Source organism: Solanum stenotomum, chromosome 6 (genome assembly GCF_019186545.1).
Source record: "Solanum stenotomum isolate F172 chromosome 6, ASM1918654v1, whole genome shotgun sequence".
NCBI classification, from domain to species: domain Eukaryota; kingdom Viridiplantae; phylum Streptophyta; class Magnoliopsida; order Solanales; family Solanaceae; genus Solanum; species Solanum stenotomum.
In genome coordinates, this window is record NC_064287.1 from 47,447,140 (window position 1) to 47,519,228 (window position 72,089).

General features: G+C 31.4%; 4 protein-coding genes across 5 annotated transcripts in view; 2 read left to right on the forward strand and 2 right to left on the reverse strand.

The window, feature by feature from the left end:
- The first annotated feature begins 6,974 nt into the window (after positions 1-6,974).
- On the forward strand, positions 6,975-17,318 carry LOC125867826 (disease resistance protein RPV1-like). The gene is made up of 5 exons (XM_049548407.1): positions 6,975-7,485; positions 11,547-12,654; positions 13,282-13,635; positions 15,100-16,686; positions 16,777-17,318. Exons 1-5 carry the CDS (start codon positions 7,007-7,009, stop codon positions 17,293-17,295), a joined length of 4,047 nt encoding a protein of 1,348 aa, XP_049404364.1. The 5' UTR covers positions 6,975-7,006; the 3' UTR covers positions 17,296-17,318.
- Positions 17,319-20,707: 3,389 nt separating this feature from the next.
- LOC125867827 (phospholipid-transporting ATPase 3-like) lies at positions 20,708-37,155 on the reverse strand. Of its 2 annotated transcripts, XM_049548408.1 has the most exons (27): positions 36,631-37,155; positions 34,721-34,786; positions 34,125-34,186; positions 33,671-33,752; positions 33,404-33,514; positions 31,692-31,769; positions 31,427-31,523; positions 30,677-30,783; positions 30,322-30,387; positions 29,861-29,982; positions 29,687-29,771; positions 29,515-29,592; positions 29,298-29,414; positions 29,010-29,156; positions 28,828-28,932; positions 27,902-28,044; positions 27,042-27,143; positions 26,889-26,952; positions 26,603-26,815; positions 24,394-24,559; positions 24,229-24,308; positions 23,905-24,144; positions 23,228-23,449; positions 22,979-23,146; positions 22,508-22,867; positions 22,324-22,430; positions 20,708-21,310 (listed from the first exon to the last, which is right to left on the reverse strand). In XM_049548408.1, the coding sequence occupies exons 1-27, from the start codon at positions 36,799-36,801 to the stop codon at positions 21,004-21,006; spliced, it is 3,666 nt and encodes a 1,221-aa protein (XP_049404365.1). In that variant the 5' UTR covers positions 36,802-37,155; the 3' UTR covers positions 20,708-21,003. The 2 variants fall into 2 exon arrangements, with proteins under 2 accessions (XP_049404365.1, XP_049404366.1); XM_049548409.1 differs by lacking the exon at positions 36,631-37,155 and having other exon boundaries at positions 34,125-34,181.
- Positions 37,156-40,903: 3,748 nt separating this feature from the next.
- LOC125867858 (transcription factor BHLH094) lies at positions 40,904-46,327 on the reverse strand. Its single transcript, XM_049548449.1, has 6 exons — positions 45,809-46,327; positions 44,723-44,911; positions 44,521-44,586; positions 42,667-42,735; positions 42,480-42,548; positions 40,904-41,622 (listed from the first exon to the last, which is right to left on the reverse strand). Exons 1-6 carry the CDS (start codon positions 46,097-46,099, stop codon positions 41,494-41,496), a joined length of 813 nt encoding a protein of 270 aa, XP_049404406.1. The 5' UTR covers positions 46,100-46,327; the 3' UTR covers positions 40,904-41,493.
- A 24,731-nt stretch (positions 46,328-71,058) lies between these two features.
- The window catches only part of LOC125867345 (uncharacterized), a 7,681-nt gene continuing 6,650 nt past the window's right edge, over positions 71,059-72,089 (forward strand). The window contains exon 1 of the mRNA XM_049547807.1: positions 71,059-71,453. Within this exon, the coding sequence (XP_049403764.1) occupies positions 71,264-71,453 (190 nt within the window). The 5' untranslated portion in view covers positions 71,059-71,263. The remainder of the gene's footprint in view (positions 71,454-72,089) is intronic.

The following is a 72,089-nucleotide window of genomic DNA, read 5'->3' on the forward strand; positions in this document are numbered from 1 at the left end:
CATGTGGTGTACATCAACATCAAAAAATAATTATCAATTGGGGGAAAATTGACATTACTGACTTTTACTACTACTATGTTTTAATTATTGGAGTTAATCGGTAAGTAAGATTGTCTAAGAAGGGACCACAATTTTACAATATTAAGTTGATCGATTCAACAAGGTTGACGATTTAATTTTGGAATTTAATAGTAATATTTTAATTTTCTAGTTGTACGATGAACATGTTGGATGCAATGGTATATTTTTATCGAACTTTCGTTTCAATTGCTATATCTAATAAATAAATGTAAACCTCGATTGACGAGTAAATTAATTAGTGAGAGACAAATTAATATGCTGATTTTATAAAAATAATTGAAGATGTACTTGGAAAACGTTTCCTAATTTGAGAATACGTACTCAAGGGGATGAAGTTTCTTTTTCTCTAGACAAATGAGTTAGGTATCTTACAAAAGATTTTAAAATTTTTATTTAATCTTTTTTAGTGTACCAAAAAATCAACTAAACTATATTCAAAATGTCTGTCAAATTTTATTTCATACTCCTTAGTAAGCTATCTATGCAAGAATTGTTGGTTTAATTCAATTCAAAGATTTCATGTCATTTATAAAGAGTATCAATATATTACTATACTTTTTAGGTAAATATGATTAATTTTTAAGTTTACATTAAAATTAGTAAACTTGTTCGCGCTTCGCGCGATGTGAATTGCATTTTATAAATTTGTTATTAATTGAAAAGTCAATTTATAATTATAGTTTTTTTTAAAAAAAAAAAAACTTTAAATGTTATAAACTATTTTAAAAAAAATGCTCCTATTTGATTTGATTTTCATTCAACAATTAAAATCATGTTCAATAAATTTTTAATATGTTAGCTTTCATATAAAATGTGGCTTACAATAATATTTGAATTTGACTTAGTGGAATGAACAAAAAATTATAGGTACTTTAGATAACTCGAAAATATTACAAATTTATAAATGATAACAATTTCTCAAACTTTTATCACTTGTTAATAAATCTTCTCAAATGGTAAATGATGTGTCAATCGTGTTCATTATCTTAGTATACTAAAAGTATATAAATAATAATATGGTTATATATGTTATATGAAGTAAAAAATAAATATATTTAGACTTTTTGTTTGTTGTTCTGTTTTCCTTTCTGTTTTCAAAGTTAACATATTAATTGTTAGTATAAGTTCTTATTAGTGTCAACATAATATAAATTGCATACACATTCTTATTGTTAAAATTAAATGATATGTAAATAACTTTTTTAATAACTACGATAATTTAATGTGAGTTATGACTATTACTAATTAAGAGTGAAAATAATGAAGATGGAGAAGTGTGAATTCTGAGAAATATGACTTTTTTTAAAAAATAAAAAATAAAAAAGGAGGATAAAATTCTTGATGAAAGAGAAGTGTTACTTATTATTTTCCTTGTTATTTCTCAACTTTTTAAATATCTCTCATATTTTAAAAGCTAAAAACATCAAACATTAATAAGTAATATCATCATCTTCCTTGTTCAATAAGTATATTTTTGATTTATTTGTTGGGTCTCAAGTAACCCTAGTTACACTATTCTAAAATTTTAATTTATCCAAATCTTTTTTTTTTCAATTTCAAAAGGATCTATAATTTAATTTATCTTAATTAAATTATTCATATATAACTTCAATTTTAAATTAAATTTTGAGTATTTGAGAGGTATTACTTATTATTTCCCAATTTTATAAATATATTTCATATTTTAAAAGCTAAAACCATCAAATATTAATACCATCCTCTTTTATAAGTATAATTTTGATTTATTTGTTGTGGCTCAAGTAACCCTAGTTACACTATTCTAAAATTATAATTCATCCAAATATTTTTTCAGTTTCAAAAGGATTTATATCTAATTTATCTTAATTAAATTATGCATTTATAACTCCAATTTTAAAATAAATTTGGATATTTGTAAAAAAAATACTATAAAACCTAATAACATTTTTCTCCCCTTTTGATTTTTCTCCTTATTTCCTTATTATATTATTGTTAGAATGACTATCCTAGGAAAAATAAAATATGTCTTACTGATTATATCCTTTTTTGGGTAATTAATTCAATTCTCCTTTCCTTTTTGATTATTTTATCCAGAATCTCTAAAATCATGTTTCGAAAATCAATTTCTCCTATCATTATTGTAGACACGTAATTTTTGACCGAACTTAAGTTTAACACCATTTTTAGAGCTTAAATATTTTATAAATCTAAACTAAATATTTATGACTTTTATCTTACTTTTTTAAAGTTTATTTTTAAAAAAAATTGAAAACAACAAAAATAGAATCACTTTTTAAGGTAAGTTTTATTTTCAATTGTTTAAAAAAGAAATGAAAAGTTACAAAAAATATATGTTTCTTTAATTTTAATTTAATAAATAAGCTAGTATTTTATAATTACAATTTATTATTAGCTACTTAATTTTCTACAAGTTAAAAATAGATAAATAATAGTTAAAAATAAATAAATAATATTCTTGTCATTATATTATCTTATATATTAATTATGAAAGAAAAAATAATAAAAATAAAAAAACTCCCTCACCCCCACGTACACCTCACACTCCCATTCACTCACCCCACAATCCCACAATCAACCCCCATTACCCTCATCTACCCAACCCCTCTGCACACGACTCCAACATATATACACAACACAACATAGCAACAGGGGGGGAACGAAAAGAAAAAGAGGAAATCCATTTTAGTTTTAGTTTATTTTTCTTTCAAATATTCATTAAGACATTCACATATTTTCTTCCTTTCTCATTACTACTTTATTTAAACACAACACATATACCATAACGAATCATCTACAAAAATTAGTGGGTGTTCTAATCGAGGTTCAGTCAAGATTTTGCGGTATTCAACTTTTCCCTATCTCTTTAATTTATTTATGGAATTTGATGTAATTTTATGACAAGTTTTCTTATATGTTGTTTTATTCATTAGTTTGATTGAAATGATTAATTTGTTAGTTGTTATATCTCTCTATTTAATGTATGGAGGTAAATTTAATCGATAATTATTTTTATTTATCTAATTCCCATTGTTAGTTGTGATCTCTTAAAAATAAATGAGTCATAACATTGTTCTTATCTTGATTCAGATAATAATGATAAAGTAGGTATAGTTAGGATAAAAAACAAATAAATAAATAAATAAATTATTGTTGTTTAATTTTATCAAACAAAAAATTATATTTATTTTCAACAATTCCTTATTGTTTTATTTGATTTGAAAGTGTATACTTAATTTTGATATTAACTTTAAGAGTAATAAAAAATATAAATATTAAAATATAAAATAAAAGATATAGAAATGATGCCAGAATTATATATTGTATCATCAACATTTAGATTTATTTTACTTTATTTAGTTTTATGTATAAAGGAAGAATATTTGTTTTCTAATGACTAGATGAGTTTTAGGCGTATTAATAAATATTTGTTTTAATTAAGAATGTGGTTACACATCTTTTTTGAGACAGTAAAAGAAACTCAAGGATGCGGTGACGCACCTTGTTCAAAAAGATAAATAATTTTTATTAATTTAAAGTAAGACTTATAGACAATTATTAGATGAGATGCGAAGAAGACAGTTATGTCTCTAAATGTCAAGACCAAGAATGCGGTTATGCATCTAGGTTGAGACCAAATAAAAGTTCAACAATAAAGATATGAGTGAAACTGTAGCATATAAAATATATCCAATATAATTTAAAAGTAAATAGAAGTCAATAAAAGCGACCGTGCTAGAATCACGGGACTCGAGGGATGCCTAATACCTTCCCCTTGGTCAACAGAATTCCTTACCTAAATTTCTAGTTCGCAGACCAAAATAAAGAGTCATTTCCTTTTGGTTAAGGATTAAAAAGAAAAAGGTGACTTGGAACACCATAACTCAATTCCAAGTGGCGACTTTGAAAAAATAAAATAATCCCTAAATCAATACCGTCACTTAAATTGGAAAAACCCTTCCGCCGCTGTGGGGAAAAATAGGGGTGTGACAATTATGATAACTCCATTAGGTCTCTATAAATTCAACAAAAAAAGATAAAGAAAATCAATTGATTTATACTACACAAAGAGTTCTTATATTAAAGAAATCTCTCTTGTCAAAGAGAAGAAAACTTTGTCAAAACTAAAAAATTTATAGGAAGTGTGAGGAGCTTCAAGAATATTCTTTAAGATTTTATTTTTATTCATATATCATTTGTTTTGGGATGAAAGAAATAATTATATTTTTTTAATATGTTACTTATTTTGGGAGCATTTATAAATCGTATAAGGAGAGGTTTTGTTTGTGAATAATAATAATAATAATAATTTGATGTAAAATTAATATTTTTTTCTTAAATTTAAAACAGGGCATTTATCTTAGAAAAATAAAATTTGTTACATTTGAATTAACACTATAACTATATACAAGCTTGCAACAGAAAAATACATGTAGATAAAGTTTGATATATCGCTAATGATTGATATTCTTCAAGCTTGATTCTGACGAGTTCCTTTCACAAATAAGGTTGTATATATATTGCTCTCTCCCATATTCTAACAAATAAAAACCAGACATGAAAATTACATACAAAGATAATAATTGTGAAGACAACACTAATAATGCTAAAATAAAAAAAACAATTAAAAAAAGGGGAAAAAGAAGAAAGAAACTTCTTGGAAAAAGAGTTTCAAATGAAAAGAAGCAAAATAAAAAGAAGAAAAATTGAATTCACACTATAACTATATACAAGTTTGCAACAGAAAAATACATGTACATAAAGTTTGATATATTGCTAATGATTGATATCCTTCAAGCTTGATTCTGATGAGTTCCTTTCACAAATAAGATCGTATATATGTTGCTCTCTCCCATATTCTAACAAATAAAAATTAGGCATGAAAATTACATACAAAGATAATAATTGTGAAGACAACACTATAATGCTAAAATAAATAAAAAACAATTTAAAAAAAGGGAAAAAGAAGAAAGAAACTTCTTGGAAAAAGAGTTTCAATTTCAAATGAAAAGAAGCAAAATAAAAAGAAGAAAAATTGAAAGGAAATTATGAATGAAAAAAGACAGAATGTTGTGCAGTGTAAGCCATTTGCTTTAGTATTTATAGTTAGCAAATTAGTAACATACGAATATGAAAAGATAGATAACGTACATTAGAGTAATTATAATTGAATGATTTTAATTGTGACTATCTTCAATATTTAAGTGTCTTTTTTTGTATTTTAAAATTGAAAAATGGTCAAAAAACCACAAAAAAGATAAATATTTTTCTAGCCCTTAGATGCATGCCACATCAGCGATTCTAGATTCAGATTTATATATATATATAGATTTACTGTGTTCACCCACTCTTTTTTGTTTTGTTTTGTTTTGTTTTTTATAATAATAGGGACGATACTTCTTGTAACGTGTATTGTCCTTTATTCTCATTTCATTATTGTGATATACTCAATAATCAACCGTTGACATTCACTATTAAATGGTCACAAGTTGCTTTTTATCAATTTTCCCAATTTTACCTCAATATCATAGTACAAATGGACTATTTAAAAATGAATTTTAAAGATTCAAGAATGAAATCATTAGACATGACTATTAATTAATGAATGCAAATTAGAAAATAAAGATTTAGCTACCCATAAAATTTCATAACGAAACAATAAAAAATATCCTAACACCATTTAGTTACTTCTTAATTAACAATAAATAAATTAGCTAGAAATTACCGATAAATTTCGTAGCTATTGCCCTATACTAGTGGATACAGAGGTACCGATGAAAACAATTTGGATAAAGTTCCACCTATATTTAAGTTTGAAGGTGTACACGCTAATAATAAATTAACCCTAAAAAGAAAGCTAATTAATTTAGCAACAATTCTCATAATTTGTTTGTAGTATTTCCATGTTCATTTTTAATATATAAAACAATACTTAGTACCTTATATATCGTGTATTCGTCTGAGAGAAATTTTAGAGATGTCTACGTTACAATATTAGGAAATATTGCACATATATAATGTTGGAAATTTTACAGAAAAAAAAAAACATGCATGGATAAATCTTTACACAAAAATAACTGTATTTCTTCTATAAATCTTTGACACACCTTTTTAATAAGAAAAAATCTCTTATACACCAATTCTTTTTTAAAATGTGTCTAATATCATAAACGAAGTCAAAAATTTTATAATTTTGAAGTTTTAGTAATCGACAATTTTTTTTAAGATAAATATAAAATTTGAATCACGAGGTCAAATCCGTAATGTACCAGCTAACACCACACCTATTTAAATATCACACACAAGTTAATTCAGTTCTTAACGAAGCATTATCTACAATAGATGAATTCGTTTTTCATTTTTCTTTATTTCTGCTATCGTGAAGTGTTGTAACAAACTGTAAAACTAACTTTTGGAAAAGGAGCTCATCCATTGGATAAAATTTTTTTATGCATAATATATAAATATGTTTTTTAAACTTGGTTATAACTGAAATTTATGCCTTCCACCACGTAGTTTTGGGAGTGCATAAGCTATGTGGCGGAGTTAAAAATTTCATTGACTCTTTCAAAGCAACACTTTGTTTTGTGTGCCAAGAATATGTTATTTAATCACTTTGTATATCATTTTTCTAACGTAGGGTGTGCATAGCTATGCCCCTGTGCATAAGTAGGACTTATACGTCCCCTATATGACATTTTATGTGTAATTCTCATCCTATATGGTATTTTACGTGTAATATAAAATGTAAGAAGTGTGTGTACTTGTAGATACCGAAGCAAAGTTAAGGGGCCAAAAAAATTATGAACGGTTGATATTGAACCATTCATGATTTTCCCGCTGTCAGGTCCGTAAACCGTAATATATAAACATACATACAAATACAATTTCCAGTACTGAGCCAAAACGAAAAGGGGAATTTCCGGCAATGGCGGACGACGAAACGGAGGCGTGGTCCATGACCTCAGGGCACAGATTCCGTTGGGATATATTTCTGAGTTTCAGAGGAGAAGACACTCGTCACGGTTTCACTGAGAAACTCTACAATGAACTCGTACGGAACGGCGTACGGACATTCATTGACAACGAAGATCTGGATCGCGGCGAAGAGATCTCTAAGAAGCTAGTAGCTGCGATTGAGGATTCAGCGGCTTCGATCGCCGTGATTTCGGAGAACTATGCTGAATCGAAATGGTGCCTCGAAGAACTGGCGGAGATCTGGGAATGTAAAAGGCTTTTGCTACCGGTTTTCTATGAAGTTGACCCGTCGGATGTGCGGAAACAGAAAGGTACGTTTGAGAAGCATTTTAGGGAGCACGAGATTTTGGTGGAAGCGGCGAAGGTTTCTCGGTGGAGAAAAGCTATGACGAAAGCTGCTAATACCTCCGGTTGGGATTCTAGGTTCTGGTACGTATAGTACACTTTAATTTCTGTTTAATTTTTAAAAACAAACATAATACTGTTGGTATAGGGGTTCGAGTTTTCTACATGAACCATCGTCAAGTATTATTTCCAGTAAGAAAAAAGAACAACTAATGATTGAGTTTTGTTTTAATAAATAATTGATGATATTTTAGATAGAAAATTGGTACACATAATAATTCAGGTATAAAACTTAAAAAATAGATAAGCTAATCCAAAAAATGTTTAAAAGTTGAATGGACTAGTTTATATAAGCTAATCCAACTCCCTTTTATAATATACTTTATCATAATTCATAAGTAATTTATACATGTACATTTACTATTGATCCATAACTTTAAAAATGTAATAAGTTAATTAATTTAAAAAATCATTAAAAGTTAAATTCATAAAATTTAAATTTTAGATTCGAATCAATTTAATAGCCTAACTCCTTTCACATTCATCAACTTCTGCTTTGTTTGTTATTGATGGTCAAGTTCTTTTCCTTTCATGGTAATCAAAAGATACCTTCAGGAAAGCCGTGATATGTAATTGAGTTTCTTTTATATACTCTCTATTGTCCCAATTTTAAGTGCCATAGTTGGAATTTTGAGATTCAAAGTTTTAAATTTTGATGGTGAATTTAGATATAAAAGCTTTTAAATTTTTTGAAATAAAATTTATATATTTAAAAATTACCTAAAAATATTATAAGTCAAATTAACTTAAATTATTTATAAAACATATAAAGAAATTTTGATTAAAAAATTTGATTAACTCTTGAAATTTCAACCGTGTCACATCAGTTGCTGCGAAGGGAATACTTCTAAGTTCTAACCTAGCTGCTTTTAGACATACGAACTATAGGAATGATTCAATCAATTAATTATTTCAAGAAGCTTATATTTTCCTTGTTTTAATATATGTAACACATTTCATTTTTCGAAAGTCAAACAATTTAAGTCTGATCGAAAATTTGCTCAAGAAATCTTCAAATTTCTTAAAATGAAATATATATATTTGTAAACTACGTAAAAAGTACTATAAGTCACAATAATTGATAATTCAAAATATTTAAAAAATATATGAAAATTTACAATCAAAGTAGACTTGTTTGAATTTTGAAATTCGAAACGTGTCACATAAATTGGCACATATGAGTAGTATATTGATGGATTTTTAGGTTAATTCATCAATATAAGATTCTTTTATGTATTGATTCAATCATTTCAATTTTTCTTCGGTTTTAATTTGATTCAATTAATTTTTGATATTTTATACTACAAAAATGGAGAATATATCATAAACTTATACTACCCATGTCTTTTTTTTTGGGTTACTTTATTGTGTATAATTAAAGCATGACTTTTATGTACAGTTCACTCAATAATTGACTTAACATGGTATATTTATAAAGTTATTGAAGTGCCCTAATACTTTTCAAAGTAAAGTTCAAAATACTTTGTTCCAATTATTTTCTTTTTAGTTCATTCTAAAAAGAATATCACCTTTTATAATGATAATTTAAGTTTAAATTATTGTTATCCTTACAAAATTATTCATAACCACAAAGACATTTAACATTTATATTAAGTCACTAATTTTAAAATTTTTTATTTTTTTCTTAAATCTTGTGTCAAATTAAATAATGTCACATAAATTGGGACGGAGAAAATAATATGTTATTATGATAATTTATATGTGTAATAGTATTTAAATGTATATATACTACTAAGTATATTTTGTTGGTTCATTAATTTTTTTCTCCATTTTTTATAAATATGAATATAAAAACAACACATACACTTTGATTCTGTCCTTTTAAAAGGAACACCGGCTCTAACAATTTCATTGCCGAACGTGGAGATACTACAGGAAAAAAAAGAGAAAAATCCAATCCATTTTATTATAATCGATTAGATGACATGTTGATTAACCGTATTCTAAAACACAAAAAAAATCACTTACTTTATGTGTGCTAATTATTCGGTATGGTTGTAGCCTATAGGTTCATAGCAAAGCCCATGTATTGATGGAAAAAAAAAAATTAAAATTCGGTTCAGTTTGACTCGTTTTGATCAATTTAGTCGTTTTTTTCAAAAATAAAAATAAAAATTGACACCCCTCATACAAACTACCACTAGAAGTTTAGGCAACGACAAGAATTTGGGTCGCACATACGTATTTTCTAGATATGTGTACTTGCATTTATTCTTAGATCACATGTTCGAGTCATAAAAACAACCATTAATGATTATATTAATTAGAACACATTGTCTACATCACACCTTTTCTCAAATGCTGCATGAACGCAGACTGATCATGTCTACTTGCATTTACCAGCTGCATTTAGAATTATATTCTAACTCGGGAAAATTACTGCCAAATACCATTCGATTATCTAATTTATAAAATATATTTACATTATATAGATAGTGTATATTTTATACTATATATATATACTGTCAAAGTGTATAGATAATGTATACTTCGACCATATTTGTAAACTAATTGACCGAAAAATACATTTCCCTCAGTTGCCGAAAATTACTAATTATATGTATTAATAATCTGAAAAAAAGTGCTCCATTAGTTTTGTTATAATAACTAGTAAGTTGAACTATACTTGTTGTAAAGAAGAATTTCACCACACATATAAAGGTCGTTTAGTAGAGTCTATAAAAAAATGTTTAATAGAGTATATTAGAGATGTTGGGATTAATAATGTAAAGATTAGTTATGTTGCCATTATGCATTCAATAATTTCTAAAAGAAAATATTTTTCACAAAAATTTCCTCCATATTCCTTTAATTTTGTATACTTTTAGGGACAATTGTGTTTTAAATTTTACTTGTGCATCTATCAAAAACTGTTGTATTGTTAATATCGTGATTTGTTATGTATTAATTATATATAAGATAATACCAAAGTAGAATGTATAACTAATGATATTTGTATTGGTTGTACATAGTTAAATAGTTGTACCAAACAAAAAAATTGTAATAACACTAATACATGCATTATTTCCTCTAAAAACGACCCCTTAGAAGTTGTGTAAGTTGGGTCTGTTCTAGGATGATGGTGTGCGTATGTGATGAAGGAGTAGGTTGAGACAATATGGTTGGTATAAGCTAGGTTATGCCAAAGGTAACAAATAATCTTGTGAGGTGTTGGTGTGGTATAGTTGGGTGCAGGGGCAGAGTTACCCTTGGTCCTCCCCTTGACTGAGGGTAGTACTTTTTGACACAAAATTTTGACTCCACAACTGGTTGGGGGTGTCAGTCACGCTGGGGGTGTCAATCACAATCCTTCACTCCGGAAGGATAGGTTTCATACTGATAATATCTCTTTTTTCAGAATTTGTTCATATCATACTAACTCAATCGTAATTTAATCACCAAAGTAGAGTTTCATAAAGCTAAGTGGAAAACCTGAGCAAAAACCTTATGTGATGTAGTGATGAAATTGCGATATATAATCAATCCTTTGTAGTACCCATATATAAATCCTATGAACATAAGTGGATTTATAGCTTACCTAATTTAATGGTGGTGTACGTGAACTCATGGTCTCTCTACCAAACTAGGTATTTTACGAACATATATCCAGGAGTTGATCAAATATTATCTTTTGACTCTCATGCTCCAAAAAGTTAAGTGGTGCACTTAGTTGAATCATAAGTTTTGAGTAATTTACTTGGAGGAACATGGATCAATTCTCCGTTTTTTAGTGGTCCACCCATGTTATAGAAATCCTAAATCCACCTCTGTCTATTAATCATTTTGCACCGGAAACTATTCTAGGAAAAGTTCGAATCTGTTCTGTTCGGAAGAAATGGTGGAAGAATTAGCCTGCATTTGGTGGACTATGTTGGAGGAAAAAAATTCTAGATGTTTTGAGGATCAAAGAAATTCATACAAAGAACGGAAGTGAATTTTATATTGTCTTATTTATTCTTGTGTTAAAGAAACCCTGTAAATGATTATGAATCTATACTCGAAATCATTTATTCTAGGGGCTGAAAACTTGCTCATCTGACTTCATGTTATCATACTTGTGCCAGGGAAGAAGCAGAGTTAATCCAATCTCTAGTCAAGAAAGTTCTGGGGAAACTTGATAATACACCTATAGGTGTGGCAAAATACCCCGTAGGACTTCATTCTCGTCTTGATCAATTGCTCAGGCTACTGGACGTTAAAGCAAATGGTGTGAAAGTTGTAGGATTATACGGAATGGGAGGAGTGGGCAAGACCACTCTTGCCAAGGCTTTGTACAATCAGTTTGTCGTTTATTTCAAGAAACGTAGCTTTATTTCTGATGTTCAAGGAACTGCAAGGCAACAAAATGGTTTGGTCTCTCTTCAAAGAAAACTCATTGGTGATCTTAACCCAGGTGCTTCGCCAATCATAGACTGTACTGCTAAAGGTATCCAATTGATAAATGAATCTGCGAATAATGAGCGAGTTGCTATTTTCCTAGATGACGTGGACGATGCAGGCCAACTTCGTGAATTGATTGGTGGTAGAGACCGGTTTTGCCAAGGAAGCAGAATCATTGTCACCACTAGAGATCAAAATGTCTTGGATCCAAGTATTGTAAATTGCACTTTTGAGGTAACACAGCTCAACTTGTCCGATTCACTTAAGTTATTAAGTTATCATGCATTTGGAAAAGAGCAGCCTCCTAAGAAGTTTTTGGGTCTTGCTAAAGAATTTGTAACACTTAGTGGGGGATTACCTCTGGCTCTGGAAATTTTTGGATCTTCATTGTTCTATAAGAAAGGATTGAAGGAGTGGGAAGATGTAGTGCAAAAGGTTAGACAGATTCGTCCAGGTGAACTTCAAGATATCTTGGAAATAAGTTTTGGTGCTCTAGATGATCAAGAAAGGTGCATATTTCTTGACTTAGCATGTCTTCTTCTTAATACAAGACTTGAAAGGGAAGATGCAATTGCAATATTTAAAGGTTGTGGTTTTGCCGCTGAAACTGCAATAACAGCACTCACAGCAAAATCGCTTCTTAAAATAGTTGATGGAAATGTTTTGTGGATGCATGATCAGCTCAAAGACATGGGAAGACAAATCGTACAACGTGAGAGTTCTGGAAATGTTGATAAACGTAGTAGATTGTGGAATCATGATGATATTATGACTGTCCTAAATAACTACAAGGTATGGTTTTATGATCTAGTTGACACCTTTTGCATTTGCAGTATTGTTTAACTTGAAGTTAGTACATTGAGATGAAATTTGGAGAGATTCCTGTTTTCTAAATGGTGGTTAAACGACTAAACAAGTATTCTACTTGCTCGTGTTGCTTGCCTGGTCACAAGTTTCAACATATTTTTTTTGTAAAAAAAACTATATTATCAGTGTGATTTAGTTGATTGTAGCAGGTAATTCACTATCTTTTTCTAGGTTCTTAATCCACATACAGTTCAAATACTTGCTTACAATTGATATTTTGAAACATCTATTTGTATAAAATCTTTTACTGCATAATTTCCTCTTTTTTTCTAGTGAGCTAGTTGTGGTATGCTTTTGAAGAAGTATTGCCAACTGTAAATCTTTTAGTAATAGGAGTTAAACTTTTTCTTTTACAAAATACTACGTGTATTACTATTTATTAATTTAGTATAAAGTAACAAATTGCAGCCAAAGATACCTTCAAATAGGAACCAAGAAGCATTTTGCAGTTCACCTGGCTTTTTTACTCATTATTTAATTAAGCTTTTAACTTTTGTGAGTTGTCTTCTAGCTTCCCCTCATGATTTTTTTATCTGTTTTGATAAATTCAAGGACACAAGTAACATTGAGGGTATTGTGTTTCACTTTGAGAGGAATCAAGATCAAAATTCTGAGGAAGTACTTGAAAGGATTATTGGCCAAGGTAGGACGGCAAATGGTTTAACATTTCACACTAGAGCTTTTCAGTGCATGGTCAAACTGAGACTCCTCCAAATCAATCATGTTAAATTGGTTGGAGATTTCAAGCTATTACCTGCTGACCTGAAGTGGCTGCAGTGGAAAGGTTGCCCTTTGGAAGTAATTCCTCCAGAGTTGTTGTCCCGAAAGATTGCAGTTCTTGATTTATCAGAGAGCATGATCACACAGGTCTGGAACGAGAAAAAGTGGAATTTATACCAGAACAAGGTAAGTGAATTAGTTCAACCAGTCTCCTTCTTTACAACTTTGTTTAATGGTAAGTAGGAAGAACTACATGTCTCCTTTTTGACAACTTTGTTTGTTGGTAATTAATTAGGAAGTACTACATGTCCCTTTAATCATCCATAGATGATTTGTAGATTCACAAGCTTTGTCAGGTAAAGAAGGGTTAGAGGTAGGATGAAGAAGCTTTGTTAGATGCTCCGATAAGAAGGTGTGAGAGATTGATAGAGGTGGGTTTAAAGAGGAGTAGAGGTAGGCCGATAAAGCTTTGTCAGATGCCCCGGTGAGGAGGTGTGAGAGGTTAATAGAGGTGGATTTAAAGAGGGGTAGAGGTAGGCCGAAGAAGTACTGGAGAGTGGTGATTTAGACAGGACATCGCACGACTTTAGCTTATCGAGGACATGACCTAGGAGAATATACAGGTCGCAATTAGGGTAGAAGGTAGTTGAGGGCTGTCTCACTGCCCTAAGGGGTAGGCTTGGTGGGTAGATAGTATTAGCATTATTCTTGTAGTTTCTTGTTCTGCGATTACTGCTACCACCGGTTGTTTCTTGTGCTTTGTTTACCAAATTATTCTGCTCTGTATGCCTTGTTCTTTCTCTGTATTGTCTTTTTCAAAACTGTCTTGCTATGTGTTACTTGAGCTGAGGGTCTTTCGGGAACAACCTCTCCAATTCTCCACGNTAAGAAGGTGTGAGAGATTGATAGAGGTGGGTTTAAAGAGGAGTAGAGGTAGGCCGATAAAGCTTTGTCAGATGCCCCGGTGAGGAAGTGTGAGAGGTTGATAGAGGTGGGTTTAAAGAGGGGTAGAGGTTGGCCGAAGAAGTATTGGAAAGTGGTGATTTAGACAGGACATGGCACGACTTCAGCTTATCGAGGACATGACCTAGGAGAATATACAGGTCGCAATTAGGGTAGAAGGTAGTTGAGGGCTGTCTCACTGACCTACGGGGTAGGCTTGGTGGGTAGATAGTATTAGCATTATTCTTGTAGTTTCTTGTTCTACGATTACTGCTACCACCGGTTGTTTCTTGTGCTTTGTTTACCAAATTAGTCTGCTCTGTATGCCTTTGTTCTTTCTCTGTATTATCTTTTTCAAACTGTCTTGTTATGTGTTACTTGAGCCGAGGGTCTTTCAGGAACCCCTCCAGTTCTCCACGAGGTAGGGGTAAGGTGTGCGTACTCTCTACCCTTCCCATACCCCACTTGTGGTTATAAGAAAATGGCTATTTATTTTTCAGGCTCTATGAAGCTGAAGCACACAAGGAAAAGGTGCAATTTTTATTGTATTAACGTGAAACGTTTGTTGGTTTGTCATCTATTTATCTCGCTAGGTGTTATCAGCTCCTTTTCCTTAATGTTTAACTTCTTAGCTTTACTGTCTACTGATCTCAAAGGAATATTCTGCAAGCCTTTTTTGCAATGACTGAGAAAATCTTCATTTGATAGATGGCAGAGCAGCTGAAGGTTATGAATCTACGTAGTTGTCGCCAACTTAAGGAAATCCCTGACTTATCTGGACTTCAATTGGAGAAGCTGATTCTTGAGGAATGCAATGAACTGGTTAATATACATCCATCAATTGGAGACTTGACTATGTTGACCCTTCTAAACATGAAGGGTTGTAAGAATCTTTTGGCATTTCCAGACGATGTGTCTGGATTGAAACGTCTTGAAGTACTTATCCTATCTGGTTGCTCGAGTCTAACAGAATTACCAGAGGACTTGAGTGGCTGGAAATCCTTGAGAGAGCTTCTTCTAGATGGTACCTCAATAACAAAGCTACCTAACTCTATCTTCCGCCTAAAGAATCTTCAGATGTTGAATTTAAATGATTGCTGGTCTTTGGAGTTGCTGTCTACAGCTGTTGGGAATCTAAGTTTGCTGAGCTCTCTCTCTCTTAGTGGATCAGCTTTAAAGGAACTGCCTGATTCCATTGGAAATTTGAAAAATCTTGAGGAATTAAGTTTGAGAATGTGCAAGGGACTTGTCTGTATCCCTGATTCCCTTGGCAATCTTAGATCTTTAATAGGACTTTATCTTGATAACAGCTCCATAAAAGAATTGCCGCCTTCCGTTGGTTCATTATCTCAATTGAAGTTCCTTTCACTCAGCAATTGCAAGTCCTTTAGTGAATTGCCCAATTCCGAGAATAGCTTCTCATCATTGGTTAGGCTTTGTCTACAAGGGACCTCAGTTAGTGAACAAAGTTTCCAGTTAGGAAGTTTCGAGTCCCTTGAGATTCTTGGGTTGGGGAGCTGCACTTCAATCAGATCTTTACCTAGCTCAATTGGAAATATGTCATGTTTAACTACTTTGGACCTACAAAATACATCAATTTCTGAGTTACCAGACGAGATACGCTTATTGGAAAAACTTTGGAAGTTGAACCTGAACAACTGTTTGAATCTCCAACATCTTCCCGCTTCAATTGGAAGCCTTAAGAGGTTGTGTTACCTCTATATGGTGGGAACTGCTGTCTCAGAATTACCTGATCAAATTGGAATGCTTTCAAGCTTAAAGCTACTGAAGATGAGAAAGACACCACAACCTAGAGAGGAGGATATGGAAGATGGAGAAAGTTCTAAACGCGTTACTCTTCCAGAATCATTTTCGAATCTCTCATCCTTGGAATTCCTAGATGCTCATGCTTGTAAAATATCTGGGAATATTTCTGATGATTTTGAGAAGTTGACTGCTTTGGAAGAACTTTACCTTGGATACAATGACTTTTGCAGCCTCCCTTCTAGCATGAAAAAACTTCGTGTTCTCAAACATTTGTTTCTCCCAAACTGCAGAAAGCTCAAATCTCTCCCTGAACTTCCCTCAAGTTTGGAATGGTTAAATGCTGCAAACTGCTCCGCGTTGGAACAGATAGCTAGCGTAGCGAATTTGAAATACTTGGAAGAACTTCAAATCAGTAATTGCAAGAAGATAACAGATATTCCTGGCCTTGAAAGCTTGAAATCTTTAAAATGGTTGTATACAGTCGGTTGCAATGCGTACTTGCCTTCTATAAAAAAGACTATTTCTAAGGTTCTTTCTCCTTCGCTCCTCCCTCACCCTCGAAGACATCAAGATTATATTTACATTTCTATATCAAGTTAACGAAAACTCTGAATGCAGGATTCTCTAAGGCATATGCAGTATCTCTGTGTTCCAGGGGATGACCTTCCAGATTGGTTTATACATGAAGTACCTAACTTCTCAACTCGTAAGCACCGTGATCTCGAGGCAGTGATCATTGGCATAGTTCTCTCTCTAGACCAACAAGTAGAGGATAATTTCAGACACCAAGTCCCAGCAATCGTGGATATACAAGCAACGTTTACCACACCAGGTGATGCTAAACCTAAACATACAAAGACTTTGAACTTGTTGGGGGTTCCTGATACGGATGAAGATCAACTATATTTATGTCGATTTCAAGAACACAGTTTTACGTTAATGTTGAAAGAAGGTGACAGACTGCAGGTTGTAGTTAGAGAGTGTCCGCGTTTTAATGGCCTCAAACTGAAGAAGCATGGAATGCACTTGGTTTTCGAAAATGATGATGACTTTGATAATAATGATGAGGATCTGTTTGATGAATCTCAGCAGTCTGTGTCAAGGAAACTTGCTAACTTCTTTCATTTCCAGAAATGAATTCAGCATACAGAGAGTGGATGAGTCCAAGAAATTGGACTTTATAAAGATATTTGTAAATGTGTATATAATAAATGTGGATCGTCTGTCAGAAACAATCTCTCTACCTTCTAAAAGTAGGAATAAGGTATGTGTATACACCACCCTCCCCGACTTCACTTGTGAGATTACACCGAGCATATTATTGTTGTTGTTGTGTATAAATATATATTAAATGCTTCTTTTCTGTTTGTGGCTTGGCAAGCTTAAACATTGTTGCAGATGGATTGATTGTGATAAATTGCAACTCTAACTAGCTGCTGGGCAATTTATTTCCTACTCCAACTCCAAAACTTAAAAGGGATCGTTTGGTTGCTGGTTAGAGTTACGTAGGAATTAATTAGGTAAAAATTAGTTATTCATATATTACTAATTCATATTCATGTACTTCCATCGTTTCAACTTGTTTGTCTTACTTTTCTTTTTAATCTCTTTTTTTTAAAAGAAGTAATTTTACTAATTTAGCAACCCCTTGATTCTAACAATTCACTCTAAGCACAAAGAAAGTCATGGAGAGACATTAAAAGTGCACGTAATTTTTCCCCATATCTATTTTCTTTGGTTATTACAACAATAAAATATATGCATAATAATTTTGAAGAAAGGTTTTATTACGAGAAATTTTAGTAGCTTGGTTAGTTGATTATCTGAGAATATTATTTTTTTTAGTTATTCGTCTTTGTTTGTGCCTGACAAGATTAATTTGAATAAAAATTTTGTGCAGATGGATTGATTGTGATAATTAGCAACTATAACTAGCTAATGTGCAATTTATTTGAAACTTGAGTTACGTAGGAATTACTTAAGTACGAGATTAGATATTCATGTATTACTAATTCATATATGAAGTTATTTTTCACTTAATTAGAAGGTGGGTAAAGTAAAATAATATCAAGTTTAATGGAACAAGGTGTGATATTTAGGGATTAATAACTTTTATTTTATTTGGTTGAAGGTATAAATTTGTTCCAGGTTACATTTATGGGAAAATTGTACATAATAACAAACTATTAATTCAAATTAAATGTTATAAATATACTTTGATTTAATTGTATCCTATAGCAAACTATTGCTATTTTCGCCACTCTCCCTGGTGGAATCTCGCTCGCCACTCTCGTTTGGTGGCAGTCTCGCTCGCCTCTCTCGCTTTTATACAAACACAAATGTATAAAATGTGTTTGTGTTTGTATAAAGCGAGAGGAAATTGTATATATACATATATTTTCGTTCCCCTCTCTCCCCTCTCCCAGATCTCGCTTGCCACTCTCCCAAATCTCGCTCTCCACCCTCGCCTCTCTTGCTTATATAAATAGATACGAAATGTATAAATTGCGCTTCTGTTTGTATAAAGCGAGAGAAAATTGTATATACACATGCAAATACATATATCTTCGTCCTATACACTTATAATTATACAATACAAATATTTCTCTGCCCAGTTTTCTTTTGCCTTTCTCTTTTTCTCGTTTTATACATATACAGATTATACAATTGATTTTTTGTATACAACTACTTTCTTTTGTATATGTATAGCGAATTATACAACTGCCTTCTTTGTATATGTATAGCGAATTATACAACTGTTTTTTTGTATATGTATAGCGAATTATACATATATATGTTTGCTATGGAGCGCAATTATGCAAACTTTGCTATAGCATACAACTATGAATTTTGTGTTTGCTATATGTGAAAGTTGCTCTAAATTTATTCCTTCAACCAAACATAATATAAATTTAATCTTGGAATATTCGACCTTATTCTGTATATTGAAATTCATTATTTTGAGTAATTCTAGTTTGTTTGGAACGTAATTTATAAAATTATTTATCATATATTATTGCACAGTATTTCTTTTTGTTAGGTTATTATTATTGTTTTTTCATTCTTTCCTTTTTTAAATCTTTTTTTACGTATTTATTTTCAAGTTCTTGTTCTAAACTTTTTATTATGGTAATCGTAAATAAAAAGCAATACAAGTTCTAGAAGGAAAAGGAGAAAAACAAGTAGTTTCCAATAAAGTTTGTATATGGAAATATTCTTATTTAAATGGATGAATAATTGATACATACACATAAAAATTCCAAAAGAAAAAAAAAACTAGCTGAACATAATAGATGGCCTTTCTCATGGAGATTCCTCAAGATATTATTTTTGCTATACTCTCTAGACTTCCTGCCAAATTTTTAATGCGTTTCAAGTGTGTTTCCAAGTTATGTTATTCTCTAATAATAGATCCCGACTTTGTTGACTTCTATCATAGTCACTCAATATATCGTCCTAATCCTAGAATAAAGTTATTCCTACGAATATGGGGTCGAGAAAATTTCTACACCTTAGACCCAAAATCAAGACAAATCAAAGCTTGCATCAATTCACTTGAAAATTTAAATGGCCTACCCTATACAAAGTTTGGGTACGTTAAAGGGTTGTTCTGCTTATGGAGTTCATGTTATCGGATTGCAGTTATCTGCAACCCAAATACAAGAGAAACAAGATTTCTTCCTCATCTAAATGTAGACACCAATTTAAGTTATCAATGTCACTATTCATTAGGTTTTGACCTGGATAAAAGAAGACATAAAGTCTTGATGACACTTTACGGTACAAGAAAGTCAACAAGGCAATGGGTTTTAACTCTAGGCTTGGGTGAATCATGGAAAGAGATTAAAACTATACCATATAATTTTCACCCATTAATGCAAGAAGGAATTTACATCGATGGAGTTATCTATTTTTTCATTGGTTGTTCTAACTCGAACGGGTCGGAAATCAAGATAGCTAAGTTTAATGTTACAACAGAAGAAATTAGAACAATTTCACTATGGTGTGATGAAGAATATCAAGTTAATATAGAATGGTATTTTAGTTTGATAGAAATTAAGGGAAAATTAGCAGTTATTTATTCAAAATATGGTATAATCAAACTTTGGATTTTACAAAGTGGTGATGAATGGGTGCAACAACTACAAGATCAACTAGTACCAACAAATTTATCATCACCACTTTGTTGTACTAATACGCATGACCTCGATAAGGAGGAGATCGCGATAGTAGACTCACCAACATCGATTTTATTATATGATTTGAAGAAAAAGACATGGAGACAAATTGATATCAAAGGGCTCACATATGAGGATAAAATTATCGGTATCTATAGTTATGACGATAATTGGATTTATTCGTTAGGACGAATATGATTACTTCTTTTTAATTTTTAGTTACCTTAAATTCATACTTTTAGTAGAATTATGCACTTTTGATCTATCTGCTTGTGAAGTTTTGATTATTAAACTGTTAATCTTGGTGCATCCCAACACTAATACTCCATGTAATCTGTACATTGATTCCAGATTAGTCATCTAATGTATCTATGTATAGTATAAAGTTTCATACAAAAAAAATATATTAGAACTATCAATACATAGATACAAGGTGAAGTTGGCATGTGTAATTTACATTCTCTATTGTTTTCTTCTCAGTTGTTTTTTTGCTACAATCTCACTAAACCCAACTAGTATATATATGCAACTGTAGAATTAACTCGAAACGGTACGAAGAATGTGAGTGAAATAATAATACGTACACAGCTAATTCTACGTATCTGTTAAAGTTGTCTAGGAGAGAACAAAGGAAAAAGAAGAAAATTTGTACAAAATTTTAGGGAACTCAGCTCTTTTTAGGTGCCTTTGGCCGTGATTTCATCATGCTTGCTCTCCGAGCCACGTCCCACGCCTTTTGAGGTGCCAACACGCCAGCCTGAGATGCAAAAAATGACTCATAACCGGGTGAATCAAAAGCAAAACCAGTATGCTTTGATTTCTGTCCAGGAAGTTGCATTATGGCGTATCTCCTTTCTTCATCTGGAGAGAGCTCGTTACGGATCTCCAATAAGCCAATCCTGCTGTTGTCGATCTCGTCCTTGTGAATTTCCTGAACAATCTGATAATCATATGGGGAAAACCATCTCTGTACCCTGAAACAAAGCAACTAGATAGTAATTGACTAGGGATTCGAAGCAAGAGTAGATGGCATAAATAAATGAGAAGAAAAGTGAAATTTGTCAATATAAAGTTCGACAGGTGAGTTCCCAAACATCCACCATGTTGGTGGAGTTCGACTCCTCGTGTCCTTCCACTTTGTAAAAGAAAAATTGGACCACAGAAGGTTTATTTTAAATGTATCAAGCAGGATGTGCCACCTAAGGACTTGCTGTATCATGTTCCTTGCAACGTCAGTGGCGGATGGAGTGTTCAAACACTCATTCATCTGAACCCAGTATTTTTGACCCAGAGCATAAATGTGTGTGTGAAAATTGACTAAAATTGCGACAAATAGTATGTTTGAACCCAATATTTTAAGAATATAATAAGATTGAGCCCATAAAATTTAAATCCTAAATCCACGTATGTGCAGCATAGAAGAGAACAAACAGCAAAAAGTAGATTTTTGTCGACAATGGGAGTGAGACGAAATTATAGAGGATATTGCATCTCTGCTAACTGTCATCTGTTCCTCGTTCCTTAAACACAATATTAAGGTCAAGAAGTTCTGGTGCAGCTTTCATAGAATCATAATCAGTAAAACAGAGTGACACTCCTTGAGGCAGAACAAGGCAAAGGAGAAATAACAAATATTGGTCGTACAATGACCTTCCATGTGAAAAGTGAGTGAAATGAAAATAAAGTCGTTAGACATAAAGATGACTCGTGGAACAAGATTTTTCGCAAATTTGCTGGCATTAATTATGGGGACACGTTTTCCTGTGGGGAATGCAATTGCTTTCAGATATTTCAGCAGTCAGTACGTTGTGAATTAAAAAATTTATTCACAGTTTTATTTCGACAGATATATATCCTTGAGAGGCAGCCTATTTGTGAATTTGGAAGATTTTAAATAAAAGAACAATCTAGCAAAATATGCTATGCTGCAATGTAATACATGATATTAATTACAAGTAGTTTAAGAAAATTTACTCCAGAGACTTACCCCTGATATAGGAAGTCAACAAAAAGTGCAGCAACTGGTACAAGAAGCAGCGCGAGGTAGAAATATAATGTGCTTATCAGAACAATGATAACTAAATAGATACCCTCCTGTGATGAATACAAATCAACCACGTTAGAAAGTGAATTGATCTTAGGAACCTACCAAAACATGTGCGGAAACTCACCTGTTCTTTGTGCAAGTGGATACCCGAGTAGATAAAGACAAAAATGAACCACAATAATATGCTCCCTCCAACGCTAATGTGATGCCATCTTGTAATTGTGTTGCACATCATAAGGAGACGCAAATTGACAGTTACAACAACACAGGTGTAGGCCATTGTACTGACATCCCATAGGCCAAACATCTTGCCAGATGAATTTATTCCCTTCGTACTCGAATAGGTTACAAAATTATACAAGATTAATGATTGATATACTGCAAAAAAAGCCCAGGTAGCCACAACTCTCCATTTGAAGAATGTATTTCTAATTCCTTCTTTGTATAACTCAGGATATTTCCTGGAGAGAGATGCACTGACATCCTAAATGCACAATAGATGTGTATAAGCAACAAGAAACTGCATCGTAGTTAGAGAAACAGTCATCACTGTCATACATCCCTAAAGCTGACAAAACTGAAAAAAATCAGATACCTTCTCAAAAAGCCCAAGAATAATAACAGGAAGCGCTGTGAAGATCACATTGTAGAGAGACTGGAACCAATCATCATAGAACCTTTGACCAGAGAATCCAGTGCCGAAGGTAAACCAGAACTGAGTGAGTGTAAACATCAGATTCTTGTAAAAGAAATAAGTCACCACCTGCACATAAAACTTCCAGATCACATAACTACCCGTACAGATCATAAAAACTTGCACACAGCAGACCAGATGAAGGTAAACCTTGCATATTCTAAGATATGACCAGCGTCCATGGACAAGCAATAAATCGGTGAGAAAGCGGAACTGAGCTATTGCAAAATCACTAGACATCACTGCTTGCATTCCTTCCTGTCCACTTATTCCAACACCAACATGAGCAGCTTGAATCATACTCACATCATTAGCACCATCACCAATACTAAGTGTAATTCTCTGAGCCCCCTTCCTAACCAAGCTGGTTACCTGAAAGCAATTGGGAAGTTGATAAATGTCTTCTGCCTACAAGTTTTGACAATCAAAAAGCTCATCCTAACTTCACAAACATTACAGTATCTTTTATTTGTAACTTCCAAGAATATCACCAAAACTCTGAACTGTAATGGTGCCTCTTGAAGAAACCAAAATTGTTGATAATGAAATGTAAACCCCAAAAGAGCATTTCAAGACATACAAATATGCTAATGTTATTACAAAGTGATACAGTGAGATAAGGAACAGATTTGATCAAACATATTATAATGCGTATAAACTTTTGAGCTGCCAGGCAGATGTGACAGACAAACTAAGAATGCTCCCATTTCATGAAAGGGACAGATAAAAATTGGTGACTCCATCCATGTTTATAGTTAAAAACACATTTTGACGTGAAGAAACCACAAGCCAGTTAGACAATTTCCAAGGAGGCCTAAGGACCTCACCTGAGCTTTCTGTAAAGGAGAAACACGACAGCAAACCACTGCACTGCAATTCAAGCTCAAATTCAACAACATTACACGAAGACTTGGGTCTAAGGCATACATTAAGACCTTCCCATCAATTACTAGCGCTAACTTTGGTCTAGATGCTGAATGGAGAAGCTCCTGCGCTTCGTCATAACATCTCCTCAGCTCATTCTTGACTGTATCTTTCATAAAACGAGCAAGCTCCACTTGGTCACCCTTGTGAAAAACAAGTAATTGTTAAATGTTGTGGATTTGTCAACTGACAAACAATAAAATCAAGAAATGCTGCTCAGTGCTCACTCTCTCTTCCACTTCTCTGATTTCATCAGTTTCTGAGCTAATAACAAATTGCTTCATGCTATTATTGATCAAATTGCATGCTGCAATACACAAGTGAATCAGGATAAGATAGTACACGGAAAGTAATTATCAACAAATTGTAGACTGCCTATTACTTATACCAACCATAAGCAATGTTTATTGCTGTTTCCAGTTTATCCCCAGTAAGCACCCAAATCTTAATTCCAGCCCTTGAAAGAGTCTCTATGCAGGCAGGTACACCCTCTTGAAGCTTGTCTTCTATAGCAGTGCATCCAATCAAGACAAGATCCTTTTCTATCAGTTCTGACACCTGCGTAAAGCTACACATTTAGAAAAATAATGACACGTAAAGAAGCACTTAAATCTTAACCACCAGTAAAATTCTGGATGAAGTAAAGTAAAAGAAGAAGAGCTTTAGGGAGAGGAGGATTAAACTGGGTGGCTGAAGAAAAGACACTCTGTGGTGAACAGAGAGCAAAGGAGTATATCCTATCTAGTCTGTCTACAAGGGCACTAAATGCTACACCAACAGTAGACTGGCCATGGAAGGCTATCTGGAGAACTAAAGTTCCCATAAGGTGGCTTGATTTGGGTGATTGTTCCTTGGGAAGGATAATATATTGAAAAGGATTATCTCTCTGTGCAACAAGTGCTATTGCATGAAAGGGAGACAGATTCAGTAAGCCATCTTTTTTATTCATTGCTTGGTTGCCAAGGAATTGTGAAACCTGGTTCTGTTCATCTTAAGATGGACCAAAGGAGTTAAAACATGTTCTTTGGTGCTGGAAGGGAACAAAGATCCAGAAGAACAGGAGGAACTTATGGCTATAGCTATGTGCATTCTGTAGGTGTTACGGATAGCAAGATACAACAGATGCTTTGAAGGAAGAAGCTCCTCGGTGCATCAACTGAATACTCCTCTCGTTTTTTTTTTTTTGGTTTGATCTTCAAAATGTGAACAATGTAGATGAGTGTTAGATTTTATCAACTCCCTCCATTTCTAACAACGGTTGCTCTTTTCAGCTTGTATATATCTGCAAAACTACAGTAACTCGGTGCTATAAGGGATAATATCATACCTTCTTTTAATGAAAAGAGAGGAGAGAAAAAAGAGCTCCAAGCTACAGTACATTCTTTTATTGCTTATTAACCATCTGTTATCCGAAGCCCACTGGCCAAGTAATTCTTTTATCGGTAAAAGGACCAAAAATACCCCTTGATTATCGGAAAAGGTTTAAATATACCCTCCGTTCATCTATTTTGCTAAAAATACCCTCCATTCACCATTTTGGGCTTTTGGCTCACTTTTGCCCTTAAAATTAACAGACTTTTCTTAAATCAATTTTTATTATTATTATTATTTATTACGTGGCAGATATCTATTTGCTGAAATTAAAACCCCACCTTCACCCCTTTATTTGACCCGCCCCATGACCCGATTCCGATAGTCTAGGGGTATTAACCATGGTATTCGAAGCCCACTGGTCAACTAATCCAGATTCATACCGAGTAGGACCACTAAGTGGATAAAGTGCTCCATACAATAAAAGTTTTCCATTCCTAGGGCTTGGGAATAAATCTCAACCATCCCACCACATCTCTCGGTAGTAAGCTTTGAGTACATAGTGATAACAACCAGCATCATTATTAATGAATCATCAAAAATGTATCTCTTAATATACAACCTCCATCCATTATACTCATAAGATTTAAGAATATTGTTACAGCTGATAACAGTTGGCAACAATACCTGAAATCTTCTATGAACTGTTAGTCTGATACCAATAAGCTTCTTCTTCTTCTTCTTTTGATAACTGAGAAATCCCTGAGGGTCGCTAGTGCACGGTTTGAATCTTGGTGGATATTGGGCCCACCCTCTACCCTTCTCCACTTAAATACCAGGCTTTTGTTAGCGTCAGGGTACGAACTTGTGACGTGTTCCTTAGTCCTAACTCACACCTCACAAGCTGTGCTCGTACCACTAGACCAAAGGCGTTGGGGGCATTACTAATAAGCTATTAATGAAGTTTCATTTACATCAGCCGTTCTCTGGAATACATCAAACTATACTTTGAAAACAATTTTGGAATCTGTGTCTGGCACCTTGAACCGGAAGGATAACAATGAAGGGAACTGTTGATACTCTAGACTACATGCTCAACAAAAACAACCCTTGCCAAAAGGGACTAGCAGATTTTCAAGAAAAGAAGAATTTAACTGCCAAACAATGAATTTACAATCATTACAAAAGATCTCCTAAATGTAACAAATATGGAAAATACAACAGCAGTGTTTTCTTTTGATAAGGTAATATAAGGAAAATATAACAGCAGTGTGAATTACAGATACACACCTCATCCAGTTTCTTTTCTCGATCTCGAATAGAAGATTTTGCTTGAATGAATTTTTCATTCCAACTTTCGTACAAATCAGGGTTTAGATCTCTATAAGCCAAGCAAAGTGTACGAAGTCCAGCAGCACCAAATTGCTCCAAGTGCTCTCTAGTTCTTTTCTTCAAATCACCTTCTCCATCACGCAACCTCTCATAAATAACATTATCTGCACCCTGTCAAAAGAAGGTCGTCTGATATTTTCTAGCAAGTAATCCAAGTAAAATATCCTTCTTTGTAAGTGCTTACCTTGCAATAGAGTACCAATCTACCATCAGGATAGCGACATACAACAGACTGACGCTTTCTCGTACTGAATACAAAAATAAGGATAACAGTCAAACCTCATAGCTCATACCATCACACAGATAATGCACATAGAAAGTGAGAAAGTCCAAACACCTGTTGAATTCAAGGACATTCAAAATCTCATAGGGAATATCTTGAATCTGTCCCATCCTCTCAACGTGTGATTCACGCACATAAATCAATGTTGGAGTACGCCTGTAAAAGTGTAAATTTAACAGCGGACCAGAAACAAATAGAATAGCAAGCAGTAATAATGATACAAAATAAGCAAACCCAACTCTTCACATAATTTGATACCTTAACTATGTATTAGCAGACAATGACTTCTGCTAACTGATCTACCAGATAATTACTCTTTCAATCAATCAAATACCAATAATAGTCTCTTACCTAGTCTTCCACCCAGAAAAATAGCATGCGATTAAAAAGTTGACACCTCAAGAAAATAAATGCCAAATAATAAGTTCAAGCCATCACTAGATTTCTCCATTCTCTGTTCACTCTACAATTTAATTCTCCTACCCCCACTACAAACAAGTCAACCACCCACCAAAATGGTAATTATTATCCTTATCTAACCTGGACTATTCTTGGACTTATAGTTAGTGCAACAGAATATTCTGTAAATGTTTTTAATAGTTAGCACCAGAAACAGAATTTCACTTTCAATTTGAATCTCTTCTTTCCATGCCTAAAGAAATTAAGAACAAGATTTAAAAGCACAAGTTTACATGCACTCTACCATACAATGGTCATTGGTCTCACCACTTAGACTTGGAGAAAACAGTAATGCTCAAGTCTTTCAGCCAAATTATCTATGTTAGTTACCTCCTAGGCTTCCATATATATTCACATTATTAACAGATTCACAACGGAATTATATCACTTCCAGCAGCATAAATTCTACTTTATCTTTCTGATAGGGAAAACTAAAATTGTAAGTATCCACGCACTTGTAAAAGAAGAAGCCAAAGTTCTTTGCTGCTGCAACCAAAGCAGCCTCATCAGGAGAAGCTGCCTGATATCGTATTTTTTCTGGGGTCTCCTCACCTTCAGGAAGCACGGTATGACATATTGCAAGGCATCTGAAAAATTCCTGAACAAACAACCTTGGTCATTGTTAGGTTAGAGGTCTGTGAGTGCTAAATAAGAAATCAGACAGCATTTTTGTGAAAGTTTGCACCATATCAACTCTAATGTGAATGGAATATTCACATGCAAAAGTTACTAACCGAGTTATATATTCCCAAGAAAAATCCATTTATAAAAGTTGTTATAACTGTTCACCTTTTCCTTAATATATGGGCCCAACATATTCCCCATATAGAAGGAAACAACAATCTTTATCAGTTTATCATGTCTTCTCTTGATAATGCGGGAAAGACGGGCATTGAGTTTATATCTAGGAGTTGTTTATAACTTTACATAAATGTTCACCTTTTCCTTAATATATGGCCCCAACATGTTCCTCATATAAAAGGAAACAACAATCACTATCAAGATGGGCATTGAGTTTAAGGCCAAGGAAAGAGAAAGGAAATCAATACCGCAATGAGTTGCATACAAATATCAATGAAGGACACAGAAATAACTAAGTATCAAAAAAGCATAAACCAGAGGATAGGAATAGAAGTTTTTAATTTACTTAACAGTGTGACTTACACTTCAGCTATATCTGATTTCAGTAACTAGGTTAACAATAACAAAAAAGGTCCTAAAAATAAACAAAAGAGACAGGGGCAATTCACTACAACAGCAGTAACTTTCTGGTGTTTTCTTTAACAGCAAGTTAATGATATTTCATTGTTTAAACAGACACTCAGGCACAAACCAACTGATTTTCGTGATTTTGTTCCACCATGATAATTCAATAATATACCTTGCATGAATCAGGATGAGGTTCATTCCTCCAGGCACCTCGCATCAGCCGAGCATCATCAAAATTGAAACCTTTTTCTCGTGCCTCGTTTGATGAATTTTGTACCTATCAATTCTCTAAATCAACACAATGCAAAGCCATGAATCCTTTAATACATTATCCCTAACTTAAAGGCTGTTTACCTCAACTCTTGTTCCACTTCGTTGTGCAGTTCCCATCTCAATTTCAGTAATACCACTGCCATATATCTCTCCTCCAATAGAACACTTGAAGAACTCCATCAAGTTCCTCGTAAGAGTTCCAGTTTTGTCAGAAAATATGTATTCCACCTACCCGTAGAGATCAATGATCAATGATTCGAGATTGAAAGTTAAAAACACAGCATAAACTAGAGTCAAGGGTAAACAAGGACACATTGCATTGCGAGCAAATTAATTTCACCATACTTCTAGTCACTGACTCAAAAGTACCTGCCCAAGTTCCTCGTTCAAATTAGATGTCCTAGCCTGTGCAGGGGTGTTACTCTCAGCATGGTACATGTGTAAGTCATTGTTGATGAACTTTGTGGATTGAATAAACTTAACCATCTGTAAGTGAAAACCAGAGAGAAGATGAGAAAAGGAGAAAAAGATACTTCAAAATCAAAATTCTGCGTAATACAACAACAAAAACTCCCATAAGATCCACCTCAACAGAGACATAGAGAGAGATGGGAATAATTGGTGAATAGAGAGTGATTAAGGTGAACATGGTCAAAGCAGCAACCTGAGCACAAAACAAAAGAGCAATTAGAAACAAATACCAAGAAAAGACCGAAGAAACACTGAGAAGTTCTGCAAGTCGAGAATCAAATAGTTACCACAAATCTATTGTCAGGATTGGATTGTGCGTCTGAGCTGCTTTCAAACCGTAAATAAAAATATTTCTTATTTATGAATACACCACTGCAAAGATCCAAGCAACCTTTTCAACACTGATGGGAATATAAAGCAGTGTTCTAAATTGGCAGGTAGGTTGTAGAAACTAATCGAACCTGCATATAGCTCCCAATAGACACATGCTGAAGAGAACACTAAAAAGAGTTAAAATAAGCTTATCAAGTTTCTTCTCCAAAGAGCTTCTCTTGGAAGGAATCTTCATGGAATTCATCATAACCTGCAGTGAAAACGCAGTTGACAATTTACTTAGAATATAAACCTAAGCAAAGGAAAACTCAGGTCACAAAGCAAAGCGATAAATATAACCCAAATGAATATTCATCGAAGACAGGATGTTCCTAAATCTTTACACAAAAATATCCATGAATAGACTAGAATTGTTACTGAACTACTTAATGGCATGAGTAACCTACTTTTTTAAATTATTTTTTAAGTATGGCCAGCAAAATGAACCTGTGGTCCCAAGAAGAAAAATAAAAGAGGGAGAGGGGCAGAGAAAGAGAGAGATAGTGTATATGAGTGTGGTAGCTTATAAGTTAAAATACAGAATTGATACCTTTGTTTCATGCCCTGTGAAAATGACAGCCCCAACAAGATACTGTGTGTTTCTCAAGCTGCAGCCCTGTAAAATAGAGATAATATCAAGAAGGAAAACACTAAGCAAATTCAACAAGTATACTTTCTCTGCATCAGAGAAGAAGTATCGCAAAACAGCATAGCAACTCCAAATGTAATGCACAAAATGGAAAAGACAAGGCCGCAGGTCATCTTATCATGAACCACCAATAAGAATCAATAAACCATAAGTTTTCCGATTTGATAGTACTTATCACAGTATATTGTAAGAACACGAGAGAGAGAGAGAGAGCAACAAAAGAAGAAAAATAAGAACACGGGAAAAGACTAGGTACCCTTAATAGAAGTTGATTTGGACCGAGTGGCAAGGTTTGCTTTTGAATTATCAGATTGCCAGCAAAAGTGTATAATGAGTTATTAGGTTGCTCACATTGTACTTCTCCTGGAAATAAGAAACGTGAAAGGAAACATCATACACAACATCCATCAAAGGAATATCCGTGTGTGCATTAGAATCAAAGAGTGAAGATTTCACTTAAGATGTAACGTAACAAGATCATCATTATGTGATATAAACGATAAACCAATAGCATATCTGTTGATCAGCATCTGCAGGAGATCACAGATAAGTTACCAATCTAAATATTATAACTTGATCGTTTGCAGTAACATATATTTAAACATGAGTCTGTGTTGACATTATGTGGACAGCATGTTAACAATTGTTCAACTTTTAACACCAATGTCAGAAGATAAGTATTCAACAGTGTATGACCTACTGAACTTACATGCTAAGTAAATAAAATTAAAACACTATTGGTGTTAAAAGTCTGTAATCAAGATAACATCAAAAGGCATGTTTCACCAATTCTGATGGTTGTTGTTGGTTCTACCTAATCTGATGCTTAGGAAACAGGAAAAGAAGGAGAAAGATCGATTGAAGGAATTGCATGCCTATTTCAGATGCTAAATTACAATAAAATGTTTGCAATTTAGGATGATGGCATTTGGACATCAGAAACTTCACATACATGCATGATTGTGCAGAGACATTAGACTGAGCTGCAGCTGCACAGAAGACCAACCTGTAAATCCAGAAACTTTATCGGGAGTCACATAATCCCAGGTTTTCTCTAGTGCTTTTCTGATCTTTAAATTAGTTTCACCATCCAAATTTGCAGTCTGTGGTAATTCATGTAGAAATAAAGAGAGAAAGATTGTAGAGATAAGAGACCAATGCATTCATTTATGATGTAAAAAATTATTCCTTCCGAAATAAACTAGACCAAGCTAGTTTTTTGTCACAAGAGGAAATTAAAAAAGATTGTATTGATGCAGACCAAGTACAACCTCAATATAGCAGACCCCATCAGGGTTTGTGCTGGCAAGAAAAAGAAGATCTGCTGGAAAGAACTCATCCTGCTTAACCTGCACAAGAATAGCCAGCTTATACCACCTTAAACTCTTCATTGAAATAAAGAGTATTTCCTATATTTTGTCAAACTTTCACAAAACAAATTCTGTTAAGTACTGCAAATATTTCTGAGAAGCAAATTTGAATTCCTTCCCGTAAAATTTTCTTAAGAGAGAAAGAGTAAAGCCAGATAGTCATATCCCTAAGGTAGGAGCTCACTGACTGAGCTGAACAAGCAGATCAGTGTCTGTCTATAACTCTTCAGATTCAACCCCACAAATATACGGACTTAACCATTATAAATTTTAGAGATTAGATTCAAAGTTATCAGCTACTAGAGCTTACCGCTCCTTCAGTAAATGAAGTATTTCAGTATTTATCTTAGGTTTTGTTTAATTATGTGTAAAACAGCATTCTTGAATTGTGTTCTACCAATTCCATATAATGAGAAGACAATCTTAAATTTATGATTAGGTAGGTCTGCCTCTATTCACAATGCAGTTTTGGAGCTCATTAAATAGAGGATTTTTGGTCTGTAACATGGCAATGCTCAACCAAGGATGGAGTAGAGCTAATGCCAGTAAGGGGCAGGTAAATCAATAGTCTAGCATCTTTCTCAAAAGAGATTAAGAGGATGCCAGTACCAACTATTCAGCATCTTCCGCAATGCATGTGAATCCATCCACCAAGAGAGAAATGTACAGTAATATGAATTCATATATTATAGTAATTAGCTATAGCCACCAACATAGCTCATTCAAAACCAGCATTTAAAAAATCCATGCATGTGACTAACTGGTGTCACAACCAGACATCCATCTCTGACATCATCAACAGCAGATTCTCACATTTATGCAAAAAGAAGCATATCCACACAGCTTTGACTTAATACAAACTTTCTCCTTTGATGACTTAGTTCAAGAGTTTGAGGAGTGGAAACAACCTCTTTCCAAAACTGCAAGTAGAATGTTGCTTCTTTTGCTGGTATACGACCACACTCTCCTACCTCTTATTAAAGCATTTACTAAATAAAATTTGATTAGCTAGATGCTTTTTTGATTGAACCTAAAGTAGTTGGAACTTGGATGTCTCTCCAGATTTATGATCAGAATAAAATCTCTTCTGAAACTATGAGATCAAAGAGTCATTAGAGTTGGGAAAAAGTAATATGTTGCTCAACAAAATGACAACAATAAACATGTGCATTCCAATACTTCTTTTTATTATAACTGATATCGTCTGTAAATTCCATTTACTTGGGTTACCCTAGTACTATCTCCAAACATGTCAGTCAACTAGGAAACTGGTATATATGGATCAGTCAAAGCAGAGAAGAAGCTTCTAAGACATGATTGGACCCCTGTTGAATACATAATTGATAATTAAAAACAGATACAGGTCCATGTGAAATAGCCATTAACATAATAACAAAGTAACAGAAGATAACCTTCACATAACAAGCTAACAAAAGATGTCTTATGTCAGAATACAGACAAAACAAAAGTTGATAATGAGAGCCACAAACAAAAGAGCTCAGCCAAGAAAGCTGCATAGCTTGTTGGATATTGAACAGAACGCCATCTACCCTACAAACCCTAAAGCAAAAGAGAGAATATAATTGCAATGACTGCTTTGTAAATACACTTACTCTCACAATATCTCCAGCTTGCAACTTCTTCCAAGGTACACTGACCCATTGCTGATCTTGAAACATGTCTATAGAAGTTTTGTTAATTAACAAGTCATTCTGAAAACGCTTCTGCAATAGTATCAAAGGAATAAGAAAAGAAAATGTAAGTGAATAGGTCAAATGCAAAAGGGAAAACCCAGTAGTCTGTTAGTCTATCTTAAGAATGTCATAAAAATGGCATTTTACGAATTATAAGTATGAAGGAAAAGGAGCAACAGTACTCACCCAATCCTCCCAAGCCTCCTTAATAAGAGAGACAAGAAGCACCAAGCTCAAAGGAAGCACATTTGTTATAGGACTTACAGGACTGCATTACAGCAACACTTTTCAGAAGTAAATACACAGGAAGCATAGCTCATCTAATACAATGTACCGATTCACTTGTAAAACAATTTTTTAGAATGCTTTTCCTTTTTTGTGAGAATGCTCCTAAAACAATTTGCAAGATGATTTTTATCACCAGATCACCAAAATAAAGAGAAATTTTCTTATTATAGGCTCAATTTTCATTTCTCGTGATACAGTAATCCCCCAATTACTTTTTTTTTTTTAAGAAGAAGGTTTCCCCCACTTACTCTCATGAGCACATCCCCCTTTTAACTTTTTGGTGTTTGGGGAGACAAAATAGAGAGGATAAGTTAACCCACATAATACATGGAGATAACAGAAATTCACGTACCTGACTGGAGTGCATGACAAAATTGAGATCATAAGGAAATACAGATTAGCCACCCGCCTGAACTGTCAGTATAAGAAGAAGGGTGAAGAGATAAGATGAAGATAATAGAAAAAAACAAGCATTGAATAATACAGCTAATTGGGCTCTTCATCCATACTTACGGCTATGTAATAACTAATCTAAAGAGAGGAAACATTTTTACTGCTTTTCTTTTTTTAAATAGATACAGTGGCACTATATCTTATTCTAGTTTTTCATGAGCTTTCTCTTCACCACACCAGTACCACATTGCATGTATGAACCTACTTCAAATCTTTATAGCTACTCAAGAAACATCTCTCTACATCCTCTGTTGATATATTTCAACATGGCATACATGATTTGGTCCTTCCAGGGAGTTATTGCAGGATCATGTGACCTCTGTATTAAACATCCTGTATAATAAGCCATGTAGACCTGATTTGACTAAATTTTGTATTTCTGGGAAGTTTCCAACTTACGAACTAAAACTTACAGTTTAAGCTTGGTAGAGATAGAGAGAAATTAAATGGCTGAAAGAAAAAACAGTACACAGTATGGGAGATAAAATAATTTACCTGTTCAAATAACCCTTTTGGCAAGAATGTTATGACGTCATACTTTGTAGTCGACACAGAATTTCCCTGAAAAGGAAAAAGGAATTCACCACATTGGCTCAGGTGCAATTTAACACTTATAAGGAATATAATGGAACGTGATTGTATATGGACAGCACTAGACAGCATTTGGGAGCTCCTTCATAAAGGATTTAAGTGACCCTGATCAGTGCAAGGCAAGTTTTGTTGCTTACAATTTATCTCTTCACAGACAACGAAACTGAAAACTATTTTTATATGGACTTCATTACGCAGCTTAACTTTGAGAGCTTTCTTGATAAAACAATTAAGTGATCTTTGTCAGTGTTAAGGCAAGTTTAAATTGCTTCCTAGTGGACCTTGGAAGATTCACAGACAAAGAAACTGAACTACATGTTTCCTTTTTTCTCCTATGTCAAATTCACTTGGATAGTTGACTTACATCAACAATGAGCTCCACAGGAAGATGAGCACACTTTCAAAATACATTCTAAATGATTTAACAGCACTGGTTTGAGGACATAAGTAACAGCTAATCCATATAAGAATGCGATGACATTTTCATTGTTTCTCTGTAATCAGATAAAGTTACCAACAAGGACTCGGCTAGACACCCTTGGGATGAAATTTAAGTAGTAAAAACAAAATAGCAGCAGAAAATTGTCTAGTCTCATTGCATGTGTAAGTTGTAAATCATAGGTAAAACCTGATGTATTAAAAAACAGCACATACAAGAAACACCACAAAATCTAAAAAGCAATGAGAAACATGGATTAAACTAGAAATTGCTTGGAGTACCCAAATACATCCTGTAGTTTGCAGCAACTAAAAGCATGCTAGTAAAGGAAAAAGGAAAGAAGGATTTAGAGCCTGTTTAAGTAAGTTGATTGTACATAATTGATAATCATTAAGTGCTAAAACTAATTTATAATAAGCAGCTACACGTGTGGCTAGAATGCAATACGGATAATAAGCAATTGATATTTCATGGATTCTTCATTTGCCTTGATGTAGCCATGTTGAATTGGTATGATAACAGTTTTGGTACTTCATGCAAATTCTTGAAGAACATACTAAAAATGGTAAAAACCTAGACACACCATACTGAATACCTTCCACGTTTCCAATACTCATAAACAAATCCATGTAACGAAGTCCACCATTATAAAACAATGTATTTGATTAAGAAAATACAAATACAAATACAATTAACAGAACCAAAAATTATGTGCGCAAGTAGAAACAAAATGGAGTTTCCAAGTAGTATCTACCTATCCATCATTTTCCAGTTATTGAAAAGGAGCCTTTTTGTTACAAAGTTGTCATAATGTACCCAGGAGACCATGGGTCAAAAAGTGAAAGCAGTTTCGTACAGAAATTCAAAATAAGGCCACACACAATAGAACCAATGTAATCCGATCCTTCCCCCAACACGAGGGTAGCGGAAACTTAGTGCACCGGAGTTTCCTTTTTGTAAAACCCCAGAAAACACAGTAAACTCAAACATTTCAAGTCCTTACCCATCGACCAAATCCTAGACCAGTATTCACCATTCCTAACCCATGCATTTGATTTGATGATAAACACACAAATAAAACAAAACTTCAGATTATCACTGTTTCAAAAACATATAGTACCATAATTAGGCAAGTAAATGAAATGAAAAGAGTTCATAATGAAACACCAAGTCATTTTGAATAACTGATTCACTATTCCTTCATTCTCCATTCATCAAAAAAACTACTTTATTCATCATAAACCCAGAAACACAGCAAACTCAAAACATTGCAAATTCTAAACCCACATGCACCATTCTAAACCAACGCATTTGATCATAATAAGCAAAAAAACAAAAACTTTAACAATAACTAAGAATAGGAAATAAAAAAAACCTTGAATTTGGCGAGAGCATTTGCATCACGATCATTACAAAACACGGTTCGATGACCAGGTGCTTGTGGTTGTACTTTACCGAGACGAATATTTTTAGAAGAAGCAATACGATTCCTCATCGCTGCATCTGCACCTCCCGCCGATCCAGATCCTCTCCATCCTCCCGGCATCCTTCTCTGATCTCGGCGGAACAAATATCTCTTCTCTGAACGAACACAAACGCTTTGATCTCCACCGGAAACCTACAGTCTTCGCCTTCTTCGTTGTTATCACCGGACAGATTAGTCTCCGTCTACAATTATACCGATTTCGCCGGAACTACGTCGTCGCCGGTGCAATTCTTCTTCTTCCTCCTCCTCTTCTTCTTCGTATATTTTGAAATTGTGAATTAAGTTGAAGGAAGTTGAAGAAGATGAGTTTTCAAATGTTGAATTTTTCATAAATTCAAACGTTTCTTCTTCATAGGCATCAAGGACTTCTCAACCATTTTTCTTTTTTTCCCATTTTCTTAACCGCGTTGAAGAAGAGAATATTTTTGGGGAAAAAAACGAAAAAGGAAAAGAAAAGAAAAAAGGAAATATTAATTGTTTTGTATATATTTTCTCAATTTTACCTATAGAAATTCACGTGAGATATTTTGTATATCAACTTTAAATAAAGGAGGAACGATAAAATGATCGAAATGGTATTTAATTTATGCGTTTTGATTTGATTTGGTTCTTTCTTAATGTACAAATAAGAAGATAGAAGTGAATTGTAATATATTTTAAAAGTTATTAATTTAGTCCAAATCAAATAAATAAAAACAATTCTTATTAGGTCTATTAATATGTGTAGTAAACTATTAAATTACAAAATAAAGATAATTTTTATATTGTTTAATCTGATTTTAAAATTTCCAACTCTTTGAATATAGAGGAGAAGTTTGAAGAAAATTATAAAATTATAATTTTATAGTAAGTATATATAAACTATGTAGGCATTGTATGAAGGAAGATGGCAAGGATCTTGCTTTATTTTGACCAAAAGAAAAAGTAGCATTGTATTTAGCTAAGAACCATACTAGTCATATTTTGAAATATATTAATAAAAATAATTTTGTTTCTATGATCGATTAAATATTAATTCTAACTTTTGCTTATTACTTGATTAGAGGTTCATTGTAATTATCTTAAATTTCTGTCTTATAAGCAAAATTAATTTATATTCCATATGAAACAACAGCTTGCCTAGCAAATTTCCCTATTTTTTATTGAATTAATCAAATTCATTTTTTCTCATCCTATCTTGAAATAAATTCACTTGAAATTGCTCGGCTTCCTATTTCTATATTTCAGTATGTATAGGGAACTGAATTATTATTATTATTATTATTATTATTATTATTATTTTATTATTATTAAAAGCAAGGACTTGGCAAGAAACAATGACGTTTCCGTAGTGCTAACGTGCGCACAAGGTGCATTGTAACTGAAAGACCGTTGAAATTTTCTGGTACGTAGCAGTTATTGGCTTTTTTCTAATCGTAAACATCGTGTTGGTTAAGGTGTCGTCAATTTTCATTTCTACTTGGCTTTATATTAAAAAAAATATATATATTTAATTATTCTAACAAATAAAGAAAATCGTATTATTTCCTTTTAATATTTTTTTTATTAAATAACTACATAAAAAATTAAAAAAATCAAATCAATTTAGATTTAAATTATTAAAGCATAATTAATAACATTAGTTTAATAAATACTCCTCCGTTCAATTTTATTTGTCACATTTTGACTTGGCACACTCATTAAGAAAATAACTATTGATATAAGTATTTTATCAAACTATTCATATTAATGATATCTTGAAAAACAAGTATTTATTGTCTTTTTTTATATGCCAAAAGCGATATATAAAAATAAAAATTAATTTTAGAAATAAATGACAAATAAAAGTAAACAAGGCGGTAAATTATTAGCAACGAATCGGCACCGTGACGGCATAAAAATGGTAACAACTCTTAAATATCGCAACCCTTTTCCATTTTTCATGGTTGACTCACTAAAAACTAGAATTTTTGCCACCCTTCCACGCAATGCAATATAGTTTATGACGAAGGTATGCAATTATTTTTGCCACCCTTCCACGCAATGCAATATACTTTAGAATTTTTGCCACCATTCCGTTATTTTGGCTAAAAGGATTTTTTCTTATTTTAATTTTTTTATTTCATTTAAGACATTCTACTATTCCTTGCGTCTCATTTTATATGTCATCTCAATCTATAAATAGTTGTACCACAATACTTGTCATTTTATAAAATTTATGCATAAATTGTCATATTTTGCCTATTATACCCTTGATAGAATAGTTAATTAATCTTGTCATTTATTAATAAAGTTGACTTAAGAAAACATTAAATAAAGATAGAAAGGTAAAGTTACATCATTTCTTAATGCAAGTGCAAAGTAAAAAGATGACATATAAAATAGGACGGAGGGAGTACAATTTATTTCACTCAAGCACTTGAACACATGATAAAATCAGTTTAAATTTTGATTATTTTTTTTTTGTCTATGCTCTCAAGTGTTTCATTACATATAGAGCTGTCAAAAAGGGACGACCCTGCCCCACCGAGTCCCAAGCCTCACGGGCTAAGGAATTTGAAGGGCTAGGGCGGGCCGACCCTTCATTTGGTAGGGCCTGAAAATGCTCAACCCAACCCAACCCTAGAAGGGCCGAGGGCTGGGGCAGGCCAGCCTTTTTTTTTTTCTTTTCAAACTTGTAATTCTATAACATCAAGAAAATGAGAAGATTTTCAAATCAAATATGACAAACAATGGTGTTGTTTCAATAACACTAGCAAAAATGTTGTGTAATTAGCATTATCTCGCATACCAGATATGCGAGTGAGATAAGAGAGTGACAAGCAAAATGGGAGGGAGGCAAGGGCGCGAGATTTGTCTATGTATGCTAGATACATGCAAATCTACTTTAATAGAATGTATCTAGAACAAATTAACCTAATTTTGAGTCCATATATTCCGACACACATGTATCTGGGTACGAAGATTCATAATATTACAACATGACGTGTATTCAAATAATTAGATTATACACTAGTGAGATNTTGTCATATTTTGCCTATTATACTCTTGATAGAATAGTTAATTAATCTTGTCATTTATTAATAAAGTTGACTTAAGAAAACATTAAATAAAGATAGAAAGGTAAAGTTACATCATTTCTTAATGCAAGTGCAAAGTAAAAAGATGACATATAAAATGAGACGGAGGGAGTACAATTTATTTCACTCAAGCACTTGAACACATGATAAAATCAGTTTAAATTTTGATTTTTTTTTTTTTTGTCTATGCTCTCAAGTGTTTCATTACATATAGAGCTGTCAAAAAGGGACGGCCGTGCCCCACCGGGTCCCAAGCCTCACGGGCCAAGGAATTTGAAGGGCTAGGGCAGGCAAACCCTTCATTTGGTAGGGCATGAAAATGCTCAACCCAACCCTAGAAGGGCCGAGGGCTGGGGCGGGCCAGCCCTTTTTTCTTTTCTTTTCAAACTTGTAATTCTATAACATCAAGAAAATGAGAAGATTTTCAAATCAAATATGACAAACAATGGTGTTGTTTCAATAACACTAGCAAAAATTTAGTGTAATTAGCATGTATCTCGCATACCAAATATGCGAGTGAGATAACAGAGTGACAAGCAAGATGGGAGGGAGGCAAGGGCGCGAGATTTGTATATGTATGCTAGATACATGCAAATCTACTTTGATAGAGTGTATCTAGAACAAATTAACCTAGTTTTGAGTCCATATATTCCGACATACATGTATCTGGGTACGAAGATTCATAATATTATAACATAACGTGTATTCAAATAATTAGATTATATACTAGTGAGATTATTGTAAATTACTCTTGAATAAAAAGTTTTGGCCCATGACCGACCCCGACCCAACCCTGATCAAGCCTCAAGGGCCAAGGGCTTATATGGGCAGGACTTATAAGCCCTAATTTTAAATGGGCTTGAAAAATCATATCCTAACCCTACCCCAATAACGGGTAGGATTGGGCCAGCCCCATGGACTAAGTCCATTTTGACGGCTCTAATTACATAGATAAGTTAATAACTTAAAATAAAGGGCATTAGCCTCAATAAATCATAAAATCCCATACATGTTCTAATTGAGACTAATGTGTATAATTTAGAAAATGACATTCTATGGGGTTAACTTAACTCCCTAATAAACCCTGAGAGCAAGCGCAAAAGTTTATATAAAACTTTGAATCAAAAAGTGTTTAATAGAACACTATATCTAAATAGAGTAATTGCCAAGTTTAAGGAGTTGTGGATGTTTTTTTCATCTGAGTTTACCATATCTTTAAATGGTATTTGCTAGAAACTTGGAGATCCAACAACTTGCAGGCATCATTCATTTGGTATAAAGTACTATATTGTCTTAACTCGTTGTGAACAATCGAAACACAGGACACTGATTTTCCCTATTTACAAGACTTGATGCTATCTATTAATGGTTTTAGGACGAGACAGACCACTTTATTAAGCTAGTATAGCTACAACTTCAGCATATTGATACACCCAATTCTGTACCTCTATTATTAAACAAGCACTTTCACAATAATACTTATATGGTGCCTTCCACAAGAATAACAAGATAGACGAACGAAGTGGAAAACGTGGTTGTCTGTCTATCAGCTGTAATAGACATTCAACAATTTTGTGCCTGATAAAGATACTGGATATAAGCTTTCAAAGAAACCTGGACTGGCCATGTGTTCTGGCAATCGCCAAAGGCATGAACCTCCCAATGAACTTATTATTAACCTTTTGATGCAGATTTATGTTGTTCTTTCAAATCCTCCACCAAGCTGCATATGCAACCAATCTGGTGATGTTCCCCTGGCATATTCCCTAGTAGCTTGTGAACCGAATGTCATAGCATTTGTATCAAATGGTTGCTGTCCGAACTAGAAAAATTAAAACAATGTCATTTGTTTCGTGTAAGAATTGAAATGTGAGAAGGAAAACACTTCTCCAAGCACAAATCTTTGTGTTATCTCACTAATATTTTCCATTTTCAGCTCAAAGAATAGAACTCCTCCCCTTGCCTAGTTGTCTTTACAATTATTGACTTGGTTTTTTCTTTACATCTTATTATTTTATCAGAAGCTAATATTCAATGTACTGCTCCCCGTAACCTTCTCTGATCCACACAAATTGGCAATCCCACATGGATAAAGTGTTTAAAGCGATTTAAATAAAAGACATCCAGGATAAAGGATCAAATTCAAAGAAATGAGTACACCACCAGTCATTTTATCAGAAAATGTTCATGGCCACAAATCTTTGTATCAGAGTTAGTACTTTTGCTTGCCCATAAACTTCAAACCAGTCCTAAACATATTCAGCTAAGTCTCAGAAATATATGGTAGCGATGAAAGATGTTTATCCAGCAAGTATTACTTCAAGGTGCTAATGACGAAACATTAAACAAGAACAGCTTGCTGAATGCAGCACAATCAACTCATTCCCCCAAGAACAAAAAGGTGGCCTGTTAAGTACTATAATCAAGGTTGCCAGGTACATATATTTATCCACCCATTTGCTGAAAAAGGACAGATGTCAAATTAGGCACAGAATCACCCCTACATGCAAGTAAGCAAGAAGGTAGGTGAGACTGCACTGAGTTGATGTTGCTTCGACAAAAAAGGTATGGTGCAATTTAAGAAAGGATACACATGACCAAGGTGGTCACACTACCAATTAGTCATTGATGTATCCTAGTACAGAATGAACCACAGGACTGACTTCATACAAAACTTACATCTTTAGATGGATATCCTTCTATGCTTGGCATTTTTGAATTAACCGCTTCAAGCTTCATCGATAAGAACTGCAGAATCAAGAACATGAATTACCACAAAATTCTCACAATTAGAACACTCCAACAGCAAACAAGACAGATGCTGATACATTTTTTTTGTTTTCCTGGGGGAGGGGGGGCAACATACCTCAACCTGGTGTTGTAATGATTGAATATAATTTATTATCTCATCAAGAACAAGAGCTTTGCCAATAACCTGTAACCAAAACAATCAAACTAAGTTTCTCCATCTCATTTCAACCAAAAACACTAATTCAGCTTTAGATGTTTATTTATTACAATATATTTTTCATGGGTAGCTTTTTTTTTTTTATCAAGTAAAAGTTTTATGATAATAACAAGGCCAACTTGGCTGTATACAAGTGATATACCAAAAGAGGAGAAACCTACAAAATATGGTTCTCTACAAAAGACACTCAATCCTCTATACAAACAAGAATTACATGGGTATTCCAAAAGAAAATAAGGGATGGGAGATTACTCTTCAATTGAGCAAAGCTCATTTCGACCCCTTCAAAAGCTCTCTTATTCTTCTCTTCCCAAATGACCCACACGGCCACACCAAACCAAGAGGAATAACATTCCAAGCATTGTGCCTTCTTCTCCTTTGTGTTGTATATCATGAAAAAAGAAGTTTGAATCTCCACCTTCCCATCTACATTAATGTGGTGAAAGCCAGTTGCTTTTGAGACATTTCTAGGTTCACTAGACTAGATACTGTAACCAAAGGAACACCATTGGTCTAAATTTTTTTATAAGTAGGAACATTTGTTGGTCTAGTAGTGGATTGTTTGGTCAGTAATGTGATAACTCCCCAAAATGCCAGACTCATCATCAAGGTCATGGATGTAGCAATCAAGAGCTTTGAGTCAAGAAGCACAAAATATCAAATTGGGCTGACTGAGCTTTTTAATTAGGATGTAGCTAAAGGACATTAAGCTAATTATTTGTGTCTTGTGTAACCATAAGTAAAAATAGTTTATCTTTAGGGTTTTGGTTCATTAGTTTTTGATCATGTGAAGATACTCCTTGTGAGTTTATGGAATTTTCCAAACCTCCTCATTGGACCCTCTTGAATTCTTCCCTAGTAAGAATCCATGTATGAGAATCAATTCCCGTCTCACTTGGATTATTAGTTTGTAACTGAATGATAAGTTGTTTTCGTTATTTGCTATTAATCCTTTCTTTCTTTCTTTTTAATCTATTCCCCCTCCTTTCTAATTCCAATTGCATCTTCTCAATTCTATCTAGTTTTGAATAGATTGTCTCAGTTTATACATTCTTACACTTGTGCTGTTATCATAAATGAGAGGAGCATGGTCTGATATGTAAGCAACTAAAGAGTGTGGGCATGGAATATACAAAGAAATCCATGTGCTTTTGTTAAAGAAATTAGTTCAAACAAGGTCAAGTTTCAAGAAATTAACAAAAATTGATAATTTTTGGATCAGACAGGTTCTTATTTGAATACGTCAACCAGAAAGGCAAGAAATACAAGTTCCAGTGTTCCACCTAAATAATAACATGGGACAAGTGTTTTACTTATCAACGACAAAATATACACCTAAAACTACATGGGTTGGCTTTACTTGTCAAAATAAAATACCATGGTACAAGAGCTTTGCTTGACAAGTAATTCATCACTAAAATGCTAAAGCTAAATCTTCTCTAGAAGAATCGGTGTACTTGAAACATTATCTGTTGGAAGTTGGACTCTATCCTTCACTCAATTAGTACTTCCACAAAAACTGAAAGAAAAATGTGTGAGGCTTTGTCTGAAGTTCACTATTGGGAGCAGGCTTTGCTAGTGAACCTAAAAACTATGTCATCTCGCCTAAAGGTGGGCACTACCAAAGTTTTGATGTCAGAGACAGAAAGTATTTAATCAAGTACCATTAGAAAACAGAAAAAAACAGCAGATGAAAATCAAGCACTTCGGATTTTAAACAGTGAAAAGAAAACGGAAGGTGCAATAGCGCACCTTATTACAACCAGGGACTATATCTTGGAGGACTTTCATCCTCTCACTTATCTTCTCTCTTCTAGCCTGCAAAACAGAAAGTTCAATCAGCAAGACCATATTTTTCATCTACAACCAGCATTTCATATCATGTCAAGGCGATTTCAACAACAAAGTCTAAAATTGATACTTGACTTAGAAGAGAATAAATTAGCCAAATTACTCTTTCTGCTAGACTGTGACTATCAGTAGCTTGACCCCTCCTTGCTCGCACGTGAATGTAATCTTTTGGTGGTTCAGCAGGCTTTGCAGGTTGTCCTGCAGATTTCCCTGAATTCCCTTCCCCATCACCTCTAGATTCGCAATTTTCATTTGATCTTGTAACCTTCATCCGCTTACTAGCAGATTCAGTCTGCTCAAATCACCAAATTAATATTAGAAGTCAAAAATTAACAAGGCAGAAAAAAATAATCAATTTCTCACAACGCACGGTTCAATATGAGATATTTGATTCCACATCCAAACAACCAATTAATTTCAATCCACACTAATTAGAATCTGCAAATGGATCCTCCACATACACCATTCTGTTCGAGCCCATTTCATCCCAATACTGACAAATACTTTGTACTTTGAATGAAGATTCCGGTTCTCTAAAACTGGAGAATAATCAAATGTCTAATCCCCTCGAAAGTACTTCATAAACAAGAATTAGGGAGAATAATGAGAACAAACCAACAACGACGAAAAAAGAATCAATCAATCAATGTACTCTACCCGGCCTTCTCAAGTTATCTTCAGTTTTGCTTTATACTACTCTACTTATAGACTCAATCAGGAAAATAACATAAGCTCAAAAATAAAATTGCCTAGCATGACTTCATGGCAAATAAATATCAACAAACTGTACATTAGAATTTAACTTACATCACAGTAGTTTCTACAGCTAATTCAGTAGGAAAATGAGGTAATTCGATAGAATGCCAAGCTATAATGGATTTCACTAGCATTTAGGGAGTTAATACAGAAAATTAGTAGAAAATTGAGGTAAATTAGATAGAACACCGAGCTACAATATAATTTACAAACGTTTAGGCAGTTAATACAGCTTAATAGAAGAAAATTGAGGTAAATAAGATAGAAAACCAAGCTATAGTAGAATTTACAAACATTTAGGCAGTTAATACAGCTAAATTAGTAGAAAATTGAGATAAATAAGATAGAATACCAAGCTACAGTATAATTAACTAACATTTAGGCAGTTAATACAGCTAAACAGAAGAAAATTGAGGTAAATAAGATAGAATACCAAGCCATTGCCGCTAGTGGAAACTCCTTTAGCTGATTCATCATTCTCGTTTCGCTTCCTAGCTGAACCACCACCACCGCCGCTGTAATTAGTTGTTCTCCGGTCTAGAACCATGGGATCATTATTCCGAACATCACTCACATTCTGCTGCGCCGCCGCCGTAGACGACGGAAAACTATACGGCGTCTCGCCTTCACCTGCATTGATCGGAAACTGCCAGATCTCAGATAAATTAAACGGCGGAGACTGAAAACCTCCGGCGTGGTTCATCACGGAAGCTTGTGGATCCATTTCAATACCCAATCCAAATCCGAAGCGAATGGTGAAGTATTAGGCATTCACGTAGTAAATGTGAATGAGAGAAGATATATATAGAAGCTCTGCGTGTACGAAAATGGAAGTTGTTGGTGCGTACTGTACCTACTGGCGTATAATAGCGACCACCACCATTATAGAGAGAAGAAGAAGAGGGAGACTCTTTGTGCAGTTGAAAAGAAATGACTTTGAATGAGGTATTTTCGGAGGGTCCAGTTACAGCTTTTATTGTCTTCCTCTTATAATTGTTTGTACCATACTAGTTGTCTACGTTATTAAAAATATTTATTTCGAAGTATCATTCTTATTTATGATTTTTTAAGGGACATATCAAAAAGAAAATGAACAAATAACATAAGACAGAAGGAGTATTGTATTTCTCCTTTGTATGTCTATATCTCGACTCCGTACCATTCAATTATCACCGTTTGGACCTCCTTTCCTCCTTAAGATATGCTCGTTCGATATAGGCTTACCATGCTTCACGCATGCGGCATTTTGGCTAGTAGTGTTTTTGTCCTCGTTGATTGTATGGGCGGCTTGTTCTTCATTGTTATGTTCTTTTTTAAGATATGTATTAAAGAAATAAATGTAGTTGAATGGAACGAAAAGGGATAGCGTTCATGGAGGTGCTCCAGGATTACAATGTCATTCAAGATCAGAATAAGTTTGAATTGGCGGTGGACTACTGCCTTACCATTCTTGAGTGAGTTAGAGAGCAACCATCTTATCTATCGAACTAGTCAGAAATTAGCGCTTCGAATCGAAACACTAAAAGAAAAGGACCATTTATTGTATTCAGGAAATCTTGCTTTGTGGCGGAGTATTTAGTAATGTCACCCGCTCAGAGAGGGTTAAATGTCTGAGGACAGGTTAAGATTAAGCTTGTTTCTCATAAGATTGGGTGAGAAAATCATAACGAATCTAAAACATCAGGCCAACTTATATTTGGGCCCACAAAAATGCTACTAATATTTCCATATACGCTTATTTGTTTGATAATTTATATGTCAGATTGATTATACTAAGAGTCATTACATAGTTAGATATTTAATAGTTTAAAATAAATTAACAATATATTTGAATAAAATCTTTTTATGGACAAGTAAATATATTTTAATGTATGACAAGTATATGTGTACATTGCAAGATGATTTATGTACCATGATAGTAACTATTAAGACATAATTAATCATATATAATATCATATTCTTGAATTAGGGTTAGATATACATATTATTCAACTTCATTGAATGGTAGCAATTAACAGTCAAGTTTGAGATTGAACTTTCGCGATTTACTAGTTATCATGCCTTTATCAACGGTGAAGTCAGATTTTTTATTAAGAAATTATAAAATATAAAAAAGTGAATATGCGAAAAAATTAGAAAATAATATCTACTTTATATATGTATAATATTTTTCTTTTGTATAATTTTTCATTGGAGGGAATTGTGACGAAAAAACGAAAAATACCAAACTTCTTGAATTGTCAAGAAATTAAGGTTAGGAGGGACCTAACGGCTAGGATTGGAGCTAATGGTGCTGCTGTCAAGTAATAATCTAATTAGAGTATGTGGGTCTCATTTAATTTGTCAAAATTTGAGAGGGTCATTTTCTCATGTATTAATCTTTTGGGTTCGGTTTAGGTAGTAATTAAAAGATTAGTACTAATCATTATCATGAAAGGGAGGTTTAATTAACATTTTGGCATAACTAAATTTTCATTGACTAATGATTGTTAAAACTATGATTACGTAGGTCTTAGTTCTTACCTGTGTACAAGTTATAGATAATGACAATTTTGGGTTAAATATCATTTGCTTAATTTTGCTTGATTTTCCATATTTGTTCATTTCTCCTTTTCAATGATTTCTCTTTGTTTGACTTTAAGTGGTTAGTTATTTGCTTATTACGTACTAATTAAGGTCACGTTATAATTCCTTGATATAGTCCAAGTTAGCTCGTGAGTCGTGACATGAGTAGAGACTCACTTATGAGTTCACATGAATTTAATAATATTATTTATTTTTATTCATATGTATATTGAAAATTTTGATGAATATTAATAAATACTTGATTGTGAGTCAAATTTATTATTATAATATATATTTTTTATTTTTTTATACCATCCCTAGGAGCTCCTCCCACCCCTTTTGTTTCCTTGGTGATTCGAACTCGCGATCTTCGGGTTGAAAGTGAGGGGTGTTTACCATCCGAGCAACTCCCTCTCGTCAATTATTATTATAATATTTACTTGAGATTGAAGTAAAAAAATTTAAACTTTAAATCATGAATCTGTCTGTAACACCTAATCAAAATCTGGAGATTCACAATAGTAATTCTTCTTTTTTTCTTGTGTGGTTTGAGCATGCAACAACAATAATAACAATAAAAATAACAATATATTCAATACAATCTCATGCAAAATGAAGTTAGAAGAGGATAGAGGGGTACGTACATCTTCATACTCCTACTTCAAAGCTAAGGTAGAGAAGGTTTGTTTCCGATAGACCATCTAGTCAAGAAAAAAAAGCTAAATCAATCTAGGAAAAGAAGTAAACACAGAAGTACAAGAAATATCAAATAATTATAACAAAAACAACATATAGTAACAGAACAGTAACTACAACAAAATAATACAATAATCGAAGTATTAAAAATAACAAATAGTTATAACATAAATAAGAAACTAGATGAACAATATTATAATTGCTAGTATGAACGTATAAAAAGACAACACACTATATCCTAATCAGTGGCGTAGCCACCCTTACGTCGGAAAGCTATACCGTATATATAAGTAAAATAATAAATAAAGTGGCTAAATAACATATTTTGGACACTCATGACACAACAATGTGATGTAGACTAGTGGTTTCAAGTGCCTTAGAAGAGTAAAGACACACGAACTTAAAGTATTCGTGTGTTTGAATCTCACTAGTAGTAAAAAAAAAATCACTTTTTAAGAAGAGCAGATTCACTTTAGCACTTGGACACCCTTCGTGAAATTTCTGACTCCACTACTGATCCTAATTAGTTTTCTTCACAACCTCCTACCTAAGGTCGTATCCTCATTAATTTGAAACAACGCTATGATGTCCAGCCTAATAGTAGTTGTTATTATTCTACTTTGCATGTACGTAGAAATTACGTAATTGATGGTTTTATTTATTTAAATTCCTTTCACTGTAATTAACTAGAGAATAAATATTTATGGCATATGACCAAACTCCTTTTTTTGCTATCGACCAATACCAATTAAACCTTCATCATAAATGGAAATTTGAGAGCTGCTTTAAACTGTTTTCATGCCTAACTAATTATTGAATTATTCAAAATCATATTATCAGTTTTAGTCTATTTTTTAACTTAATGGGTGTGCTCGATACGAGGGAAAATGCTTTTTCGAAAAATAAGTGATTTTTATTTGATATGTAAGTAAAAAAATATTAACGGAAATAATTTGTATATAATTTTGATAAATACTTTAGGTGGTGAGTATAGAATATTGTAGAGCTGTTGAATCAAATACTTCAATTAATTTTGAAACAATACATTTGATAAGAGTTGATTTTCACATTGAACGAATGTGAATTCATAAATTTTATTCTCGTAGGGATTAATCCAATGTAGGAAATCGAAACACTACGATTATAAAAACGAACAATGTTGTGTTTGATATTAACATGATAAATTGTAGTAATTTGTATTCCTACATTAGAGTAATGTTGTGGGTAATTGAAAGATGAGAAATATCTCGTAAAATTAATTGAGGTATACAAATTAATCCAAACACTACGATTATTTTTTTTAAAAAAAAATTATTCCTAACCAAAGGAACCCTAAGAGGACAGTACAATATTTGTCACAACTTGAATCTTTAATTAAGCATTACAATTTCGAACATACGTACTTGCTCCAATTATTGATCATCTCTTCCTCCAATAAATACTTGTTTCAATTTGTTTGTTCAAACTTTTTCTTAGTCCGTTTTAAAATGATTGTCTCTTTCCTTTACTGACAACTCTTTAATTTCAATTTTTCACATGACATGTTTATAAAGTCAGAAGATCAAAAGACATTTTAATATATTGTGATTTGTGCACATCTTTAATTTAAAACTACAAGATTTCATCTATGTGTCAAAAACAAAACGAAGGAGGTGTGTTTTAGAGCTTAAACATGTAACAATATGCAAATATTATTACTCAAAAGTCAAAACAGTTGGATAAAACTGGTCCAATCAACTAGCTAGTACTGTTTGGTTTAAGATGTCAAATATGTTGTCATTTTCTAAATCAAAAGATGTAAAAATTAAATAACATATAGTACTATGATTACCTCACTGTGGCTATATATTCTTTACTCTTTAGCTTGTTTAGGAAAGTTCTGTTTTTACACGAATCATTCATGTCCATTTCATGATTTGAAAGCATGGAAAATAAATTTTCTCACTCCTATGCAATAGCTCGCAAATCACATAAGGAGAGGTAACTCGCACAGGACAAGTTTGGTACGACAAGCTCAAGTCAGAAGGCAAAATCTTTGTTTTCGCTGGCAAAGGGTTTCGAACTTAAGACTTCCAACATAGAAGTTCCAAGCATAAATCACTGGGCCACACCGAAGGGTAGTTTGTGTTATTCTTTTTATTATTATTATTATAATGAATAGTGAAAATAAAATAAAGAGATAAATTAAAGTTATGATTTAAGAGGAGTATTTAGGAGATTACAAAACTACATAGAATGTTGTAATTAGAGGGTTAAATGAGTGGATTTGACTGAATTTAGAAGGATCAAAATGAGTTGAATTAATAAATGAGAGAGTTTATTAAGCTAGGGTGCATATACAATGTATTTTACTATATCATTATGCGCATGAATACAATACATTTCACCTCATTTTGAGACTCAAATAGTATGACATTTCGTAACTAAACAAAATCTCACTATTTTTTTCACAAATAACTCTATTTATGACATTTCCCTATTTTTATTGGGGCATTAGAAAAAAAGAAACAGGAAAATAAAGAGGGAAACAGGCTGTGAAGTGAATAATAGATGCAAAAGTGGGGGGAAATTATGGAGACAGCTAAAACATACTTTAATAGAAGAGCTCGTTTGGTACGAGAGATGAGCAATAATTAATTTCGAAATTAATTTTAGTATAAATTTATCACATATTTATTGTTGAATAACTTATTCCAAAATTGTAATATTATTTTTATCCCACATTAAAATTGAATAACAATTCTGAAGTATTTAATAATTTGTTCCTAACCAAACGAGCTCGAAGAGAATGCAAATGCATTGATACTAGACGACTTCTTATTGGTCTCATTTCTTCATGAATGGGTCCATAAGAAAATGATAACTCTTAGTCATTGCTTCATTTATTTTCGAGCCTTTGGAAGACAATTATTAGAAAATTTAATCAAAAAATTGATATTTGGACCATTTTGTTGGATTTTGTCTCTAAGAAAATTGATAGATGAAATGTACACAACCAAGAATGGGGTTGTCAAGGTCCTATATTAAATATGTCTCAATCTTATTATTATTGTGACTTGTGAGAGTTTTTTAGAAAATGCCCATTCACTGAGTTTTTTTTTTTCTTCTAAATATATTTATATAAAGAAGGAAAAATAACGCGTTATTATGGTTTGTCCATTTTGTATGTACCACAAAAAAAACTTGGTTGTGAATTTGAAAAAAAAAAAAATTGGTACTAATTGAACCTTATACTACTTGAATGTTGTGTGAATTAGATCGTGACCATTACATGAGATATAACTTTTTTTTTGGTTTTTCGTTCAGTGTTTGAAATTTATTTTGGGCTTGAAGAATTTAAATTTGTGTCGAAAAGTTTCATAATAGAGGTAAAATGCACCCTACCACATAGACAACTTTATACCTCTTTTTTTTTTGTTCCTTATCTAATAATCAGTTGTTTTGTGGCTCGACTAATTCAGATTCGCATCGGAGAGTTCCATAGAGGAGACTGAGGCTAAAACGCTCCCTACCATAGGCAACTACATACCTCTTTTTTTTTTCTTTCTGTTTCTCATCTAATAATTAGTCGCTTTGCGGCTCGATTAATTCAGATTCGTGATGGAGAGTCTCGTGCCTCCCTACCATAGGCAATTTCATACTTTTTTTTTGGATTTCTCATACACTATTCGGTATCGCTTTGTGGCTCAACTAATTTGGATATTGTCAGATTCGCGTCGAAGAGTCTCATATTGGCGCCTCCCTACCATAGGCAATTTCATACCCTTTTTTTTGGATTTCTCATACTATTCGGTATAGCTTTGTGGCTCAACTAATTTGGATATTGTCGAAAAGTTTCACATTTGGGGTAAAATGCTCCCTACCATAAACAACTTTATATCTAATACTTATACCCGAAACCTCTAATTAATGATGGAAAAATACTTACCACAATATTAATCATATTACAAGGCAATTTTTTAAAAGGAGTGGAAAGATTTCGGTAAACTTTATACTATTTGATTGATACGTGAAATTAGCATGTAACTTCAAATATATAAAATTACCCTTTGCATTTCTAAATCTAAATTTATACAAAATATATACAGAATTCAAACATGAATTTTTACATAAACTTTATAAAGAATCTATACAAAAACCTAACATGAACTCTCTATATTTTTTATTTTTTTTAACTCTATATAGTTATATACATATATTGCATACAATATTTATACAAATTTATTTTTTGGTGTATGAACATTATATATTCCAGCCTCACTTGAATCTTGATGTACCGACAATCTTGCACAAAGTACAAATTGTTGTAAAAAATCAAGAATTTGAAATCGAGAGCCAAGATTTGAAGTCGTGGATTACTTTTATCGACCCAAAAAAAGAGTACTGAATTTAATTTGTATACGTTTTGTAATAGTTATGTTGTTATGCTTGATAAATTAGAAAATATTGTTATATGGAGTAATAAATTTTTTGAAAAAGAATTTCTTCCGATAATGGGCCTTCCCTTCTTTATATTCTTTTTTTTTATGGAAAAATTACTTTAAAAAGTATCTATTACTGATTTTAGCGATACTTTTTATTTATTACCATTTGTAGCAATATATAGCAATACTATGATAAATCTGCAATATGTATTAAAAGTGAATTATGTATGCAATATATATGTATTATAACTGTTTTAAAATATATATTATGCTTGTTTGGTAAAAAATTGACACATTGTATTAGAAGTGTATTAAAATATATGACAAATGTATTATTTATCAATAAAACTTGTAGTATATGTGTTTTATAAATTGTTCTATGTAATATGTATTAAAATTATATTAAAAGTGATCAAGTGAAAAGAAAATGTTATTGTTATAAATGGTAAATATTTTCTTGATATAGTTTATTATGTAAGTTTCCTTTTTTTATTAGGGCCCAAGTCTTAGCCCAACAAGCATACTGGACTTTCCCTAAGCCCAAATTTAGCAAGTATTTGACCATGCAATTAGAAGTTCAAATTTAAAATTTGATTTGAAAAATTTAATTTTAAATCTCAAATTCGAGTTTCACTTGTTATTAGACGATGATAATATCATATGAGATAATATGAGAAGTTCACTCAGTTATGGATAGTTCTTTTAGAAAGTCATTGAACTTTATTTTATAATTCAAAAGTCACTCAACTCATGGTAGTTCTTTTAAAAAGCCACCCAGCATTGCTTTATAACCCAACAATCAGTCAACTATTGATAGTTCACCTAAAAAGTCAGTCAATCAATTTAAATTAATTTTTCATTTAATTAATTTGTTGAAATAGAATTTTATTTTAAGCTATTTTTTAAAGAAATATAAAGGTGTCCAACTAAGAATAATATTTTTCATAGTCTTACTTTTTTTTTGTTGATATGTTCCCTTTGTTCATACTGAGTTGTTATGACTTGGACCTAAAATTGATTTCACACTTTTATTGGTGGGAGGTATATTATGTTCCAATGAATTAGACGAGGAGCAAATAAATTTGACTTGATTTTTTTTTGGTGTTTGGTACATATATTAAAGTTTGACTATTTCGGATTCGCATCAGATAGGGCTTTGTCGAGGGATAGCACTCCCTACCAAGGATTTTCTCATATCCATAGTTCAATCTCGAGACCTCTAATTAAAGGAGCAACAACCCCATTCACTCTACCACATCAAAATCCTTTGATGGTGACTTGATTTCTATCATACTTGAAGAAAAAGATTTTCACACTTTACCTAAGGTTGTTGGACTTGGAGAATTGCTTACTACTTGTATAATCAACAACTTAATAACTACATATAGACTGAAAATAGCATAACACCTCAAGTCTTGTGGTTGCCTTTGGATATTAAAAACATATACATTAATTATATATATATATACACTGTTGATCTCTTAGAAATTATGGCAAAATGTTTTTAAGAAATTCTTCTTTTCCCCCCTTTTGATATGTAATTAAAGCCACAGTAAAAAAAAAAAAGTTTTAGTAGGTAAATTAAACAAATTATAAGATAATAAATAAACAAACTAAAATTTAATAAGAGTTGAGCGAATCGAGTTATGATCTATTGTTTAGCCCATTTTGGTATGATTTATTTCAACCCAATTTAATGTCGATTTTGACATAAAATTGCACGTTTTACCTGTCAAATTAGTTGGTCTTTATGTTTTGCTCTTTGACAATCAAACTTATGTCTAGTGGGGGCATAAGTTCTATAGCAACTAAGTCATGTCCGGCCATAAATTATGAAAAATTATCATACGAAAAATATAAACTTATGTCCCCATCGAAAAAATTTATATAGAAAAGCACAAATGAGAAATCAACACAAAATGAGAGCAAAAGTCCAAATGACTCCGATTTCGATCCATCCAATTATTAATTCAATATATTGTAATTCGACCATTTGACACCCCGATAGTGATTAAAGATTTCTTTTCATCTTAAATAGTGGCATACATGCCAACCACCTAACACACAAAATATGAAAATATTTCCAGCATTTTGAAAAGTGCCATACATACATGTCGACCACATAAATACAAAACCAAGACAACCATGAGAATTAGTCGTGGTTAATAAACATGCCGTTCAATATTGGCAACTATCCTTTTTTTATTATTTTTCACTCGGTGTTCAGGCTCATATTGGAGCTTTGATTATATTCGGATTGCGCACTTCAAAGGTAACGATCCCAACAAGACTTTCTCCATACCTAGGGCTCGAACTCAAGACCTCTAATTAAAGATGAAATAGATATGTCCCACCACTGCACCACAAATCCACGTTAGTAATATTGGCAACCATACATGTGAAAAGTAAATTAATTGACCATTTCTACTTAATTTGAAGATTATTCGATGTCCTTTTAGAATATTGACAAACATTAGCCTTAATTTTTTGTTTGATATGTAGGTTAGTCTTTTATGTATAATAATATAAAATAATAATGGAAGAAACAAGCTTTCTTGCACCCAATGCATGTAGCGCTAGATCAATAATGAGAAAATCACGTAACCAAATATATGTTCTGTATTTATCTGAAATAGTGATAACCTAAAAACAAAAAAGAAAAAAAATATATATATAGCGAGAATTTAGATTTTACTTGTTTCGCTTTATATTTATTTGCTTGGAGTTGTATCGATTTACTTTGAATCAGTATATCGATTCACTTTATATGTGTTCACTTTGAATAGCTAATTTTTTTTAAAAGTAAATTGTTATTACATTTGGTAATTAATCAAACTATAAAATTAGTACCGCTATATCTGAAATTTATTCATCAAACATTATTCTATCTAAATTGAACAAAGGTAAAGACTTTTATAGACTTTTTCTCTTTTTATTGTAGTCCATTCCTTTTACGTAAATAATTATTAGAGGTGTTGGTTGAGGAGAAATTCAGGTGGACCAAATTAAAACCAAAGCATACGTATATTCTTATTATTCTCTAACTATACATTATAATAAAATATAAAAAGCAAAAGCAAATTCGTTTCATAAATATGTATGTTGGCAATTCTGCCACGATAATAATTAGGTGCACCTTGTATAAGTTGCAATAAAATACTATAGTATATTTTCAATTTGTCCTTTTATTTCTTTTGGTATTTTGATTCTAAGGTGCCAAAGAATATGATTCAAAAATTAATTAAGGAGGAAATAAATAAGATACGGTTGAAATTCATAGTATTAGTAAATACAAAGAGTTTTATAATGCATCATTAGTATGATTAAATATATAATTGTCCCTTAAAACCTTTTTTTCATTCTTTCTACCGTATTTATGGATAATATTTTTGTAAACAAAGATTATTTTGAAAACTATGTAATGTATGCTATTTTTAATATATCAAATCAAATCCCGTATAAAATAATCACAACATAACTAATAAAAATATAATTAATATCAAATTACTAATATATCATATTCAACACTATTTTCATACTTTATCAAATGATCCATTACCGTATTCACCAACCACGTAGAGTTTGAGAAGTTTGATTTTGGTCAAAATTTGAAGAATAATAAGCATTCAACTACTAGTAATTGGTCAAAATCTGCATGCAGTGAATTTTAATGTTAGTATTTAATTTCCACATTCTTTAGCTACAATTAAAGAGTTGTTTGATTATTACTCTCTTTGTTTCATATTAACTGAATTTATTCTTTAAAATAATTGAATTGTTTAAAAGATTGAAATTTGAATACTTTCGAGGAGATAAATTGCATTACCTACAAAATTATACTATATTTATGATTTAAGAAGGGTAATAGTGGAAAGTATGATTTAAATTATTTCTTTAAATATTTTTCTAAACAAATGTGCATTGTCTCACAAATTTGGCCAGAAAATTAAAAAGTCTATAATATTCTTTTTTATTTTAAAATAAACTAATATTTTTCTCATTTTTAATTAAAAGGATAAAAATATTCAAAAAAATAAACCAAATTTTCTAGCGAAAAGGATTTTTGCTTCTATTAATATGGAATAACGAAAGTATAGTGGAAAAATGAGAATTAATAAGGTCAACTCAACTGGCACTAAATAAATGACTTTAAATGTTGGTATAATCAAGTCTGTAGTAGATGAAATTGAACGAAAGTACACAGTAATAAATGATTCTCGTAAACTTGATAATTGAATTTATTCGAATATAATAGTATTATTTATCATATCCATTTTTATATTTTTTCGTTTAAAAAAATTAGAAATAATTTATCATTTATTTTTATTATTAACTATAATTATTTCTTATTTATTAATATATTTTCAAAATATTGAATTTATTATATTCAATATTGATACAATAATAAAATTATTATTCTATTTATTACTCCTTAAAAAATGTGTCAAGTCAATATTGGTCAAATTAAAATAAATGGAGGGAGGGAGGGAGCAACTATAGTCTATACAAATTTTATTTGAATTCAAAATTATACCCTTTTTTTCACATTAGTTGTCATAATTCTTTTTACAAATAAAAAGTATGTTTTTTTTTACTAATTTACCTTAACTCTTTTCAAGATAATCAATATTACTTTAAAAAACAATTAATTGTAAGGGCAAATGGGGAAAATATTTAATTTTATCTTAATTTATAAATTAACAAGTACTCTCTCCGTTANAATTTTAGTATTTAAAATTAATTTTATTTATGAAAACAGTCCTATATTGGACCAAATTCTAAATCAATAACCGTTTTTAAAAAAAAATTAAATCAATACCCATTAACCTTCCTTCTTCACCTTTCACTTTTCTACCCCCGTCTTTCATGTTTCTATCCCTTTTTTGACGTTTTCAGATTCTCTTTCTTCAAGGTGCTGACAAATTGTTCAGCAAAATATATATTTTAATTCAAGAAATTTTCTCGATTGTTAAACGAAATCTCTTTATTAATTCAATAGATTTCTTGATTGGCAAGGTAATTTCCATTATTCATTTAGATTTATTTTGATTTGCTGTTTAAAATCACCGATTATGGTGTATAATACAACTTATTATATGTATTATGTATTCACCGAAAAGGTATTTCAATAACATTTTAATTTACAACTAATTTGTATTTATATTTTTTGAATACAACTTATTATATGTATTATGTATTCACCAAAACTGTATTTTCAATAACAACTTAATTTACAACTAATTTGTATTTATATATTATATATATTTCAAAACTGTATTTTTTTTTTGCGTATTTGAACTATAATGCCAAAATATTTGTATTCATTATTAATCTATACCAATAGTTTTTGTATTTTAAATTGTACATATTCTAAGTAGTTCAAACAAGTTAATTTCCAAAACAGAGGGCATTAGAAATTGAAAAACAATTCCACTCTATAAGATATCAATTACAAGCACAACTAACTAAACAATAAATACAACTTATTATATGTATTATGTATTCACCAAAATTGTATTTTCAATAACAACTTAATTTACAATTAATTTGTATTTATATATTATATAGATTTCAAAGTTGTATTTTTTTGTGTAATTGAACTATAATGTCAAAAGAGTTGTATTCATTATTAATCTGTACCAACATTTTTTTATATCTGATTATGTAAACCTTAGTTTATGTCGAACTATCGTGAATTCCGCTGAACTGTATACTTTGTAATAGTGAATTTTCTAAACCTTAGTTTCAAACATATGTCGAATACAAAGCGAAGAAGATTGGATGAGATCAGTGTAATGATTCATAAGGAAAAATATTGTTTTCAAAAACTGGAATTTTTAAGCAACAGAGGAAAAAAAACGTTCGGCCAAATAGTGGCGACATATGCTCCTAACTGATTTTAAATTTAAATTGTTTTTAATTTTTCTTAAATATTTTGTCTCATGATTTTCTATTGTTTAATATTTGTATTCTTTCATGTTAATCAAAATTAAAAAAAATACATAAATCAGAACTTAACAAACTAAAATATTGACATTTTAAATAAATAGTGAAACTATTGCTAAGGGGTCCCATAAGAAGCTAAAATATTGCTATTTTGAAAAATTCCCCCTTTTTTTTTACTAATTTACCTTAACTCTTTTCAAGACAATCAATATTACTTTAAAAAACAATTAATTGTAAGGGCAAATGGGGAAAATGTTTAATTTTATCTTAATTTATAAATTAACAAGTACTCTCTCCGTTACATATTAGTTGATCTTTGTTGACCTATCATAACTTTAAGAAATATTTGCTTAGAGGAGTATTTTAACAAACTAACTTAATTAATGATATTTTGAAATTCTAAATTTGACTACTACTATTTATGACGTTATTTAAAACTAAAAATAATATATAAATGATAAAACTCTCTTAATTTACTAAAAATATATAAATAAAAACGGAAACATTTGATATAAAGACAAGTAAAAAATGAAACAAAGAAAATATTTAAATAAATATTGACAATTAAACAATTGATTATAAGATAAAGAGTACTACAAAAATATTTCTAAAAAGTTTGTGTATCTCTATAACAAACCCATGCCGTATGGCTGACGCTACGGTGTATAATAAATTACAGTATCTAATTTATAGGGTATACTTTTTTTTCTTTTTTTTTATTATTATTATACTACTGGGCCATTCAAAATTTGCTGAGTTAATCTCAATTATCAAATAATTAAAATATAATATAAAATGTAAACTAATTTGTTCAAATAGTCATCATCGTAACAATAAGGGACAGAGTCAAGTTATAAATTCAAATTTCCGAAGTCACTTATCAAAAGTCTCATTAAAAATTTCTTAATTCATTATTTTGCAATTTTCTTCTTATTTTGATTTTTAAAAATACTGATTTCATTGTAGTCGCATAACTTGGCATATGCTAGGTTGACTATGTTCACGAGAAGTAATTGATGCACATAAATGAATGGACGATGAGAAAATAAATAGAAAAATCTTAACTATCACCCCTCTATATTACTAGTTAGTGTCCTATTCCTAAAGGCCTAACCCATCGGTAGCCCCTTAAATTTGGCACGAAATTTCACTTAGGCACCTCAAGTGGATGATGTTCATTTTAGACACCTCATGTAGGGTTTCGCTGTGTCATTTTGACACTTTTTGCTTACATGGCATAGTGAGTGTAATACACTTGTTGAGCGCGCATGAAAAACCTATTTAGTCGATTTTTTAATTATTTTTTTCTTCTTCTTTCCCATTTTCAGCCACCATTTTTGCAAACTTAAATATCCAACATGGTGAATAAAAAGAGATACAGTAAAATGATGAAAAATGATGGAAACTATTTTAGAAATTTAGGAATAGACCCATTTCAAGATTAAATATTAAATTATTCAAGAAATTCTTTCTTGAAAGAATTTAATATTTAAAGAGGAGTAAGTTTAATTTTTGGTAAATTTTAAACTTGCTAATTAGGGTAAAAAAGAATTTTTTTTTGTTTTGAAGAAGACACTATTAAAAAAGAAAGAGTATGTAGGTGGCCCCTTAAACTTGACACGAAATTTCACTTAAGCACCTTAAGTGGGTGATGTTTGGCTAACTTGAGTTCCAAGTCTAAAAGTTTTAAAATGTTAATCTAAAAATTAAACTATTTTTTATTATTTTTATTTTTTTGGTATATTTTTTCTTTCCTTGATTTTTTTTTTGTTTTATGTAAGTAATTGAAAAATTTTTATAAATAAATAGAATGATTTTTTTTTTCTTTTTGTTTAACACACATGTACAAAATACTATTAAATTAAGGTTGTCTTTTTTTGGTTTTACATACCACGGGTTCTAAGGTATATTTTAAATGACTTTAAGTGTTTAACTTCACGTAATATTATTATCTATAAAAGTTAAGACGTAATTCTAGTTAATAAGAGGTTAGCCATTTATTTGCAATACATGATCACTTTAATTTTGTTTTGTAAACTTTATTTATTATCATAGAGGTTTGAGTTTTTTAATTCAAAGTTCTAAAATATTTCTTATAAAAAGTAGATATTTCTTATTTATTTTTTTAATAATAATTATAAAATTGTTATTTTTTTGTTTATAATATTCAATATTATTTCAAGTAAAATTAAAATAAAAAGATTCACTATTATTTTTTTTGACTAAAGCAAACACTTTACTAGCCTTATCCTTGAGTGACTCGTGCATATTACTGATTGATTGGCCTTGTTTTGAGGTCAAAGACATGCACATCGATTTAACTCATTGATTTGTGTATTAGCAGTTAAATATGTTAATGAAGAGCTTAATTCTCGATGTTTCAATTAGATCTGAACACAATAAAATATGACCCGTCTCAAATAAAAAATAATTTAACATAAAATGCTTACGAGCAAAGACTTAATAAAAATATGAAAAATTTGGAGCATAAGAATATCTATATATTTTTTTGTGTTGTTCAGATTCAAAATTCATGATCACCTACCAGTATGAAAAAGATTACTTTTTATAGACAACAAAGGCAATAGCTAATAGAAAGTTCACTCGGAATATATGCCCTTTTGCTTTATTCTATGAGACAAGAGCCCTTCACTAACTTTTGACCACAATTTTTTGTATTTTCACCGATAACGATTATTCGATAAACACAATAGCGTGTCAAGGTTAAGCTATTCAGCTAGTCTTTGACTCAATCACTCAACTAATAGAACTATGGAAACTTTTTCCCAATCTTATATGCCATGTGCTTTTTTTCAAATATTATCACATATGCAAATTATTTCCCCCTTAATATAAGAATAACATTAATTGTGGTGTTTCATATAGGAGAGATGATGGTTAAACTAATCTTGTTGTCTTCTTGCTTAGAAACTCATTGGAACTTACCAAGAAATAAAAATCTCAATTAGACTTAGTTTTCTTATTTATTTCGACCTTCATGTGGTTTCGATCTCCTAATTCCAATGCTTTTTTCCTTTTATAAAAACTTTGTTTATTGAGTTCTTGTTCTTTGATCCACACATTTATGTCATAAATCAAATTCTTTAAGTGCACTTGAAATCTGCTTCGTACTCATTGATCGACAACCATCTTCAGTAGGCAGTGAAAAACTTCTGCGCTTGAAAAGTTTAATTCTTTCATAACCGTTTGTCAATCATAAATACTATCAATTTCTTACTTATAATATTTGTTATATTTGTCAATTATCAAAACTTCATATTCAACACCATACCACACGCTATCAACTCTGATTATATTTGTTTTAATTATATATATATATAAATGTTTTTGTTTGAAATACCATGATTACTTGTATATGCCATGGTTAATAATAGTAACATTGTCAAAGCATTATTTTGGAACATTCTCATGATATACTTTTTTCACAAATGAAAAGAGGAAAAAAAGACAAATTGTACTAGAATCCAACAACAAGATGCCATTTACTCCAAATGAAATGATGACAAATATGGGTAGTGAAAAATGGCATAGTAAAAGACTTGTCTATAGGATCCATGTGCTATTATTTAAGGACGTACAATATTCATGAAAATTAGGGGAAAAGACCCTACCCCTTTTCCAAAGTCCCAATCACTTATTTTCTCCACGTATTCACATTGAAACTCGATTCAATTTGAATTTGCGTTGAAAAGCTTTACAATGAAGCTAAAGCGGTCTCTAGCAAAAACGATTTCGTACCGACTCGAACTCAATATCTCTGATTAAGGATGAAAGACACGCTATCAACCCTGGTTGGTGTCTCAATCACATTTAATCTTTGCTCGACATTTTTAGCTGTTTTCTTAACTCTCCTGTGCCTCCACAGTGCCTCTTTGCACGCCACCTTGATAAACAGTTGTATTTCAAAAAAATTATGTAAATAATATTATTTTATTCGTTTTAATTTATATGATATTATTTAATTTGACACAAAATTTCAATTTATTTTTAAAAAATATGTAGTCTAAAATACTCTTTAATCATTTGTATGGCTACAAATTTGCTGTGCTTGTGTAAATTCTATGGCGAAACCAAAATTTTTATTAAGGGTGTCCAAGAATAATGGTGTGCGACTGTCAAAATAAAACAAAAAAATATTGTGCTATTTGAGGTTTGAACTCAAAACTTCTTCAATCAAATGGACACCTATTAGCACTACCCCAAAGACATAGCTTTTGTCTAGGGTATCCAACTTTAATGTTATATCCTTTAAATGTAAAATTTGACATATATTTACAACGTAATTTTACTCCCCTGCGTAGCTCTACGGAAGATGTCCACCCCTAGGGTCCGACTTGCTTCACATGCGAAAGAACCACTCACTAACTAGTTTGAATTAGTTTGAGAAGAAGGTCCTATCCGGAGACATACTAAATAATTATGTCTTTTGAACCGAACACACAATGAACGTCTTTCATATAGGGGGACAGGCGTATAAAGTCATGTCCATACCAATAAGTTGGACTTGACTAAACATTGACTGTCGTGTGTTAGCTTTTGATACGTTGAAATATCAAATCTCAAAGCCGTATTTTGACCCACACACTTATGTATACACTTATGTTGGTAGGGGGTTAGCATGCTTCAAGTGAAATTAAATGAAGTATATTATGCATACAAACTAACTCGAACATCATAATCATAATTTTAAAAAATCCAAAATATCATCACATGATGGTAAATATGAGCATATAATAAGATAAGAGTACTATTTATTGTGCAATAAATTCAAAGTGTACATCATTTCACTTGAAAGAAGTGAATGCGTTTGTATTTGTTGTCAAAGAGTTGGATTATCTGTCAATGCCTAGATCATGTCCTTTTATTATTATTTTGAATAATTGTACATTTGTACTAATTTAATACTATGGATAGAAATAAAATAAAAAAAGTAGCTAGCTAGGACAAATAGTGTCTCACTCTTAAAAGGCTTTGGATTTCGTCTTCATTGAGTGTTGATTGATACAATTCATTGATCATCATTATAAGATTGGGACCCTTTTTCTTTTGTCAATAATTCATATACACCACACGCATGCATGCCTCCTTTCTAATATCTTTTTAACCATCAATGTCGATGACTAGGACATCTCGCTACGATGTTAAATTTTCATAAATCGAGTTAGTTAAAGATGAGCTTAACAGAGCAAGGGAGTTAAGCTCAAAGTACGTGCGAGTCTATTTGAATATGTTTGTTTGTGACTAGGATTATCTGTATAAATTGCTTGATTAACTTTATAAATTTGCTAGTTATTATTAACCCTTTAGAACGATAAAAGACTTTCTAGTTTTCAAGATTTGAAGCTGGAATTTTTAATCATGCGAGAATTTTAATCATTCCATCATATTTTTTAATGGTTTAAATTAAGAAACTTTTGTTTGATATTTCATCTATGTATAATGAGGGAGTTTTTACAATCACTTAATAACAACTTAGAAAGGGAATGGGCAAAAAAATTTCTAAGATAAATACTCTTGATAGTTGATATGCTCAATTATGAACAAATAAGGTAAATTAGAAGTATGTATGCATTACATTAAATTAAATTGATCTATTAAAAAGTGCATTCTCCTATTTTAATTTATGTGATATTTTATATGTTTATTAAAAAGAGAATGTCATATATATACTTTCTTATTTATAAATAGTTTAAACTTTAATTTTCTAATAATTTTATTATTAATGAAATAGTTCAAGCTCATCAAATGTTTGTAATTTAATTTAGTCGAAAAATTTTAAATGTAAATTTCAATACTTTCATATTTAACTAAACGGTCAAACATCATCACGTAAATTACTACGAATCGATCAAATATCAATATACATGTGAGAGGCCCCATCTAACTTTAATTGAAGTCGGCAACTAATATGGAAGAAACTTTGTTCATATCAAAGTGGGTAAAGAGTACAAGACAATTTAAAGTTTGGACGAGTAAATTATTTTCCCAACAAAAGCACTGTCACATTTAAGAAGAAATGACTTATTAATTAGTCCTACACAAATTTTTATTTTTATATATAAAAAATTTGAAAAAATTATTTTTTTCTTATTCAAATTATTAGAAGCAAGAGATCTCATTTTCTCGTCATATTTACTACTAGCCTATAGGCTATAGTCATTTAATTGAACTTATTTCGAAGTAGTTTATTCAAAGCCCTTCATATAAAGTAGTAAAGTTTCTCCCCTTTTTTCAAAATTTATTACTAGAATTGATGACCTTTAAGACATCTTTATAGTCAGGCATAAAGCTATAGTTTTATTTACAAGTTCAATAGAATTTAATAATATTAAATTAAATCATATAATTATATTTAAAAATCTATTTACTATAATAAATAATTTATTCAAAATTTAATAAATTATTACTGAAATTAGAATCAATAATTTCAAAATTCTACCTCTATTAGTGTCTAGAATCGTTTATTAAATTGAATCCAAGAGAAAAATATCTTCTTGATCTCTCATTGTCACATTCCAAACACTCATTTTTGGGCCACTTTGATTTAAATTGTTACAATTGTTTCTGATTATTTAAGGGACTACTAGACATAATTAAAATTAAATAAGAGTATTAGTTAGTTGTTATAAATTTTAATTTCATAAAATAATAGCTACTGATAAAATTATATAAATTAATCCAAACTAATTAAGTCTTAGTTACATACGATGATGATATTTTTCCTTACATCAAATGTCAATTTTATTCTACTTAATAAAATGATGTTAAGTGGATGTTTAAGTGTACTTGTCACATGTTGCTTCCTAATTAAAATTATTATAATTATTATTAAGAGTATTTAGACAGCTTTTATTGACTCCTCAAGTTCAATTCATGAAGTTGATTAGAGTGAATTAATGTGAAGAGGGTCCACTTCATGCTTGATATTTAATTTCTTCTATAGTTAGCTAATCATGTTTACCAAATTATTAGCTTTATTATGTTTTTTTCTTCCATGGGTCACATCCAACTTTTCAAATTCACGAAAAAAGAAATTATTTTTTTATGTAAACAAAATTAATAAATAATTTCACGAGTTATATATTTGATTGATTGATAGAAAATAATTATATTCGCTAATCAGATATATGTATATTTTTTTTTGTATAAAGACATGTATATATGTTTATTCTGGCTAGTATTTTGATAAGCAATTATTTATGTCGATTTTTCAATTATTAAACAATGTGTGTACAATAGTTTGGCGCATTTAAATTTATAACTCATATTGATATCTTGTGATTGGTCTTAATCAAGATGCACTTAATCATTTACAACGACCTCTAAATTTTTTTTATAATAATTCCAACTATTAGTGTAAGATGCTACCACTTCTTCCACCTATTATTATTAGTGTAAGTCCTCACAAATAATTTATTAGAGCACAATATAAAATCAATAATCTTGAAAAAAAATTTCAATATTAAATATGTGCGTCACTATCACTACTAAAAGGACACTACCTTCCCACATAAATTTCTCGTAGAAAAATATTCAGTGATTATATTTACAGATATCTAGATTGAATTGGTGGAAAATAAAGAAATAGTAATATTTTCATACGCAAAAATTATGAAGGGTGTGATTTGATCGAAGTTCTAATTTTCTGTTATTTCAATGAAATGCATTTTTTTAGTAAGCTGAATAAATTAAAAATCATATTTTATTACATAAATTTCTCACTAATTTATGATAGAAGAATTAATTTTTGTTTTAATAGTGTATGAATATGTGATTGTTGATGGTTAAAGAAGTCTTGAGCAAATACTTGGTTCAATTATTAATTTACTTATTAATGTTTGACGTAGTAACAAAGTCCATATATTAATAGTAGGGTTGAAATGCGTATAATCTAATTTCTCACTAATTTATGATAGAAGAATTAACTTTTGTTTTAATAGTGTATGAATATGTGATTGTTGATGGTTAAAGAAGTCTTGAGCAAATACTTGGTTCAATTATTAATTTACTTATTAATGTTGGACGTAGTAACAAAGTCCATAAATTAATAGTAGGGTTGAAATGCGTGTATAATCTATGGTTTGTAAGTTTTGATGAGTTCTAAATTTAGAATTCATAAACTTCAGATTTAATTATGCGCATGGTATAATAGTTAAAAAGAAAAAAAGAACTAGATATAATTATGATGTAAGTAATTAATACTATTTAAAATGTGCGAATTTTTGAAAAAATCATATAAACTTGGCCTAAAGGCAAAAGCAGATAATATTATACTATAATATAAATATTTTGTGAGTTATTTTAGTCTAACAGTAGATATCAGGGTCAACAGTTCAACAAGAAAACACATGTAGATGAATAAGTGCATAAATAGTCAATATTAGGGCCGTTATAAATTGAAAATAAAAGCTATACATAAGATATACTTAGATCTTTTATAGAAAATAGTATAGATTTGACACAAAACGAAAAATATTAGACTGTCTTTTTCCAATACAATTAAACCACAAACTTAAATAATATGATATAGAAAATAAAAACTAATAAAAATATAATAATAGTAACTAAATATTTTAACAAAATATATTTGACAAATTCAACAATGAGTGTCAAGCATGTCTACGTCTACATAATACCAAAGAGAAGTTTAACATTACTTACTTTAAACCTACCATGAAAAAACAAATATCTAAAAAGTCAATTCTTATTATGAACTCATTAAATTTATTTTAAAAAATCAACCACATGGTATCATGCATTTCCCACGGACTTCACCTACAAAAAAGGGAAGATAAAACAGATGGAGTTGTTTTTATTTGACACAAAAAAAAAAAGAATTGGAGATTTAGTGGACGATTGGACATAAAAAATATGAAATTTAAAATAAATTTAATTAAAATAATATAATTGGAAAATTTGAATTGTATTTGGGTATGAATATAGTTTGAGAAAATATTAGAAAAATAGATATTTATTTTTCCTTTTAAATTTTGAAATATTTCAAATTCTAGTTGAATTCTGAAAGATCATAACAATTCTATGTCCATATATGATATCGGAAAACAATTCCAAAAAAAAAGGTGACAATTATTCATGACTTGATATCTTACAAATAAAAAAAAAATGGAAATAGAAAAGGAAGGAAGGGAGAGGGTTAACTACATAAAGGAAATAGTATCTAAATATGCATGTGGATATGAAAATAAAGTAAAAAGCTAGATCATTGTAATTTTCGGTCTTCAACGAGGAATTTTTAGTAAGCACGACTCATCAACTTGCTTTGATTACGTCCTTGTCCTTTGTACATATCGTCCATCGCTCCTACTGATTAAATGATCTGGTGAAACGTTCAGATTATGGCGATATAGGCGAATCACTCCCCGTGACGTCACTATTAGTTTATTTTTATTTATTGTTCAAATTGTAAGACAATTAATATGAACGTTATGATAAATATTCATACTAATTATTATTTTTTAAGAATCATATAAAATTTAAAATAGATAAATAAAAATAAATAAAAAAGTATATTTTAATCTTAAATAAGTTAACATCAATTATATGAATCCCTATCGAGATATTATCTCATTTAAATTTATCTGAAACAAAATGCAAACAGAGCTCAATAAATGATTGATGTTATACTTTTATACCACACAATAAATGATGTAATTTCTTTAAACTTTGACCCTTTTTGGTAGTTGAGATTTTCAAATTCAAACATTATTACTCGTCAGGTAAATTAAAGGCAAATATGTCGCTTGTCAAATCTTTATCAAATCAAAAGCACCAGATTTTTTATTTTTTTTTGTTAATATAGTATTTTGTCCGTCTCATAATAAGTATCAAATTAATTAAAAATACATAAAAAAAATAATCAATTTTTAGGAATTTAAGATAAGAAAAAGTAATTTTTAAAAACTCTATCCTAATTTAATAATTAAGATAGATAAATAAAGATAATTTTTTAATTTTTTAAACATGAATAAAATGAGTGTAGCAGATTTCTTTTATCTTTTTCTTTCCTTTTTTACTCTGTTTCATCAAATGATAGGAAGATATGCTTACGTATTTGACAACTTTGCTTTGATTTCCTTTTCTAGTTAAAAAAACATTATTTCCTATTTTAACAAATTCTATTATAGGAAAATTACAACGACAATAACAACAATAGAGTATACGCATATTTTTTTTCTTGGTTTTGATAATATATTTCCTAATTTGATTAATTTATATTCGTGTTATATGTGTATAATTTATTAAAACACTTTCTCTCTGAGATATTTTTATCAAGACTCAATTACAATATGTCTGATTATCAAGAGTGAAGAGATTCATCCCGATCACATTTCTTGATGGTTCAATAGTGAAGAGATGGAGCTGCTTCTCCCTTAATCAGAGTTCTTTGGGATCCTTCATTTCTTTAAACGGAACGAAAAGAGATAGAATCAGATCGATTCCCGAAATGTCTTTCTGAATATTCTTCCATGTCCTGGCTATTCACGAAACGTGAGAAGTAGATGATTAATCATCTGTTTCCTGAAGAAATCCAAGAATTTCTTGGGAATCCTACAAGATCCGTTCGTAGGCATTGGACACAGTAAAAAACAAAACAAAAAATCAATAGGACAAGTTTTATACATACTTGTTATAAAGTTCCCTTTTTCTCTTCCAACGCTTTTTGTTTCTATTTTTTTCTAGAATTTCTAATTTAGAAACTAAGCAAAATGCTAAAAATCATAATTTTCTATGGTCACAAATATTTTTATAATCAATAATAGGACAAATCTTTTATAAACCAATTGGGTGCCATGGCTGTTCAACAAAATCATTATTTGTAGAAAAATAGCAAAAAGAAAATATTGTATGTATTTTGATTCTGACATATTTAGTAACTTAATTTAAATATTATAAATAAAATTCTAAAAGTAGACTAAAAAAATAATTTATCGTAAAAAATCTGACCACTTTAGGAAATATAAAACAAAAAACTGACTACTCTTCCCACGTAATCACACCTTATTCCCACGTGCGAACTGCAACAAGAAATTCACACACGTTCGTATCTATCACTCTACTTTCACGTGACATATCAAGTGGTCCTCGTTATCCGATTCAATTCGACCCGAACCACACTGACTATCTTACTAATATACCCTCTCGTCCTATCTTAGTTGTCAACATTACGAAAAATAATTTTTTTTTTTTAATATTTATAATTTTTTTAACGGTGCGTGAACAAGAAATATAACAATTAATATGGAATGAAAGGATCGTTTGGTAGTTGATTAAAGTTATGTAGATATTAGTAGTGTAAGGATTAACTATGAATGAATCTATATATTAATTTATGTAAATATTTGTTTTTTATGAATTAATTATTTATGTATTAGTTATTTCACATTTTATTCTGCATAAAAACAATACTATAGATTTTCTCACAATTTTATATTAATTATGTAAATTTTTAAAATTACAAATCAAATACCATACTAGTTTAAAATATGAACAATTTACATCTTAATCAGCTACTAAATATAACATTTAATATTTGCATAACTTATATCTGAACTAGCTACCAAACGACGTCTTTGTGTTTGTGTGAAAGAGAGTGACTTTGCCATGTGTCATCTAAGTGGGTTATCCAATATGACCCGACCCAATCTGATTCGATAAACACCCTTTTGATTTGCGTAGAATTGAGTGTATCTCAACCACATAACATTTAAAGTCGATCCAATTTGACCCGACCCAACCCGACCCGACAACCGATATATTTATCTCTAGGCTCTATGGTGCGTGCGTGAGAGGAAGAGAGTTTTAATACGATTAAAATTGACTTTTCTCTGTTCCCAGGATGGAACTTAGAAGTTTGGAATTTCATTTTTGTTTGTTTGTTTCTTTTTTTTTTTTTTTTTTTTTTTTTTAATAAGCTCTGAAATTCACGTAAATTAAAAAAATAAAAAAAATGATTTTTTATTTTCAAGAAAAATTTATAACTATGATGGTGTAGAGGCTGTAAAGAGAGGAGGAGGAAAATTGAAATAGAATAGAAAGGAAGAAAAATTAGTTCTTCTTTTTCACGTTTCTTCTTCTCTTATAATAAAGATCAGATTTTTATTCATTTTTCTGTATCAAGATTACATTTTTGTTGATACCCACAATCTGTTTCCCTGTTTCTGAAACACCCTTTTCATAATCTTGTTAGTAGAGGGTGGGTGGGTGGGTAGGGAGAGATGGGGGGTTGTGTTTCAAGACCAGATGGTTGTGCTGGAGGTAGATTAGGTGGTTCAAGGAGAAAGAGTAGGAAGAGAAGAAAAGCTGTAAAGAAAAGGGTGTCTTCTCATGTATCAGATCGATCAGCAGCTGATAAAGTTGATAAGTCTTTCCCTTTGGATCGTTCTTTCAACAATTCCACTTTTAATGGTACTTTCTTGTTTTATTTTCTTGTTTGTGTGTACATTTTTTGGGAATTTGTTAGTTTTCTTGTTCATTGTAATTGTGATTGTTGAAAGTTGCTTTCTTTGTTGAAGAGAATTGGAATCAAGAAGAAAGTCGAGTTTTTGATATAGTAACTAGTAGTTGAGTCATGAGTGAGCTTTGTGATTATTGAAAGTTACTTTCTTTGTTGAAGAAATTTGGATTCATGAAGAAAGTTAGCTTTTGATATAACAACGGTTAGTTGACTGAGCATTTGAGAAAATTTCTATGTAGTTGTGATTATTGAAAGTTACTTACTTTGTTGAAGAAAATTGGAATCGAGAAGAAAGTCGAGTTTTTTGATATAATAGTTGTTAGTTGAGTGAGTATTTGAGAAATCTAACACATAATTGAATTTTTGATCTGTTAATGTTGGTGGAGTGTGAAATTAATCTGTGTTTTTGGAGTTTGATTTCTTGACTTGGTTTGGTTAAGTTGTATTGAAGGTTGGAGATATGGAGGTTGGTGGGGTGCATTTTTCTTTGGAGGTTTGGTTGGATGCTTTTTGAAGGAAAAAAAAATTAAACTTTTCTTTGGAGTAGCTCATTTTTTGTTGTTGTTACTGTTTCTTTATTAGTTGAT

What these genes read in the sequence shown, in the direction of transcription:
- LOC125867827 (XM_049548408.1), bottom strand. Translation starts at nt 36,801, where the DNA reads ATGCCGGGAGGATGGAGAGGATCTGGATCGGCGGGAGGTGCAGATGCA. An exon ending in TAAAGTTTCTGGATTTACAG is followed by an intron (nt 30,784 to 31,426) that starts GTTGGTCTTCTG and finishes TCTTATTTCCAG; the next exon opens with GAGAAGTACAATGTGAGCAA. An exon ending in TCACAGGGCATGAAACAAAG is followed by an intron (nt 29,983 to 30,321) that starts GTATCAATTCTG and finishes TTTTCACTGCAG; the next exon opens with GTTATGATGAATTCCATGAA.
- LOC125867858 (XM_049548449.1), bottom strand. Translation starts at nt 46,099, where the DNA reads ATGGATCCACAAGCTTCCGTGATGAACCACGCCGGAGGTTTTCAGTCT. An exon ending in TAGTCCCTGGTTGTAATAAG is followed by an intron (nt 42,736 to 44,520) that starts GTGCGCTATTGC and finishes TTTTGGTTACAG; the next exon opens with GTTATTGGCAAAGCTCTTGT. An exon ending in CATTACAACACCAGGTTGAG is followed by an intron (nt 42,549 to 42,666) that starts GTATGTTGCCCC and finishes TTGATTCTGCAG; the next exon opens with TTCTTATCGATGAAGCTTGA.
- LOC125867826 (XM_049548407.1), top strand. Translation starts at nt 7,007, where the DNA reads ATGGCGGACGACGAAACGGAGGCGTGGTCCATGACCTCAGGGCACAGA. An exon ending in GGAATTTATACCAGAACAAG is followed by an intron (nt 13,636 to 15,099) that starts GTAAGTGAATTA and finishes TTCATTTGATAG; the next exon opens with ATGGCAGAGCAGCTGAAGGT. An exon ending in TAAAAAAGACTATTTCTAAG is followed by an intron (nt 16,687 to 16,776) that starts GTTCTTTCTCCT and finishes CTCTGAATGCAG; the next exon opens with GATTCTCTAAGGCATATGCA.